We start from the raw sequence: 72,089 nt of genomic DNA on the forward strand, positions 1-72,089 counted from the left end.
GACTCAGATCACATTGACTCTCTTGATTAATAATAAGTCAAATGATGATGCATTCCATACTTTTTCACACTGTGTCCTCATAACGTCACGACACCGGAGATGTGGTGGTTGGAAATGGGATAGAAAAAAGAATGGATGCTGCAATGGAGGAGAAAGTGAATCGCTTTTGTATGTTACACCATGCCTCTATGGAGACGTGGCTCTCCAAGTACCAGCAAGCTAGGCAAGATCGAGAGGAAGCGCGATCTGAATTTCGATGTAGTAAGTGCCATCGACCGAGTCAATATCTCGAGGGCATGGAGGGGATGCCGCGGTTTATGTCAACACGATGGTTGCATGGAGCTTTGACAGCAGCGTCTCGCGAAGGGGCGGAGGTCTCAACCGAGGGGAGTGGGAATTCTCTAGGATTTGTCGTATCTATATTTTATATGCGACAACTAATTGAGTGTTTCAACGTACAATACAAAATATATAGTGTGGTCGCACGGATGGTATTTTCGCGTGGAGCATATTGACAAAATGTGCTCCACAACAGATTGTGGTATCATGGCATTGGATAGAGTAGTCATGTGGGAGCTTTATAGTAGGTTTCCTCATGCCGCTTGAAGCAACGATAATTTGTACACACCCATGGTGGTCTCAAACAAGATTATTATTCCATTTTGCATGCACTAGCTATTATGACGGTAAGGTTGCGGTTGCTTTAGGGTCTCACTATCTCCAAGCTAGCAAGTCCTTAGTCACATTGAGCTCTAAGTCACTTCTCATGGATGTTGTATCACTTCTTAACATTTTTCTTGCCATAGTTTTTCTCTCAATTTAGGTTATGAATGCACATCACCTCATCTAAGACTGAATTGGGATTAAATATGTCTAACATTTAGTTGCTAGCCATGGATTCATAGATTCCCTTGTCTCAAGTACCCTTAACAAAGGGCTTTCACAACAACCTTGGTGTTGGGTCTTTTTGTAGTGGGAATCTGTTTATATTGTAGTCCCACATGTTCTCTCACTCTTATTATTCCAATTTCATAATAAGTTGTATAATGAAGTTTTTCCCATACTGGGATTCTGCAAAAAGCACATGATCAACATGTCTATGAGAATAGAGAAATGACATTTCTTAGTTGTGTCTAGCCTAGTGAACCAAGTTTTCCCCTCATACCTAAGCCTAACCCCAATTCTTACAACTTCTTTAAGTCAAAGGCCCATTTTTTAGCCTCAAAAAATTGCTCAATTTTCTCTTTGAAGTTGTATGGGTCATCTCCAACTCTATACTCCTCTATTTTCTTAGCTAGGAATGGGATTTTTCCTTGATCCTTGGTACCATGTGTGACATCTAATTCCATGAGTAGTGAATTGATATGTATGTCCCAATCTACAAGGCATTAGTGCTATTCAGAGACTTTCTCTACAATAGATTAGTGAGATTGAGTTTCTTAAAGATCCTATGATCCTTGTGCTAAAAGTAGAAACCTCATAATGCCATTTATCTCTCACTACATGCTCTTTTCTGATGTTGGGTAGCTATGATTGCGTCCATGAGTTTTTCTAGCATTTCTCTACTCTGTCCTACCAAGATTTGGTACTAATATTCCATGTCTGTCAATGTCAACTTGGTAGTATCCTTTTGCGTTGTACCTCAAATTTTGCATAAGGCTCACTCATGTTTCTTGGCATACCCTTTACTAGTTAGTCTTCTCCATCATGGGTATTGGGCATCCTAGCTTTACCAACTTGGTTGGTAGTTACAAGGTACAATAGTTGGCTTTTGATGGGGATAGTGTCTCCTAGTTCATTTTTTCAAGCCCATTCACTCACACAATTTGGCCTTATAGACTTGATCCTTTATTGTACATTAATCAATGAATTATGTGTGACATTCATTTTAGATTAACATGTCATTTTAGTGGTTCACTTGTCTATACTATATCTTTGGGGTTTTTTTTTTCTAGGATTTGGTTTCCTAGGCTTGGTTTCTCTAGTTTCTTGGTTTGGTTTGGCTCCTTTACATGTAGTCTTTTGGGTTGGGGTGTTTAGAAAATTCAATCAACAACTTAATTCAATCATTATCAGTGGGTTCGAGCAAGAGAGCTGACGACGAGCAACGGATCCAAACATGGTTATAGATGAGATGGAGTATTTTGGAAACTTGCAAAGTATTGTTACGGTGGATTACTGTAGCTTTTCCATGATACTATTCGATGTGCAGTGGTTCAAAGTGGTACTTGAAGGAGCTGGAGCAACAGTTCGATTAGGTCCATCTGGATTTCTCGAAATAGATTTCGAAAAAAAATGGACGGATTTGTGCGACACCTTTGTGTTTCCGACCCATTGTGAACAAGTGCATGAACTCATTTATTTGTTAATTGTATTACGACATGGTACATGTCACAATAGTTAAATCTCTCTTGTAAGTATTTGTGAACAGGTAATCTTCTATCCAAACCCCCGACAACCTCGATGGTGGTGTGTTATACCTTCAGCTCCCCGAAGTGCAAGAGTATATGATCAAAGTGATGTTTCGAGCATAGATGAGGATAATATGCAAATAGAGGGGTCAATATTGCAAGGGGTAGAGGCCACCGAAAGCTTGGAGCATGTAGAGGAGCCAGCATCGGGTAACAATGATGAAAATACAAGAGTCCAAGAATTCTTTGAGAACAAGGTGGACTCATTCTTTTGTGGTGACATGTCTATCGACCTTCCAGTTTCTGCCGAGTTGTGTCAAGAGATTGACATGGGACCATAGGATACTTCATACTTGGAGCGTCCACTTACTCAATTCGTTGACTATTCGCTATAAGCGTACATAAGATATGCATTTTAAGTAAGATCATTTTTTTAAGATTTATATTACCGTGCTTTGTATGATTTAAATTGATTATACTAACATCATTTTTTGTTTGTGCAGGTGACCTTTGTGGATACTTAAATCATCAGGATGAGTCGAGGGATGAGCAATGAGGAGTTGCGGGATATCTTTATGCACATGTCTTCAGATCAGATGGCGAGATTCAAAGACATGGAGGACCAGGAGCTGCCTCGGACATCGTCAGGTTGCTTCATTAGATCTACTTCGGCGCGATCAGATGCTTCAGCTTCGAGCAGACGAGGTCGACGCTCCAGACTTGGGCCAGAGGGAGGGAATGCTTCAGGATTAGGGGGATGCTGCAGAGATACGGATGCAGTGAGCCTGCAGTCGGCTCGGGATAGAGATACTACTCCTCGCTCTCATGGCGGTTCCAGAGAGCATGGCTCAGATGGTTGCTATGGAGGCATGGATGCGGTGTCTCCGTCTCATCGTTCTGCTAGAGTTGCGTCACCTCCAGGATTTGTCACACATGTGGGGACATCTACTCTAGTTACTCCGGCTTTTGCTCACTCGTCCGTAGGTGGCACCCCTATGGGTGCTACATCGATAGAAACTATCCCAGTCGGTACACCTGATGTACAGGGGTCTCTTAGAAATGCCCAGGAGCATGGTCGCAGGTGGGAGAGGACCCATCTTGGGCATACCCCAGAGGGGTATGCCTATCTTGTAGATGATAGGTCAGGAGCCATCATCATGAATGATGAGGGGAGGAGGTGATGCCTCGTATGAGAGAGTTGTGCCAACAAGTTTTTCAGTACAACATCCTGGATCATTGGAAAAACATACCGGAGGGGAGCAAGGACTACATAATAGCATCCTTGCATGAGGAGTTTCCGGTTCTAGCCACAACAGATAGGTTTTCTACGGGCTGGATGATGGAGTGCAAGCATGCATATATCTCACACAGACGATCGGATGCACACAAGGCACTCAAGAGTGGGGTTGCAAAGCCTGAGTGGCTAGACACGGATGACTGGCGCCAACTAAGGGAGGAGGCTACAGATTCTCCAAGATGTTGGAGTCAGCAGTGCGAGGTGGCGAGGGCACGACTAGAGACTGGAGTGGTTCATCATCTTAGGAGTAGAGGCCATAGGACATATCTAGAGGACTTTGTAAGTTTTTATTTTATTCTGCTTGCTTATTTTTTTGCAATATCATTTGTACTGACAATCGTGTTTCTAACTGTTAGTATTTTGTTTCATTTGGAGCACTCCATTACAAATTGTGATCCGACCAGCCTTGAGACTCGATATGCAAAGAGGCACGGTCTCACTGCATTGATCAACCGATTCTATAGACGCAACGGCCCTGTAAGTCACTCATCTTTCTTGTCCGTAGTTACCATATTTAATTAGAATGCATTATTGTATGGTGGACTGATGTGTAGTTATTTCTTTTTTTGCAGAGTCCGTTCGATGCTCCTTTATGGCAGGACAAGCTTTCGGATGGCGAGGATCTATAGCTCACCCTTGGATCCCTGGAACTCACACACCCTTCTTTTTTGGTCACCTGATATGTGTAGACATTTTCTATGTAGTAGTGATATCTTGCCATGATTATACCAATCGCTTTCATTATGCGATCATGTATTTATTTCATGTATCAGTGTTATGATTTAAGTACACTTTGTCTTTATTTACATGAGCATTGTACATATTACCGAAACTATTTTGTATGGCCCAAATAAAGCACACAGTGCCTGTATTGCCACAAATTTTTTTTTCCCTATTACCGTTACTATTAGCGTCACAAATTTACTGCACGCGTCATTATTGGCATCGTTATTAGCATCGCAAGGCATCGTTATCAGCGTCGTTATTTGCGTCGGTATTAGCGTCCCAAATGCGACGCTGATACCGATGTTGATAACGACGCTAATACCGACTGTTCTATGGCGTCGCCAATAACGACGCTTTTTGCATCGACGAGGGCAAATTTCTTTATTTACATTTTCGTCGCTTTTAATGTCGGTGTAAGGCCTATATCTTGTAGTGTTTATCATGATATTTTACTAGTATAAGTTTATTAGAATAAAGAATATTTTGATTTATTTGCACAAAAGCAAGTCATGCAAAGTGAGGAAAAGCAAGAAACACAAAAGGGATGCTTTCAATGTATTTTGAATACAAAAAGCTTACTCTTATATTATAAATACGTGCATGGAAAAGGTGCTCACATAGAGATTGTACCCAATATTGTGTCGTACATGCTTTCTCAATTTCTCTTCTCTCTTCTCTCTACCCTCTTTCTTATTCAATTTGTGTTCCTTTTAATCTTGATTAATAATTGGTTGTTCTATTGTAAGAGTCTTCAATACCATTAATAATCAAAAAAATAAAGTCAAACCATTAAATGATATAATGTATTCAACAAATAATTTTGATCTTGGCTTTAACTTTGATGAGGATAACAAAATTCACCCACGTCCACATTAAACTACACATTTACACAATATAGTAGTCTAAATGGCAACAAATCTCCCTAAAATTTTCAAAGAGCAAAAAAAAAAAGATATTTTATTAAAAATAAAGATACATCAAAAAAATGATATGCTTACTTGTTAGGATGGAGATATTTCTTTTTGAAGTGCATGCTAAGCTTAAGGTGCTCTAGAGCTGTGCTCTCATCCACAAAATATGTAGGAACATTCTAGAGGAACTAGAGACAGCACATATGTTTTATCAAGACAACAAAGCAAGTAGAGAATGCTTGAGCTAAGTAGTACAACACATCCATCTGAGGTGTTTCATATGCCCTTATTAGGATTAATAAGAAGAGGAAGTGGCGTCACTATCACTAGCAACTGTCGAGACCCTACAGACCGCTTATCAAGTCAAGCATTTCAAGCAAGTGGCAATGGCTACCTCTCACATATCCATGCACGCTCTCACACAACGATGTAGTGATCTCACCATTGAATCTGATAGCTGTAGTCCTCTTTCTCAAATCCTTCGATGGCTCCATGATTTGAGGCACTAGCTCAAGCAAGCTCCATTTCCATGCTCCAAGCTCCAACCTCCATAGTTGCACACATGAGAGAAGAGAAGAGAAGAAGGAGAAGAACTAGAAGAAGGAGAAGAGGAGAAAAAGAGCTTCTCCACTGTCCTTTCACTCTCACACACTCACACTCTCCCTCTCTCACACTCTTCTTCCTCTCTCTTGCACAAGTAGGAATCAAAAACAAGAACAAGAAGAGAGCCAGTTTACATGCACACCAAGAATGAGCTTATCCATTAACTTTTTGGCTTTTATACATGCTATTCTCCACTTGGGCACCCACCCCATTTTCATGACCGGCCATTCAGCCTTGGTCCTCATTTCCACTCTTTTTCTATTATTTTCTATTCTCACAACTCCTTTGCATGCGCATTTTCATTTACAACTTGCACAAGAGGAAGCCTAGAGCTCTTTTATAAAAGACTAAAATGTGCTTTATCTCTTGTGTGCCCTATTCTTGATTTTTTTTTTAAATTCACGCTTCTTGGTCTTCTTTTTCCATTGGCTTGTCTTTTTATGCTCTTAAGCCTTTTTTGCACCTTATGTTGTTCCGAGGGTTAACATTATCCCCCTCTTAGTTGGATGCTTGTCCCATGGCATTGGATTGTATGGATTTGAGAGGTTGAGGGTAGTCTGTGAAATGGTACTCTTAGGACTTTTGAAAAATTGGCCATGTAGGATAAGCTTGTGACATATGATTAGAGATTGTTGGTGTTGAAGATATGTTGATTGATTGAAGAGGGCCTTCGAAGTTGTTGGCTAGCTACAGAGCTACATAATGTACTTGTAAAGGAAGAATAGGTGCACGATCTAGGAATTATGTTTGCCTTACTGTGTAGTGCATTGTACAAATGGTGGTGGAATTAGAGGAAGGTGATGTGCATGAATTAGGGCGACAAGTCTATCACAATGTCCTGGCCTTGATGTGCCCTAAGTGCATGAAGTGGGGAGAGGTAGGGATTTAATGATCCCTAGATGCAGTGTTCGTGGCACGCATACATTACAAATGAGAAATTTTTTATTTTTCTTTTATTTTTCTCTTTTTTTTTCTTAAACAAGGGATGATACTAAGCTACATCCCATTCTCTTACAGGGACAAAGTTGAGTGGAGGTTTAAGTGACTTACTTAAAAAGGATCGGCCTAGTATATAGCCTTTTAGGTTGACTCTCACATTCAGAGGTGTAGTGGACAAACATGGGTGGTTACACCTCATGAACCGCCAACTATAACTCATGTCCTCTAGTAGGTTCATATAAAAGGTTGACAATAGGGTAGCTCTCATCATGAGTCTAGTCATAGCACAACTCTCTATGGCCACATTTATATGAAAAAAGAGGAGTGGTAGTCATCTTCCTCTACATTCGCTCTTCCTCTACAATGGGCTTTTGCTTAAGAAGGATTCTTAGGAGACGCAAATAGTTACAATTGGTAATAAATCCCAAATCTAGACATGAAGAAAACTCCTCGAGGAAGTGCGCAATATATGGGTGAAGATATTTTTAAGTGAAGGTCATGCACTCCTCAAGGGTCACGGCATTAACATTGTAAATTCGTGGAAAATCATACCTTCTGTGCACTTCCGGAACAAAATCTACTATGTGTCTCCTTGGATAGGGCATGTAGGTCATATTATCCCTTTCATATGGCAATGTGTTGCAAAAATCCATCCACGCATCCATATTTTCATCCCATATGTTCCTTCTCTACTTCAGCTATGATTCATAGCCCTTAACTACTCTAGGCTCATCCATCACTTTATCCTCCCAATATCTAGCTAGTTCCCTTTACCATAGCATTGGTTGCCTTGCTATTTCTTCTAGCCACCTTTTTGCCTAGCCGCATTGAAAGCTTGATCACCTCCTCCACCACCCTTGGTGATAGTACTCGATCAAGTGATCGGGAGTAGAAGAAGATGAATTTGAATGGGTTGTAATGGCTTTCATATTGGTTCCATAAGGTCAATTCTCATGCCCAATAGTGAATGGCAAGCACTCTTCATGTTGAGGGATAGGGACTTTAGGCACCGGCTAAGGCTTGGCACTAAGCTTTCTCTAGCTCCACCCATTCCCTCCTTCTACACCTCATTTTCACAATCATCTCAAGGGAAATGGGGTCTTTGTCATCTGCTCCTACTTGCGACTCTAGTTGTGGGGGTGGACTAGGCACATTAGGCTCCTCTTTCTCATCATTCTCCTACTCAAAATCAAGCCCTTCTTCAAGAATTGGCTCTACAGACCCCTTGGTAGAGGCATGTGCTTGTCACTCCTCTTTTTTCCCAAATCTCAATAGGTCAACCTATTGCCTAGACGATCTTGCCTTAATCAAATGTTGCCTTTTCTCTTCCATACTTAGGCTGATGCTGCCCTTGGGTGTCTTTTCATGGAGACCATATCTTAATGCTCTCCTTGTGAGTTCTAATTTTCTTTTGAGTCCGTCAATTGTTTTTTTCCCTTCCACCTGAGTGATATTTAACACAGTGTTTAAGAAAGCTTGCCGCTATGCTAGCATCCCCATCTCTGTTGCTTTCACTTTTCCTTTAGCCATTATGCATGTGCTTTTTGATATTGCCAGGCACTCTGCTAAATCCTTGATTCTAGCATCGTTCCCTTCCACCCATCCTTCAGCTCTCTCTTTCATCTATTCGAGACTTTGGTTTTGCTTTCCTAAGAGTTTGATTACTAGCTGCTCTTGCTCTTTCCATATTGCAAGCATCTTTTCTTTGTCTTAGCCCTAGCATTCCACCTACTCCTTTAGGATGCCCTGCTCATTGAGTGCTACCTTGAGTTGAATATGCAACTTTGCCATCTTCTTCATGGCATCTTCATCTTTTTGTGTCTTTGTGGCCTACAACTCTTGTCTTAACTCATCCCTCTACCATTTCAACTCTTTGTTTTCTAAATCCATGTGTTTGTTTTCTTTGGAGTTAAAAGGCACATAGTTGCTCTAATGCCATGCGGCTTTCCCTTTCTTCCTCGTATAGTCATCCCACAAATTCTTGTCACCATGTCTTGCCTTCAAGGCCTCTTTCAGTGCCATTACTTCCCTTGCGAATATCGTCATTTGCCTTGTCTTTTCTAGTCAAAAGGCTGGAAAAGCATCCTATTCTGCTTCTACCTCGACAAGTGTAGCTTTTCTCTCCTCATTCTTTCTATCACACTAACTCTAGAGCTCTTTCACTAGCTCATCATACTTCTCCGTGTTGTGCACTACCAATGGCACTGAAGTGGTTGATACCTCAAGGCATGACACCTTAAGATCTTTGCGGGATTCTGCATCGGCTACTATTGGTTTCTTGGCTCCTATTGGGACCCCTTCTAATGTTGTTGGTGCCAGCTCATGCACTTTGCCTAGTAGGTACTGCACCCATGCCATCACGTTACTATCATTAACTACTACTTATGTGGCTCCTTGTGTTGAGGTGATTGTGGTAGCCATGACTGATGGTAGTGCATGCATAGGGGCCTTTCCCTTACCCTCTACCACTGGTCTCTATTCAACTTCCTCTACAGTAGCACTTGTCCCAGGCACATTTTCATGTGTTGGTCTCATCATGCCTAGTTATTGGGATCAAGAGGTTTGTTCTATTGATCTTTTGATGGCAATGGCCACCTACTCCTTCTCTTGTCTTAACCTTTCTTCCTCTTCCTCTTGTTTCTTTTTACGTTCCTCTTCAAGTTTCCTTGACTCTTTTTTAGCCCTATGCTGATCTCTCCTTTCTTCGTTAGTAGTTCTAGTCTTCCTGATAGGAATCCTCAGCATAATTCTTCACCCCCCTCTTTGACTAGATGGTGTTGAGCCTTGCTCCCCCTTCTTGTTGTGCTAACCATTCTCTCGCTTGAGGTTCCTTGTTATTGATTTTGGTAGTCAACTTTCCTCTTCTTAGCCACTTGCTCTGCTTCTTCCTACTGAACTCTATTAGCTTCTTCTTCCCCAAGGTTCCCTATGAAGAAAAAGAGATGAGAGGGCTAACTATAATAATGGGTGAATGATGTCATGAGGGGTTGGCAATTGTTATGGTGTTTCCTCCACTTCCTCTTCTCTGTCCATCTCCCCCACTGCATCTTGTATTAGCGTTGTTAGCACTCCCTTGAAACCTATATTCAATACCTTGAATATGGGTTTTTTCCTTTCTGACTCAGCCTTCATCATTGTTGGGGATTCTTTGCCTATGGATCTTGGAGCCTATGCCAGTACCTTAGCTAATGCCTGGATTGTTGTTCAAACATATGAGTTCAAATTTACTTCATCTAGTGCCTTGGCTACAATACTCGGGAGTAGTGGTACCCCTATTATATTCATGAGTGCATTGTACCTTTGGCTCGAGAAGAGAGCATGCACCATCTTAGCTTGCAATCTAATAGTGGACTCAAGGATGTTTGCTATGCTAATTCCATCATTCGTATATACTTGTTCCTTATTCATCCCTAGCATACCATACACGTCTCTCGCTCACTAATCCTAGAGCTTTCTCAACCAACTTTGAGCTAAGCACAACTTTCACACTCTTGGTTACATCCCCTTGTTTGACCATCATTGTACCATTGTTCTTCTTAACATCAAAGGATCTGAGAAATTATGTGCACTTGTCATGATCTATTTACTGGCCGATCTTCTTGAGGTACTTGGCTAGATTCCATTGCTCAAGAATCTACATGTCCGCATCCTCAATTGCCAAAAGTTATTTTAGGTTGTGTATGCTTCAATATTGCTAATTGGTTGAAAACATGCATCTTCATGGTTAAGTGAATTTGTTCCATTCTTCCTCGGAAAACAGAAACCCTACCATTTGGATTCCTATCATAACATAACAACTCACAAAGAATTCTCTTTGAAGGACAATTTTTGCTTTAAAAAGCAAAGTGGTTAGAAGGAAACATTATCAAATAGTGAAATATATAAGCTAAGGAATGAAAAATTTTCATATCTATCAATCTATGTATTCCATGCAAGAATTCATGAAGAATTTTTCACTAAATGAAAATTCAATTCATCCTTCTCTTTGGAGTTTAATCATATTTCGATTCATATTCAACTTTCACCTTACTCCCTCCCTTCGTGGAATGATGAGAATCCTTCCTAGCATTAGAGAATAAAGGGGTAAGGGTGTTTGGTACGCTCTTGGTGTACTCTAGTGTTTCAGGGTTATATTGCAATGTAGCATGGTGGTCCATGTCTTGTGGATGAATCCCCACATGTGTGTTGTAGGCCAATACATCAGTCAAGAGATAACCTGATTTCATTCTGCTATAGCAACATGAAGTTCCTCTTCTGTTAGGGTCCTAAGTATGGATTCAACATGACATTATCTTCTAATGGTTTGTTTCATGACATGGCCAGTACTCTAAAAGAAGTTGGGGCCACGTAAGTGGGATCGTATTTGGAAGTCTTGATGGCTTGTCTTTGCTCTGCATTGGTCATGATTTGACAATCCTCTTGTTTCCATTGGATGTAGAGTGTACCATTTCTGTAGGAAATTGGTTATCAGATTTAGCTAGATTTTTTGGCTCATTAAGTTCATAGGGTGACATTGGAACTTTGTTTTGCTTGAAGGACATGATTAATTGTTGGTTTAAGACTTGTTCTTGAGATATTTCAATGGCAATCAACTCTTCTGCAAATCGTGGGAGTTTTTGTGAATATGAATTCAAATTCCTCCCAAAAACAAGACAAAGAGCATATGTCATTTGCTATTTTTTCTCGTGAAGGATGCCTAAGTCTAAGCATTCGTAGCTTCTAGCAAACATCACGAAAGTAGAGTCCAATCATTTGATACAAATCATTAAGTCATCTCCCGTGTTCATGGCCATATCGGATGCCAATTCGAGAATGGATGAGTGTTGATAAGATGGTTTAAGGCCTATGGGTGGTTGGGGCTTGACTTGACTAGACTACTTAGCTATGGTTGCCCCGCTATGAGGTGCTCATTAGAGTGTTTGTTATCTGTCACCTGTGATTGAGCTTGTGAGTCAAGGAACGTACGGTTCTCTATTTGTGTAGTGGGTGGTGCACCAGAGGTATTAGGGCAAGGCCCATTGATAGTGGGTTTGACTTTTGGGCAATAGACCCATTGAGTGTTCATGTGTTGAGCATCTTTTTGCATGCTCTAGTTTTTACCTCCTACTGGCTTATAAGTACGCGTATGTTGGTTGGGAGGTTGCAATGAATGGGCAATCTAGCTAGTAACGATGTTGCTAGGGCTGCTCTACTTTACTCTACAATAGTGTTATCTAATAGTTGCTTCATGAGAAGCTCACTCAATGTAAGATCTACTTCTAATGTTCTCTTCCTATCTGCATTTCCTCTTGCTCAGTTTTTGCCTACGATGGCTAGGACTCATTGGACCTCATTGAGGTCTATCTCCTAGCATAGACTTTAAGCACATTGCTCCTCGTTGTAGCTAGCTATTTGTTGTAGGGTAGTCCTTCTTAGCCTACTCTCCTCCTCGAGATCAGCTATGATTTTATCTATGGATCTCCCATGGCGTGCTATTTTCATTTGACAATCATATTGTGATATAAGTTGTTGTATGTCGACTAGAAAATCTCCTAGGTCAAGGTCTTGGTCACCTTTGTTCATGCTAGCACCTACCATGTTGGTGGCCTCTTAAAGCATTAAGGTGTCAATGAGGGTGATCAGGTTGGCTAAGGATTTGTCTCTAATTGTGTTCGTTCCTTTCTTCACTCTAAAATCAAGTGGTTTGAGGCTGTTCACTTCCCAGTGTTGGGTTTCTTGGTTTGTTTCCATGGTCCCAGGGGTTTTGCAAGTCCTATTAGTGAGTGCACATTTGAAATCTAGGAATGTTTTTAGAAATGATTTGGGTGCTGGGTTGGGCTTCAAAAGCACTCAGAATAGTGAGTTGATGCATGGAATTGGAGTTTGTAGGCTTGATACCATTACAAGTTGGGATTGGTTAAATTTGTAGGTTGATTCCAATGCTAGACAAGTCTTAAGAGGTTGTGTGGTAGGATAGCTACATGTCTAATCCTTGGGCATTATATCTGAATAGCCAACCAACATGTTAGTAGAAAGGCTAGACACTATTAAGATAATATGCGCATATGCTGGGAAGACACCAGGTCTTTGGCTGTGGAAGTGAATAAGAGTAGAAATGTATAGATAGATGTATATGATGCTAGAGAGATTCTTTAACAAGGATTAACAATAGTAAGAGATTAGACAGATTATTGTATGAGAGTAAAGATAATGATAAAGGTTACATAGAGTAGAGACCAATGAGAGATGAAACAACATGCATGCAAGAGATCAAAGGCTCAAAGTATCCCAAAACCAATCCTTGATTAAGAAAACATGTTTATAATGAGTCTCCCCTTCATCATGTTCTATTTTACCCTGTTATATCTTAAAACTTGCACCAAGTACTAGCTTCTACTCTACTACTCATACGGTAAATATAATCATTTTGTTAGCTTTGAAAGAGGGGTCAAACTCTAGGACACCTACTTAAATTTCTCCTAGATCGCTCCTTCTCCCTCCTCACCATCCGAAGTGTTGTTTGTTGCCAAAAAACTACAATCACGTGTTATGCGAATTCGAAAATCCTTCTTTTTGCATGAGATCTCCAAAAATAGCTGAAAAGCCACTTGCTTTTTGCATGACACCCTATTTTAGAAGTTTGTACACCTTTTGAGGATATTTATAAGAAATAATGTCCAAAATATCAAAAAAAGGCTTAAATTGTCAAAAAATCTCGTAATTTTGAACCATCCATACTATGGACACTAACACTAATGAGTAATATGGCATTGAATCTCTAAATTAATAAGAAAGTCGAATGATGATACACTCAAGAATAAATGTTCGCATAGCAGCACAACATCCACCCCCTTTGAATCTGCACATCCTCCGATATGTGCCACATGATTAATTGGATCAATATATTCATCTTCCATCCTTGCATCTTCATCGTCCTCTTGATCATCTATATCAGCATAAACATGTTCTTCAACCATCAAGTGTTCTTCAATTAGTTCACTTATATTTTGAATCTCGATTCTCTTTCTTGCAATAGAAATATTGATCCTCTTTCCTATAATAGGAATCTTCAAATCTATACCATCTAGTTCACACAAAGAATACATCACATTATCTTGTGTATGCGTCATAATATAATGACCAAATGATCTCTTAGAAACCTTTACGAGTGTACTATGTTGAGTGTCAATACTATTGTCATAGACTAACACCCAATCTCCTTTCTCAATGGGTTTTTGGGTTTTGGATGAAGCCAATGTTTCTTGTCAAACATGTCTTTGTTCTTTAACTTGGCATCTTTTAAATGCATGGTTGCGATCTCATTTTTGTATTTGGGCCTCCTTTCTAGCTATCGAATCCACAAAGCAAGAAGGTCCTCCATGTTCATATCATTCTCCCAAAGTAGCACACTCCAAGTAGTAATAACATCCTCAATAGGCATAATAGGCTTTTGGCTATACATCAACTCAGCGGGCATATATTCAATCATTGTACTATGCGTAGTGCAATTAGCCCATAAAGCATATGAAAGTAGCTTGGGCCACTCTCGAATATTACCTCTGCATGTCTTGGCTAAAGCTTTGATCATAGGCGAGTGTCTGCGTTTACTTTTACCATTGCCTTCAAGGTTGCATGTTGAAGTGAGAGCAAAATTTATACCCAACCTCAAGAAGAATTCCCTAGCCTCTTCTACATCCGACTCTCCTCGATCAACAGTTATCTTTCCAACACAACCATAGTGGCAAATAACATCTTCCAAAATAAATTTACATACTGCACTTGTAGCCTTTGTTCTCAACGCCCAACCTTCAACTTGATTTGTGAGATCTTCTCTGGCAAGTACAATGTATCGCATTTGCCAAAGTCCCATAGGCATAGTCACCAAGTCAACCACCCATTTGTTATGGCTAATGGATAGGTAGGATATAGACCATCACGATATTGCACATTGGAATACTTTTGGCAAGTAGCACAGGTCTCCACGAACTCCAACACATCTTTACACATACCTTCCACTGATATCTTTCTTTGATCTTTGTAAAAGTGGTCCACACACCTCGATGTTGACCAACACATAAACTCTCATGAAACTCTTTGATGATTTGTTGTTGAGTCTTCTTATCACATATTACCCTCTATGGAGTCCTCTTTCTTTGCTTTGGATACTTCCATAGATGGCCATTCTTCAAGAAATACACATATGCTTTTCTTCGAAGTCTCTCGAACTCTTGATCAGTCTATCCCTCATGCTTAGTCAAAGTGCTCAAGTAGGGCCAATAAGCCACACTCACGATCATATATGTCTTCTAAAAATGTTCAAGAGAATATGCACAACAATAATGATCTCGTTGAATATAAGAAGTGGAGTAGAAATTTGTACTAACATCATCTCCTTCAACAACCATGTCTTCTTCATCATCATACATGGCTCTTGATAATATATCCACAAACAACTCGATTATCTTTACTTGCAATATGGCAAAACCCTAGGTTCAAGGACTTGATGTAAGTAATCCATTGCAATATAACCATATCTGGAGTTGAGCAAGTAGTGATCCTCCCAACCAAAGGTGGACAATCTGTCTCAATAACCACTGGTACACAAATAAAGCATTCTTTATCAAACTTCAATGCAATGACCACTCCCCATAAATCCCTCTTAACTTGTGGGTAATTTTGTTGTCGAGGCCTTAAGACTTTGGCTACAAACCGCACAATATATCTATTCCCCTCTTCATCATCTTATCCAATAAAATTTCATAAGCACTGTGAGGAAAATGGAACTACCCAAAGGCTATAAAAACATGTAATTGGCTCTCATTTCAATGCAATATACAGTACTTCTCTTTTATGTTAATTCAAGACTATGTTTATGAGTCCAAGCTAATCAATCTTGGAATCTAATTCACTTGAATTACAATCTCTCATTCCAATCGCATATCATGTTTATGACTTGCATCCACCATAGCAAATCTAGCACTAGATTCATGTTTCTTAACATGGTATCAAAGTTGGCCAAGCTAGGTAGCCAGTGGGCATACTCTCTCAACCATTCCCTCTCTTATCCTCTTCTCCTATCAACTCATCAAACCATCTACTCCCCATCTCAATCTCCCAAGCTCCGTGTGGTGATTTCTACTTTAGTAAAAGCTTCGTTTGAAGCTCGTATTAGAGGTGCTAAGCAAGGGATGTGCTTCTGTTTCTATCACATAGAGACAGAGAGAAAGTAAAAGAGTTTGAGTAGCTTGTGTAGCCTCCACAAATCCATCATTTGCTACAAAGACGACATCCTTGTATGGATCGAGTACAGTGAGTTCATATCGAGAGAAGAATAAATTTGTGCCACCAAGCTCATGCCTTTCAGCTCACAAAAAGATTTAAAAGCTTTTCTTTACATAAGCTAAGGTAAAGCCTTATCTAATTGAGCCTTTCATTCAAGCCTCTTTCATACTTACTCACTTCTCAATCCAATTCAGCTTAAACCTCATTCACACCCTCTCCCTCACACTCAAAACCTTGTTCACATTGCTAATTAAATTCTCTTCCTCCTCACAAATTGGATGTAACCAATCTTGATCCCAAAAGCGATTCACATTCTTGTGGAATGCTCCATTGATCAAACGCTTGTAAACTCTCAATTTTTTGGGTAAAAGGATAGACACTACCGAAGTATACCATAAACTCCAGATAAGACCTCCTTATCTAGACATGATGGATATTGAGCAAATAGCCAAATTTAATGGTGAAGGTTTCCATGCATGGAAAGAGAAGACCATGCATCATCTCATGTGCAAAGACCTATGGGATCTATTTTAAGATGATGCAGGAGATGCAGATGGCGGGGAAGAAGATACAAGAGGCGAGACCTCTTTGACGAATTCCAACCAAAGACAAAAGAATGGAAGAGAATAAACAGTAAGGCTCTAGGCATCATTGCTTGGGGATTGACCAATGATGTTTTGCATCATATCTCTGGCATCGGGGATTCATGTTAACAAATGATAGGACTTCCATACTCATAATTTACTTTCCTTAGTGTGGGTGTAGAAAACAATAAGTGTGTCAACTTTCTCAATGCCTTTGCATGTGATTCACATTAATAAAACTTTTGACCTTTCCTCAACAATTGATAGAGTGCATCTGCTACATGTGCAATGTGTGGAATTCAATTAAGATAGAAAATGCATGCACCCAAGAATTGTCTCACCTCAATTATGAAAGTATAAGTCTCCTTCATCTTTTAAATGGCTTCAACCTTTATTGGAGAAGGCCTTCGGCCATCAAGCCCACACATATGTCCTATAATCAAACTTCCTTGACTCCAGAAACTAACTTTGGCCCAAAAAGAGTATGATTTGCCTCTTCTAACTTGGCTAAGATCTTCTCACAGTAAGAAATATGATATGCAACAAACTTGCGACACCCCCTCAAATCCACTATCTCATCATTCACCCCTTCTTTGCACCCTTTTGTAAGCACATTATCAAGAAAAGGCATAGTAACATGTGGTATGAAGTCACGAAGAACTTTGTTCATCCCATTCATCATATGTATAACCAAGTTGGTTGCTCCCTGAGGTAAGGTACACATCCTTACTAAACCCAAAGGTGTCCTCATAGTCGTTAAAACCCTGCTATCCATATCCAATTGAAATCGATCGTATTCATAGTAGAGATCTCCCATAAAATAAATTGCACTTCTTGCAAAAGTTTCTATAAACTCATCCACAATTAAACTTGTACCAACATTCCTGATAGTCACTTTGTTCACAGGTTGCATATCCTATATAAACCTCAAAGCTCCACTCTTCTTTGGCACTATGAACTCCTTGTTTGAATATGGAGCACAAGAATGCTCCAAAATACTCATCCTGATCTTTTCATTCAACAACTCAATCAACTTTGGTAAGTGAGCCTTAGGAACATGAATAGGTCTCAAGTTCCAAGGCACATGAAGCATAGTGAAAATAACCATTGGAGTAATAACACTAGGATCCACATATCCAATTTCATGCGGTTAAAAAGAAAAGGTCTTACCATGTTTTGATAGCATCTCCTAGAAGCGCTTTTTCTCCTCTGGTGTAAGAAATCCCTTGCATTTAGACTTCAATTCCTTTAAAGCCTTTGGTGTAAATGTATACCCAATTCTTTGCGGATCTCGTAAGTTTGCTTGTTGAGAGACTTGGTTCATCTTCTCTTTGCTATTAGAAGGTAGAGGTTGAGCAACATGTTTTACCTTTTTAGCAATAGTTTTGTACTCGATCTCCACATGCACTTTTGGTCCTTCACTAACTTTGGAACATATGTCTTCTTTGAAGCCTTCAATCCCTTTGAACATGTCCCACCGAACATACATTGACAACTTCATTACCTTCCTCTAGATTTGAATAAACTATGGCTACAAGATCTCCAATGGTATCAACAAAATAAACTTCTTCAAAAACTCCTAAAATCCCTTCATCGTCTTCAATCACACCCCTTTCCTTCAAGCTCTTTTGAACATTACCAACATGTTGCCATTCCTTCCTTTGTAAGTCTTGAAACTTTCTAAAGCATATGGAGCCTTCTGCTATTAGCCCTATGAATCTTGTAGGAAAAGCTTTCTTACCTTCTAAATTAGGCGATAATCTTTTTCTTTGTGTACCATCATAGCCCCACTTTACAATGGTACATGTAGAAAACCCATCATATCTCAAAGCTCTTTGAACTTGTTACTAATGTTTGATAAAGGATGCTCACGAAGGCTTTCTTGATTTCTCTCATGATCCACACATACGATCAAGAATAGAGCATGCTGCCCCATTACCATTTCTTATTCTAGCATAAGCAGAACCATCACCCATCACCTTAGTCTCCATACGGACCACACTAATATATGGTTGTCCAAGAATCAAAGGGTAAGAAGATATATCTTGTACAAAGAAATTCTACTAATCTCGAACATCCCCAACAGTCACTTTCACTTTAGGATAAGTACCATACACATCCCCTAATGAGTTGTTCGTAGCCTGAATTCTCCACCCATGATTTGTGTCAATCGGCCACCTTCCTTTGGAGTAGAGACTCTTTGACATAAGATTAATTTCTAAACCATGATCTATGAGTGCAACACATCGCTCATCAAGATCATCAACCTTAACCAGAGTCTCTATCATAGCCTTGGCCTAATGATTCCTTGAATAGTGGCTTATGTGAAAGACTTCAAATTCCTCATCATATTCAATTTGAACTTGCTTTATTTGTCTCAAAAACTGATTACAATCCACCATACTTCTTGCATTTTCATCTTCATGTGCATGTGCCCCGTGTACCTCTTGTATACCTCGTATCCCTTGGGACTTTAAGGTCTCTTCATCTCCTTGTGGGTGAGGATTGATAGGATCTCCCAAAACTTGTCTTTTTCTCTTGATGATATCAATGATCTCCTCATGAAACTCACATTTAGCAATTCCAATTGCCTCTCCCAAAGTAAACTCCATCTTGCTATTGAGAATTCTTTCTTCCAACACTTTCTTCACATTTGTAGCCAATTTAGTGTCAAATTGCAAATTGTAAGTTGGAGTTTTAGATTTACCTTTGCTTTGCTCACACTTTTTCTCCCTTCATGCATCACCCATAGGTACTTCGACTGGAGGAACATCATGTGGAGTTGCATCACAAGGTAACTCTATCTCCTTTCTTCCACTCCCCTTGTTGCCCTCTTTGATATACCTTCATTGCCTTCTTCTCATTTGTGCTTTTCGCCAATAATAGCTTCATTGTTTTGGGTCCTAGCAAAGTATGCATACACTAAAAAAGAGTCTACAGGATCATCCCAACGTGTTGTTTGTCAAATATGATGGCCAACTTGGTGCAAAGCATCCTTAGTAGCCTTCCCTCTTTCAGTAGTCTTTACTGCATAAGGCCAAAGCCCATTAACCTATTCAAACTTCTCATTCATTTCAGCCCCTTTCTTTAATACATGTTCCACATGCAAACCATATGTGATAGCTTCCATAATGGCTAAAGCATGTCTAGCTGACATATTATCCATAAGTTTTCTTATACCACCTTTTTCAAAGTTGGTACTAAGAGGTAAACCTATCTCCCACGAATGAATTTTACTATCTTTAAAGAAGACAACACCTTTACCTACTGCATCTCTGAATGAATCACAATCCTTTCAAAAGTGATCGATTGTACTATCACACTATATGCATCTCCAAAACTGAGTCTTCAATGTTGGGACTTACATTTATTGGCATGGTTACTTGCTCCGTTGAAGTAGAAGCTGGAATAGTACTATCCACAACCATCTTGTCCCTTTGTTTCTATCTCTTTGCAAGCAAAGAAACAACATCTTCCACCTCTTTCCAATTAGTTTTTAGTCCCTGTTCAACATCCTTATCTTCCAAAAGTACTTCAAGACTTCATTCAAGTGTAGGGTCAACAGCCTGCAAGAAAAGTTCAATCTTTTCAACCTCAAGAGTCTGTTGTTACCTATTTGATAATTGAGAGTATTTACACTCAAACTCTCATAGCAATTATGTAGAGGCGATAACTCTTTATAGGGTTTAGCAACCTACTCCAAGAAAGTCCTCTTGATTACCAGCTCTAGATCTTCCACAGAGTATTTCTCCTTGAGTGCCTTCTTGAAATTATCCCAATTGTTAGCATGCACATGCCGTATCTATCTAATCCTTGTTTTTATCTTCATAACACAACCCGCTCAAAATTTGCTATCATTTGTTGCCCTGAGACCCTGTTCAACTCCATCTCCTTTGTATATGTCTTGAGATACTTAGACACATCACGACCTTCAAATTGATCTACCTTGTTTACTATCAATTGAAGTGCCCTTGTTATAGATTCTTCTATCCTCTCCACACTTTGTTGTTGTTGCATATACATTGCAAACTCCATAAGCATTCACAACATGTCTTCTTGCCACACAACACCTTCAGTAGTAGTTGGACTTGTCGTAGCTTTGAAGTCCCATCGAATTCACCAAAAAGTTGTCATGATAATTTGCATGTATGTAGGCAAGACATTGAGTCTTTGGCTATGGGAGTGAATACAAGTAGTAATGGATAGATAGATGTATATAATGTTCTTAAGCAAGGATTAGTGGTAATAAAAGATTAGACAAATTCTTGTGTGAGAGCAGAGATGATGATAGAGATTACATAGAGTGGAGACCAATGAGAGATGAAACAACATACATGCAAGAGATCAGAGTCTCAAAGTATCCCAAAACCAATCCTTGATTAAGAAAATCTGTTTAAACGAGTCTTCCCTTCACCGTATCTTGTTTCACCTTGTTATACCCAAAATTTCAATGCACCAAATACTAGCTTCTACTCTACTGCTCACACGACAAATCTGATGGTTCCCTAGCTCTGAAAGGGGTGTAAAACCCCAAGACACTTGATCAAAATGCTCCCCGATCGCTCCTTCTATCTCCTCACCTTTCGAAGTGCTGTATTGCAATTGCACATGAGGTGAATTTGGGAGCCCTTCTTTTTGCATCAGATCTCTAAAACTAGTTGAAAAGCCACTTGCTTTTCACACGATACCATGTTCTAGACATTTTCTACACCTTTTGAGGATATTTATAAGAAACAGTATCCAAAATATCAAAATAGGCTAAAATTATTAAGAAATCCTATAATTTTGAACCATCCATACCATGGACACTAATACTAATGACTGATATAACATTGACTCTCTAGATTAATAAAAGCTGGATGATGATCCACTTAAGGGCCTTTCACTATGTGTCCACGTAGCGGTATGACAATGCTCTCTCCTTGTAGTATGAAAACTAGAGTTTTATTATGGTTAGTAAAAAAAAATCTCTACCTAATTCATAGCCATGAGATAAATTAAATGAAATCACAAAAAACCTTTTAGACAACTCAATGGTATATTTGCATTTGGCTTGTGTTAAGTAAGCCTAATTAAAATACATGGATTCTCGAAGTTAATGTCCATTGTTCCACTTAGTTTGGAAAATTCAAATTAAATGCTATGGACTCTCACGAAATATGGATCATATTGTCCTAGATGTATAATGAAAACATTACTTTTTCAAGGGAAAAAAAGGTTTTAAAGTGGTATTTTTGCATTTGGCTTGCGCTAAGTAGGCCTAATGAAAAATACATGGATTTTCGAGGTTAATGTCCATTGTTCCATTTAGTTTGGAAATTTAAATTTAAATGCTATGGATTGTCTTGAAATATGCATCAAATTGTCATTGATATACAACAAAAACATTGCTTTTTCTAGGGAAAAAAAGGATTTAAAGTGGAGCAAAACCACAACCACCTAATGTCTTGAACTAGGTCTCTTTGTAGCTTCTTGTTGCATGCATGATATATAGAGCACAAGGTCTCCCAATCTTGGAAGTGATCTTCAATCTCAATGAATACATACTTACATTGGTTGGTCTACATTGCCCTTTCTAGGGTCAAGCACCCACAAACATATACTTGCTAGAACCACTCAAAAGGCACATATAAAGTTGGATAGTTATGTTCTCATTGAGATAGAATGCATGTGCAAAAAATGCAACTTGGATTATTATCCACACACTAGTGAAATGAGAAACAAATAGACAAAGATTTCTCATGTCACAACAAACTACCTTGCATATTCCAAATCTATAACAACTTGCAACAATTAAATGGAATCAAACATCATTTTCATGTAAGAAACACAAAAAGAAAGCAAGCAATGTGAACCTCACATTCAATCTCTAACTATGCCATGGCTTGACCTTTCACCACAAGCCTTCTGGCCATTCAACATGTCTAAGAAGTACTGACACTCGAATTTGAAGCATACATTTTCCAAATTAAGAATGTCAACTAAGACATTGTCATAAATAGGTGTTGCTCTCCCCAACAACTAGTATTTCTAGCCAAGATTATTATAACTTGCTAACACTATGAAACCAAAGCTTGCCAAACAAATTCCATTTGTATCAAACCATGTACATCGTACCTCCAAAGGCATAGTAAAATATCTATTTGCTTCTAAAAAACCACACATCAACTATACACATTACCATGGGGGTCATAACTTTCAAAATGCAACAATTAAATTATTTGCCTTTGATCACGTGACACGTCGACACCGTTATTGCATTTCTGTCTTAGGGCAGGTGAATTTCGATCACCTTGTTAGAATCGCAATATAGTCTCATTTCAACTCTTTGTGACACACGCAGAGGCAACTCGCTGCATTTTTCCTAGTCGCAGAAATGAAGGTGGTAGCTCTGGTGAGTGGCGGCAAAGACAGCTGCTACGCCATGATGCGTTGCCTGGATTACGGCCACGAGGTCTGTACGGAGACGCCGTTGTTAAAGAACAGGCTTCTTCTTGCTCTCCGTTACATTTGTTTTTTCCTTTCTGCGTGCAGATTGTGGCACTGGCTAATTTGTTTCCCATGGACGATTCCCTCGATGAACTCGACAGTTTCATGTACCAAACAGTAATATTCTTCCCTCTTTCTCTTGATTGAGATACATTTACAGTGGCAGTCTGAGAAATGCCGTCATACCTTCCTCTCTCGTTAAAGATCAGCCAGTCTGAGAAATGCCGTCATACCCTGTCATAAGCTACATGAGGTTAAAGATCAGTCTCTTCATTGTTTTTGTTTTTCACGGAAAAACCTTACTGTAGGGCTTTGTTTGACAGGTTGGACACCAGATTGTCGTTGCTTATGCACAATGCATGGGTCTGCCATTGTATCGGCGCCGGATTCGTGGACAGTCAAGGTACTTATGTGGTGAGCTTTTGTATGCATTATGATGATTCTTCCTCAATTAGCGCATACTTTAATGCATGTTCATGCACACATGTATGGCTCATATAACAATCTTCTGATTGAAATCTTCTGGATGTTCAGATATGCATTTACACATGGTGCATACCATCCAATGCCTTTATTAGTGGACATGTTTGTTCTTGTTTCAATATCTTGAAGGGTTTTGGTGCTCAAATGCACATCCAGGGCTCAGGATCTTAGGTATGCTTTGACGGTTGGAGATGAAGTGGAAGACCTGTTTTTGTTGCTGAAAGAGGTGAAGGAACATTTTCCAGGAATTCAAGGGGTTTCATGTGGTGCAATTGCATCTGACTACCAAAGGATGAGGGTTGAGAATGTTTGCTCTCGGCTAGGTCTGGTCTCTTTGGCATTCCTGTGGAAGCAAGACCAGGCTACTCTACTACAGCAAATGGTGAATAACTGGTATCCAATTGCCCTTCGTGTTTATTGGTATTTGCTATTGTTTGAGGCTCCTTCAATTATAGAACTGTTTCAACAGCTGTCTTTTTAAGTCCATGGGAAAATTCATAACCTTTGTGACTTGTGGGTTTTGTCAATATATCATGTTCTGGGGTCAAAGATTGAGAGCAAGATTGATGCCATTCTTGTAAAGGTAACTATCAGCATGTAGTAAGGGCCTTACTTTTTACATTATTCTTAGTGAATTATCCAGCTACTCCTTTTGCTTTCCAATTTGAACAGGTAGCAGCGATTGGCTTGAAGCCTCATGATCACCTTGGAAAAACTTTGGCAGAAATGCAGCCTCTTTTGAACCACTTACATAGGTAAAATTCAAACTTCATGAATGGGAGATAAATGATCAACCCGTTGACTGCATTGTGAGTTCATTGTTCAGCTTGGTCATACTATTTTTGGACTACTGATGTAGTTTGGGTTTCTAGCAGTTTGTATGGTAGTAATGTATGTGGTGAAGGTGGTGAATATGAAACATTGACACTCGATTGCCTTCTCTTTAAGGTACAACTATCATCCTTTTAGCAAGACTTTTGTTCTTGTAAGGAATACTTGACCTACATCATGACATATTTGCATGACAACAATAAAAGCTTTAATTGTTTTTTTGTAGTGAGTAAATGCCTTTGGGCTTTTTATTATTTTTGGAGGTTTATATTTATTGGTTATGCAATCTTTTTGCATAAAAAGCTAGTATTTTGGTTGCAAAATAAAGCAAGAAAGGTTGTTTTGTGTTAGTGCACTACTCTAACAAAGGGACTCCAAAAGATTCACACCCAAAAAAAAAAGAATCATAATGTTTTAATTGACATTGACTCTCAATGGATTTCTTGGATCACCCAGCCATATAGTGCTGTTCATATGCATCATGATAATACATGCGTAATAATGTTTTGTGGTTCCAATATTCATGCTTAATAAGCTTAGCCTTGAGTTTAAAAGAGCTTTGTTTTTCAATGAACAAACTAGGGGATGTTAATAAAAAGTAGTACTTGTTTAGACATGTACAAGGGCATCCAATGTTAGTGTCACGAGGAAGTTTGGGCCTTTTTAAGCACAATGAAAGCAAAGTGGTCTAGCCTTCATAAGTAGGATATCATGCTAATATTTTGACTTCTGTTCTATCTGCCATTAATAGTCAAGCTGAAAGGATTGCTATACACATGATCTCAAATGATTGTAAACAAGTAAGTGTGAGAATTTCATGGTTGTGAATCGTCTCTAGAATAGAAAGGGATTTCTTTTCAGAGAACAGAAAAGATTAATAATAAGTCCTTGGAGAAAATCCCCTTGAAGAAAAATACAAAGTACAAGCAACTCTATAAAGAGTAGCTAAGTACATCAAAAATATAATGGTTGTGTGAATAAACAATTTGGTGAACTATTATGCGGGACCATTTGAGGGGCAATATGTAAGAAGGTGCTAGAGTCCATGTCCATAGGCCGGTCTATATCCTCTTCCGTCTCTTGTAGAGAGAGTGTATATCTTTGCTATGGATACATCTTGAAGATATATAGCATAGTTGCATCTTGCGGTCCAAATGTACTAGGTTATAATACTAGAAAAGATGGCAATTTGTGGACCAGTCTCAATTCCATTGATACTAGGCATGCCAAGAACTCCAAAAAGATTGCCAAACATCCCTATTTGCATACCAGGTATCATACCAATGTGATTATACATAGGGTTTTACATGCTAACTGCAATGGTACGATACATATGTTCAAGCATTCTTGGTTGAGATTCAAATGAATTAGTGCCATGCATCAAAAGAACTTGTACCATGACTAGCCATAGCTTGAAACTTTGAACTACCACCAAAGTTATAGCTTGTTGTCCAAAAGGCATAAAGTGCATTTTGAAAATTCTCATGCATTTTTGTACTAGGTCTTGATGCATACACTTGCATCTATTCACGAGATGCACTAGGTACATTTTAAGACACTGTTGTTAGCAGATTAGTCAGTTCATTAGTTCATGGTTGAGTCTGTACATGTGGTACAGTAGGCTAGACACAGAGATATTTTAAGCATTTTATTTTCCAGCATTTATTGTGTTTTGACATTATTTGCAGCCAGTCGACCAGCATTTAATGCTGGCCGACTAGTCATATTTTTGGCATTCATTTGGCCTATATATTGTAGGTTGGGCACATAGATATTTTAAGCATTTCATTTGCCAGCATTTATTGTGTTTTGGCATTATTTGCAGCCAATTGGCCAGCATTTAATGCTGGTCGACCAATCATATTATTGGCATTTATTTGGCCTATATATTGTCAAGCTCCCTCCTCCACATTCATTCATCACTTGACAGTTCTTGGAGAGAGGGAGCAGGTGCTAGTGCCTCCATAGCCGGTGACTCACATTGCTTCTGTACTGTCTCATGTCTTGGTATATGGATTCCATTTCCCAAGCATACATCTGAGTTCTCATATGTATTGTGTTCTTTCTTTCCCTTTCTCTTTTGTCTTGTGTTTCAGCAATTTATTACAGCTTATGTTTACGCTTCCATTGTTGCGCCACTTTTGACATGGTATCAAATTTCAGGATTTGTGTTCTTGCTATGTTTTCTTGCTGATTTCAAGATTGTTTTCACCCTTGTTGATTAGGTGGCTGCTGCTGCTCCAACCAGGTGACTTGTTTTCCTTGCGTTTTTTGCTGATGTCAACATCTGTCCAGCCTGTGCATCTGTTGCAGCCTATGTTTTGGTGCCTCTGCATCTCCTCCTGGCTGGGTGCTTGCATTATTAGGCCGTTTTTACTGTTTTTGGCAGTTTTTGATTGATTACTTGACTTTTTACAGTAGCTTTTGTCTTATTTTGGTTAGATTTTGGGTTATATTGTATATGAACTCTTGTTTTTTGCAGTCTGTGCTCGTGCTTTGGCTGTGTTCCCTCTCCAAATACCTTCTTTTCTCTACTTCTTTTCTAAATCCTCTACAGATGGTTGCTCCATGCACATCCACTGATGATACGCTACATGGAGATTCCCGTGAGGCTCTTGCAACTTCAGAGAGGGGTTCGAAGATGAAGAAGTCGAAGGCCTAGTATTACCATTGTGGCAAGAAAGGTCATTTAAGGAAGGATTGCAACGAGTTAGCGGCTTCTAGGAAGAATAAGGAGCAGAAGACGAAGCGGGATGTGGACTTCTTCGATGGGTCATCATTTGCCTCAGATACAAATTTCGATCCTCTGACCAAGGCGAAGTCTAAGTCGCGAAAGGGCTCTTCTTCTTCGGATCGTGGGAAGGGTTTGGTGGCCTCTTCCTCAACTGCCTTCTAGTGGTGGTGATGAGGTCATTCCTCACGACTCTCAATGCTAGTGAGGGAGTGAGAGAGGGTGATGAGATGGGGCAGCTGTGCCCCATCTATATTTTGATATAGATGCATAGGATCCAGAGAGGGACATCCATGATGCATTGACCGAAGTCTAGAGGTACAAATCCTGGTGCTGGGATTGACATCCAAGTTCATGATGGATTGGTTACGTGATAGAGAGTGGGTGGCTTTTGTCTGGAGCTCACATGAGGGGACACTTTGGCAGTCTGGCCAAAGAAGGGGAATTCATGGTCGTTTATGTGCTGCAACATTGGTGATAGGATGGTTAGGTATGCTACCTCAGAGGCATTGTTGATAGACATTGAGAGCTGTTATGATCTTCTCTATCTTCAGGAGCTGGTACGATTGACATCGACATTAGGTTCTCTCTGAGGCACCTTGGTGGTGGCTTGCGCACCTACTACTTGGGTATCCATAGTTCTACTATGATGGACATGGTTGTATGTACTATGATGCGACATTATCATTGTGTATTGTATTGTATCAGATCACCCATGATTTGAGAGAGGGCGTTAGCAGATTAGTCAGCTCATGGTTGAGTTTGTACATGTGGTATAGTAGGCTGGACATAGAGATATTTTAGGCATTTTATTTGCCAGCATTTATTGTGTTTTGGCATTATTTGCAGCCAGTCAGCCAACATTAAATGCTGGCGACCTGTCATATTTTTGGCATTTATTTGGCCTATATATTGTTAGGCTCCCTCCTACACATTCATTCATCACTTGACAGTTCTTGGAGAAAGGGAGCAGGTGTTAGTGCCTCCACAATTGGTGACTCACATTGCTTCTGTACTGTCTCATGTCTTGGTATATGGATTCCATTTCCCGAGCATACATCTGAGTTCTCATATGTATTGTGTTCTTTCTTTCCCTTTCTCTTTTGTCTTGTGTTTTAGTAGTTTATTACAGCTTATGTTTACACTTCCATTGTTGCACCACTTCTGACAATTGCCACATTCACTTTTGGAGTTACATGCTATTATAACACATTAAGAGGTGCTTTCCCCGTTTTACCCTTGTTGACAAATTTTGGTAAACACATAAATTCAAGAAAATGTGGGTTCTTGGTAAGATGAGACAAAATATTCACTATTGCCATGAGTTTAGGCTTGAGTTGGGGATTTGAATTCTCTTCCTCTTGCCAATTTTCAGCATCTAGAGGCATTGAAGTACCGACTTCATGAACAAACCCAACATTTTCAACATGTTGCCTATGTTGAAGGCCCATTTCATGATGGGCAATACATTATTTCCCTTGTGTTTTGAATCATCTGGCAAAGAGGCATCATCATAATGAGAATTTTCATTGCTTTATACATGATTGTTGAATTTTCATGACAATTGAGAACAATTTGCTTGCAAGCAAGTACCACTTATTGAGCAAAAAAATGCATTACAAACTTATTAGCTCTTTAAAAACAGCCCCAAAACATGCAGATTACCCAAAGTTTCCATAAATGGTGCATAGTCCTAGAGAATGCAAGCGTCCCATGAGCCGATCCACTCATCTATAAATAGAGGGGCTTCCCATCACTTAGTTTCATCCCTTGTTTTGCACGTTACTCCCAATTCATCATCGTGTGGTTGCTAGCTCTTCCTTTTGCTATTGCCTACTCCTTCCTTTGCGACCATCTGAAGGTTGCCCACACTTGCGTTTGGTTCCAATTGTTGTCACCATCACTCTAAATCTCTATTTGACTGTTGCAACCCTTGTTTAAGTGTTTCTAGTTGTTGCCCTAATCATAGGACCTAGTAGACTGCTGCGTTTTCATCCCTACAAGCTGCCTTGCTCATGGAGCACTTTTCAACATTGGCGTGATCTGTGTTTGCATCTACAACATATTGTTTTTTCATTTTCAATGCTTTTCTTCATTAGCCTCTGCTCCAATTGGTGGTTATTGCAGTCGGGGTATGAAACGTCCCCTAGGATCCAACCTACACACGAGATACGACGCAAGCCAAGCTCACAATAAAAGGGATTGGACATCGAACGATTGGACATCGAACTCACCTTCTAGCCATAGAGCCAAACGGGTTCACCTCAGAGCCTGGGAGCTAGCAACACTTCGGGTTATGATCACATCCCAAATGCGTCGGCCAACAGGCCAAGAGTCCAAGAGTGGTGATTACACAAAAAAATGTGCACAATAGGGCCTTGAGTCCTATAAATAGAAGTTGGCTACCCTAACCTTGAAGCATCCTTAGTACATTTGCACTAAGTCACTTCGTAACCACCATGGTAATGTTAGCGGATATGTCAGTACATATATGAGCTTGTGCATGTTCCATTGGGCTGGGCACAATAAGATATTTTAGGCATTTTATATTTGTCATTTTTCATGGTGATTTAGGCATTTATTGCTAGTTGACCCGATCATAAGGATGGCATATTTCTGGCCTATTTATTTAGGCATTGCCTCCTCTTGTGTCATTCATTGTATCACTATAGATTTCCATGGCAGGGACTGGTGGAGAGAGGGAGCTAGTGCTATTACCCATACGGCTGGTGACTCACGTTGTCTATGTACTATCTCATATTGTGGTACATGGATTCCATTTCTCAAGTATCTTTTTCTTTTTGAGTTCTTGTTCATTGTTCTTCTTTCCCTTGTAGTGTTCTTTTTTTCACTTCTCTCTTGTGTTATACAGTCCATTATAGTAATACTCTGTTGAGATATTTGCAATCACACCCACTATGGCCTCTTTGTATGAGGCAGTTTAGGCTCAGGACATGCAGGGAGACTGAATCCCATATGCACAGAAAGGGGAACTGCTACCCATCCAACAACTATAAAGCATTGTCTTGACTACCACTTTGATATATGATGAATGCAATATTATGATGCTTTCCCATTTTAGTTAGTGTCTTGGTCATTGCTAGACTTATACTCAAGATTGTGTTTATGAGTCGAAGTCTCAATCTTGGAACCTAATTCACTTGTGTAACAGGTCAAGTCGTGTCTATGTTATCATGAGCTTAATCTTCCTCTTCGATCCACCATAGCCACTGCCATGCTCTAGATTCCGCGTCTTTTCACATGGTATCAGAGCCATGGTGAGCATGGCATACATCAGTTCAGATCAGTAAATCCCCCTTCCAGCCTCTCTCCAACTTTGCTCAGCCCAAGTTCAACCAATGAGTTCATTTTCTTACTCTATCTTTACCAACCTTCCATGGCAGCCATAGCCAGGCACTACCAACCTTGGTTGGAGCTCTTATATCTCCACATCCAGCTCATATCAACTCTCGATTCCTTTTGGGAACTTGTTTCTCTGCTCAAGGTGTTGGTTCTTGGCACCTCAGAGTGCAACATTGGCCATCATAAGTTTCAACGTTGCTGAAATTTTGTCACACTGTCCAGAACTACGCTTGTATTGATCGTAGGCCTTGATCTCTCTCCACAGTCCGTGATGTTGATGGCCATCATAGGGTTTTGATAGAGCATCAAGTCAGCTTCATTTTCATAAAAAAAGTTTCAAAAATTATGAAGTATAGCTCCTGCAATGTCATAAAAACCGGGCCATTGTCAGAAACCCTAACTGTGACTCCATAGCCATTTTCACCTAAGCTCAAAAATCTCATCATTTTCTCTCTCCTGCCACCTGGAGCAACCCATTGCCACTCTGATCTACTATCCTAGTATCAAATCAAGGAGGGGAAGGACTTGGAAAGATCGAAGAAGAATCGACGACCCCGAACTAAGAAGATTCAAGTTTGACATCAACTTAGACATAGTCTTTACATAGTGTGTTTTCACACTATTATTACTTGTGTCTCTTGACAAACTGTAATCTGCTCTTCCATTGATAAAATTTGAGAATTTTAGAGTTGATTTGCTGTTGATCCTTGGTCATGACAATGACAAACAAGATCTTAATGTGGATGCAAAGCAACATTACTTTTGTTGCTCACTTGCAGTACATAGAAGTCTTGTTTGCATCACTTGTAGGTAATGTTGGAGTTGCCTATACCAAAGAGCAGTCAATGATCTTATCTGAAGACCTTGAAGATGCTTCAGACACACTACTCAGCATGCCAAAGATGATACCTTTGCTTGAGGGGGACATGAACACGAAGACTAATGCAACTAATGCAATCAAAGTCAATAAAGAAGAAGTCCAGGAGAACTTAGAAGAAGAGGACCAAAAGATCAAAGCGGTGGACAATGAAGCTGTAAGCAAGAAGAACAAGTACAAGATCAAAAAGAGCAAGTTGGACTATACCGACAAGAAGACCTGCAATGAATTGAAGATCTATGTAAAAAGAAATGCTGAAAACCGCAAGGACCTCATGGTCCTTGACCCAAATTTTTATTGACTTTTTAAGCCTTGTATTGCCTAGCCCAAAATGCTCCTGTCATAAGCTTGTGAACTCCTCATGTAGCCTTGTACTACAGCCTCTGTACACTTTGTGAGGCCCTTGTTACAGTCTTTGGATGTCCACTATGTTTATGGTACCCACACTTAGCCTTTTTTGCAACAACCTTTGGTGTTTTGCCATGTTTATGGTGTGTCCACACTTTACAGGTGTTGCTCTCACTAAAGCCTCTATACACTTTGTACTTTCTGGTTGTGATTGAGGAGGGGTGTTGAGATATTTGCAATCACACTCACTATGGCCTCTTTGTATGAGGCAGTTTAGGCTTAGGACATGCAGGTAGATTGAATCCCATGTGCACAGAAAGGGAAATTGCTACCCATCCAACAACTATAAAGCATTGTACTTGACTACCGCTTTGATATATGATGAATGCAATATCATGATGCTTTCCCATTTCAGTTAGTGTCTTGGTCATTGTTAGTCTTATATACAAGATTGTGTTTATGAGTCCAAGTTTCAATCTTGGAACCTAATTCACTTGTGTAACAGGTCAAGTTGTGTCTATGTCATCATGAGCTTAATCTTCCTCTTCGATCCACCATAGCCACTGCCATGCTTTAGATCCCGCGTCTTTTCACATATTCTACGCTTTCGTTGTTGCATCCACTTGTGACATGGTATTAGATTTCAAGATCTACGCTCCTAGTGCTACGTTCTATTGATTACATGTCCTTCTCTACCCTTTGTTGCTCAGGCGATCCCTGGTGCCAATCATGCTGTTTACAGTTCGATAGATCTGCCTTTTCTGCATTTAATGGATCGCTAGCCTGCATTTCATACTCCTGCAGCTGTGTTTTCAGTCAGCTTCTCGTATGCTGCCCCAGCAGCTCTTGAACTGCAGGCGATTGCTGTCTTTTGCTCAGCGTACCTGCGTTTTCAGCATTTGCTGTTGGTATTGGATTTCAGGTTGGGCTTTGCTCTTGTTTGGTGATCAGCCATCTGAGGTGTGTTGGTGCTGATTTCTTCTGCTGCAGATCTGCATTTTGAGTTTTTTGATGCTGTTTGGCCTTTTTGGATGGCTGGGATTGTGTTTAGGGGCCTCCCTTCTAGCTTGCTAGTACAAGTGATATAGGACATTCCTCACAATTCTCCAATGCTAGAGAGGGAGTGTGAGAGGGTGGTGAGGTGGGAAATTTGTGCCTCATCTATATAGATATATAGGTGCGCAGGATCTAGAGGGGGATTTCCTTGACTCTTTGATCGAAGCTAGGCAAATTTTCAAACCTTGGAGCTAGATTGACATCCAGGTTCATGATGAGCTGTTTGATAGAGACCGAGCTTGGCTCCTAGTCCGAGTTTCATGAGGGGGACACTGGTGATTTGGCCAAATGATGGGGAATCCATGGTCATTTACGTGTTGTGGCATTGGTGACAGGATGGTTACATGTGCTATTTCAGAGGCATTGTTGACATTCGTAGAGAGGTGCTATGATTCTTTTCTATTTTCAGAAGTTGGTATGGTCGAGATTAACATCAGGTTCTCTTCGAGGTACCTTGGTAGTGACTTGCCCACCCACCACTTGGATATCCATGGTTCTATTTGATGGATATTGTTGGATATACTGCGATGGCTTATTATTACTGTATAGTGTTAGCGGATATGTCAATTTATGTATGAGTTTGTGCATGTTCCATTGGGCCAAGCACATTTAGATATATATTTTAGGCATTTTATATTTGTCATTTTCATGGTGTTTAGGTGTTTATTGCTGGCCAATGAACATGTAATGTTGGTTGACTTGTTCATAGTGATAGCATATTTTTGGCTTGTTTATTCGGACACTTCCTCCTCCTATGTCATTCATTGTATCACTTTGCATACTTTCATAGTAGGGACCAGTGGAGAGAGGGAGTCGGTGCCAATACACATACAACTGGTGACTCACATTGTTTTTGTATTGTCTCATGTCTTGGTATATGGATTCCATTTCCTAAGCATCTTTTTCTTTTTGAGTCCTTGTGTTGTGTTTTTCTTTTCCATGTAGTGTTTATTCTTTTCTCTTTACTCTTGGGTTAACTTGTGCAACGTTCTTCTTTTCCTTGCAGTGTTGGTTCTTTTCTCTTCACTCTTGGGTTATGCAATCTATTATAGGAGTTTATGCTTCCATTGTTGCGTCTGCTTCTGACAGATCAATGCTACTAGCGCCCATGTGGATGTCAAGGGATGTAACACTTCCTCCCTTTATGAATGATTGCTGTCCTCAATAATATTCTCATGAATGAAGTAAGGAAAATGTCTCTTCAGTGTTCCCAAGTAGCATGGGGGGAGGGGGGGGGGGTTTTCCACTTGGCCAAACACTTTGGATAAACGGTTTAATGGGATTGTTTCGTCCTAAGGTCAAGAACCAATTCGGGTTCAAGTGAAATATAAGGAGGAGTATCCTCAAGCTGCAGGACTTTCTTAATGGGAATAATTAGTTCACTTTGTCCCAATCTTTCTTTCAAATGATTCACATAGAACACAAGGTGAACTTGAATTTTTGAAGGTAAATCTAGCTCATAAAATACACTATTTATTTTCTTGATAATCTAGAAAGGATCACAATATTTCGAAGATAATTTATAACACTTACTAGTGGTCATTGAAACCAAGTCTTTTGGGACTTATGCTCTCTTAGAGCTCCTAAGGAGTACGATATTGGTTAGTATAAAACATGGCACAATCTTGGGCTGTTTTAATGCTTTTCCTAGCGATTGTTAACATCTTCTGTATACCATGCAGAAAGTCAACTACGGACTGCAATTTCACTCCCTTAAGCTTTGTGGCAAGTGGTGGTTTCGACTCGTAACCGTACATTTGTGAGAGTGCGCAGCGAAAGAAGAACACGAACACAGAGGAGAGGAGAGAGGAAGCAGAGAATGAAGGAAGAAAATCTGCACTGACTGAGATGAATGCTGAATACACTGGAATGGACAGAACAGTCCCTGCACGCAGCCCGGAGCGTCAGTGAGGGAACCAGGACAGACTGGAAGCAGAGGCAGCACCAATGCCGGAGACGGAGATGGAGGGAGCAGTGCTGAACCTGCAGAGCATGAATGAGTGAATGCTGGACTGACTGGGGGGGCAGCTATAAATAGCCCCCAGCCAGAAAACTGGCCGACCAGCTAAACTGGCGGACCTGGCCAGATCTGGCCGACTATGGCCAGATCTGGTCCGACTGGCCAGTTCTGGTCCGACTGACCAGAACTGGTCCGACTGCCCAAAATAATGGGCAGTCACCCCAAAAACAGCCCAGATCTGGGCTGTAAAATGCCCAGGGCTGCATGCTGACTAAAGCAGCCTGAAAACACACTGACAGAGCTCCTCTGTCTCCTGTCAGACTCTGACAGGAGCTCACAACCAGGAGATGACAGACTGAGACTAAATAAGAGCAGGCTAACAACATTAGCATAAATGTGCTATAACTAGTAGTCGAATGCTTAGCACAATTATAAGAAAACTCAATCTAAGGAAAATAACACTCCGAATTAGTTTGTCTCTCTGAGATATATGCATGTTACATATTCTCCATAATTTTATTCGTCCATTCGATCTATCCATCGGTTTGAGCATTTTTTGAGAATAATATGGATAATTAAGTTTTTAGTTTTTGAAAAACTGTTTGTTAGAAATAGATAGTGAATGTAGAATCTTGATCATTGATATTATTGTGGAATGGATTGAGTCATTTTTGTCAATTGGTCGACCACAATCCAAATTATGTCATGACCTTGATTTACACGGGGTGATTTTTCTACAAAATCCATAGAAATGCTACTCCACTTTTTATCAGGAATTTGTAAATGATGCAATATCCTTGTCTGTTTCTGCAATTCAACTTCATTAAGTTGACATTGCAGGTTCTCACGCATATAACACTGAATGATAGTTTTAATACGTGGCTAACAAAAGTAGCCATTAACCAAGGCCAAAGTTTGATGTATACTAAGGTATCTAGTGCTTGACGCATCGTGAGTTTTATTGCGGATATCTTAATTATCGGGCACACACACATTGCCTTGTTTAAAAAGCAATCCATTACGAATGGAATAGTTTTTTGCCATCTTTCTCTCAGTAGCTAGCTTTTGGGTGTCTAGACCACCAAAGCTTTCCAAGCTACTAGATCTCCCTTGAACAAGTTGCTAGATCTTACTAAAGTGAAAATTGTTTTGGCAACACTCTTTGAAAAAAAGATAGAAATCAATCAAGATTTTAGAGAAGGATAAGCCAATAGCTTTAGGAATTTGACTAAGAGCACCGACAACCATATTAGATGCACCCTAGCCCAAGAAGAATCATAACTGCAAGTGTAAAAACAATAGTCACGGTCAACAAGAAAGGATGCAAAGCTTGTAGCAATAGAAGGTGCATCAGAAATAGACATCCTTGACTGCTTCTTTTTCTCCTTGGCAATGTGCTTCTTACATTTCGTGATGTAGTGACTTGGCTTTTTACAATAATGGCGCTTGCCCTTCTTGGCTTGTGCGCCCCCTGTTTCTTGTTGCTTTGTAAAGTACTTGAGCTTCCGGAACTTTGCGGAGCATTTCTAAACTAGCTGCCCTTGTCCTTCTGTCTAGCTATAAAAGCCTATTTAGAGGCTACAACATCCACCCCATTGTTCTTTCTTGCTCGATCTTCTTCTAGGAGCAAACTAACCAACTGAAGAAAGGTAAGTGGTTGTGGAGAAATTCTCATGGTGAGATTCAAGGCCATGTGAAAGGCCAATACAAGAGGGTGGCAAGGAATTCAAAGTAGTAGAGATCATCTGTGCATCATAATAATACTCATCTACATTCATTAACTGCTTACGCAAGTCTTAAATTTTGTTAAGATGATCCCGCATGGCATCACCTTCAGCCATCTTCACATTCTCAAGATCCTTTTTCAAGAAAGAGATGCGTGTCTCATTTTTTCCAACAAACATTTGCTCAAGTGTGAGCCACATGAAGAAGCAGTAAACCATATATGTAGGATTATGGACTGCTGAACTGCTAATGCAATTAGTGACAATGCTTGAGCATTCCGTGTGTCCCAAGCCTTTTGTGCAACTGATCTTTGGGGAAGTGGCTGAGCTGGAGTTGGCCTTTGACCATGTCCTCCTTGGGGAGGTGTTGTAGGAGCCACAACTCTAGGACAAACTCTTCACCACTAACATAATCCTAGTGATTTTTTGCAATTAGCACATTCTTCATCATGAAGGACCATAGAGAATAGTTATTGCCATCCAATCTATCCATTTTGGAAACATATGTGAATACATCACTTTGTCCTTGATTGGCCATGATGCAAGGGCAAGAACCAAGCTGGAACAACTTGGGAATATGCAAATTTCTAGAAATTACAGTATACACCAAGCTGCAATTAGCAAAACTGTGTCACACTTGATCACAATTGTCCAATGTACAGGCTATCCAATGCAAAACAATGCTCACCAGTACAACAAATGCAAAAACCCTAAAATTTTGCTGTCCAAAATGCACAATTTCAGTCTATTTCAGACAGAATCTTTGGTACATGTGCCAATGTTTGCTAAACAACTAAAAGCCTGAAATTTCAGTCTATTTCAGACAGAACCTTCGGTACATGTGTCAATGTTTGCTAAACAACTAAAAGCCTCAAATTTTTTGACCCAAATCCCAAGAAATTTCTGCAACGTGTGTGCCCAAAAGCACGTCCAGGAGCAGAAATGCACTCGGGCAAAAGCCCCAATTTTGTAGTTCAAATTTTTGAATAAAAAATAAATAAATGTCTCCTCTTACCTTCAATGTTGGCGGCTTCGTAAGGTGGGAGGATGTTAACGGCTTGGAGGAGTGGGAGGATTTTGGCAGTCCTAGCTGACAGGGATGGTGGCACTGACCAAAAGCAGGTGGGTCTAGCGGATAGGGGCGGTGTAGAAGCATGTGGCGGCAGCTTTGGAGACTGGTGACTGCATTGTAGCCGTTGGCTAGGCTGGTGGCATAGGTAAACATGGGGTGGTGCTGTGACCAGTGGGTGGAGCTGGCGTTGGTGGTGGGGGCTACGACAGTTGGTGGCAGGGGTTGCGACTGGACTAGGGGCTGCAGACGGGCAAGCCTGCAGGGTGGCAATCTTGGACTGTTGTAGCTCTGATACAAGGCTGCTGGCGGCAACTAGACAAGCTAGAGGTAGAGGTTGATGACCTTGGAGTGGAAAGCTGGATCGTGCTCAACTTGAGCTCTCATACCAAATGTGAGATTGGAGATGAAAGCTCTCAATTGAAAGTATAGAATAGACAGTAGAGAGAGAGTGTATGAAGACACAACTTGACACATGATGTAATTTCCAAGTGTGTAAGTGAAAGTACAAAGTACAACCCTTAGACCTTAGGATTGTTAAGGTGTGTTTACACCTGAAAGGTGTAAAGTATGGTAAGTCACCGAACTGTGTGACATAAGCATAGAAAGTAATGTAACTAGGGGAAAAACCCTCTTGTAAGGAGAGTAAAAAGTGCTAGAGTGTCTTGTGGATCATCAACACAGCTCTGTGAGCTTTTACTTTAGTTATCTAAGTAGCAAAATATGCCACCACATTGTGAGAACATATAAAAGCAACTTCTTCTATTGTCTTGTTATACAAGTTTCATTACACATAGTTTAGGCATAAGACATAAACCATCAATAATGAAAGTTGTTCTGGTCAATTTCTTTATTACTATCCCCATAAGGATTCTGACTTCCGCAAAGGTGTCTCGTCCTTGCAAGGACTCCTGACCTTTCAAGGTCATTCCACCTCTCGACTAGTATTCATGGTTGTCCATCCCAAATCAATGAAGGGATCACAAATCTCTACATCTGTCATAGGTTGTTGAGGGATTTATTGGCTTAGAGTCTCTCTAAGCTCCTCCCCCTAAGGTAATATAGCAACAATGTGCTTGGCCTTTTTCACCTCTTAGCTCCCGGCCTTGGATACCAAGTAGTGCCCTTTTGGATTTATTTCAATCGCTTTAGCATTCTTGTTACACCTTGGGGTGAGCCGAATTGCTAGGCTTTGTTGATCACACAGATTGAACCACCACTTTTCCTCTTTCTGTTGATCCTATGGATCCAATAGCTACTTATCCTTGTAAATCATTTGCTTAGTTTACAAGCATAATCATAAAATAGGTATACCAACACAAGGTACATAATCTTTTCGTAATACTTTCAACTCAAATAAGATTAAGTAATTATAAAATAAACAACTCTTGATTCTCACGACTTGGTATGAAATGGTTTGTATCCTTGATGCCATCTTCCAAGTTCTTCATTGAAGAGTCTTCCTTGAGTTCTTGAGAAGTGCCTTATCTAATGATCTTCTTAATTTCATGACGTCTCTTAGGGGCCATCGTTTGGAATAAATTTGATAGAGCTTCCACACAATTGTTGAAAAGAGAGAAAAAACTAGGCGGATAAGAGAGAAAAAACTTGGTGGGTTTTAGCAAAGGGAGCACTATGTATTAAGCCTTGGGGTGTGTCCAATTGCTAGGCTTTGTTGACCACCACTTTTCCTCTTTTTGTTGATCCTATGGATCCAATAGGTACTTATCCTTGTAAATCATCTGCTTAGTTTACAAGCACAATCATAAAGCAGGTATACCAACACAAGGTACATAATCTTTTCGTAATACTTTTAACTCAAATAAGATTAAGTAATTATAAAATAAACAACTCTTGATTCTCACGACTTGGTATGAAATGGTCTGTATCCTTGATGCCATCTTCCAAGTTCTTCATTGAAGTGTCTTCCTTGAGTTCTTGAGAAGTGCCTTATCTAATGATCTCCTTTATTTCATGACGTCTCTTAGGAGCCATTGTTTGGAATAAATTTGATAGAGCTTCCACACAATTGTTGAAAAGAGAGAAAGACCTAGGTGGATATCTACAAAGTTTTTGCATGACTTTAGAGAAGAGAGAAAAAACTTGGTGGGTTTCAGCAAAGGGAGCACTATGTGTTAAGCTAAAAAGGATGCTTACGCATTAAGTCTTCATTAGCTCATTAAAATAGCCCCAAAACTAAAAAGATTACCAAAGTTTTTGTGTCCCATAAGCAAACACTCAAAACTTTGGGAGGATCCACATCTATCAATAGGAGGTTGCCTAGCCACTTAGATCATCCATGTATTTGTAGGTTAACCCAGTTCTTCTCAACCTCCATCCATTAGGCACCTCATTCAGCCTATTGTCGTGGTTATCTGTAGCTATTGTCCTTCGGCTTGGTGTACATTTACCCTAGCTTGTTGATGCCATCATCATCTACAATATGTCGTTTTTGCATCTTCAGTACTTTTCTTCACGAGCCTTTGCTCCAATTGGTGATTACCGCACTTAGGATTTGTCTTTAGTGGATGACACACCTTGACACCTCCCTCAGTTCGCTCCCATCAAAGCCATCGGTTGTTGGACAGCTCTTACCTTGAGCATCTTGTACACCTATTCATTTACAACATTCATTCATGTACTTAATTATTATCTTTTATTTTTGTGTTTGTGTTTGAGTTTTGTGTGTTTCAAACATGGTTATACACTCGGTGTTTTCTTTTGTAGACCCTAATTTATCTCTGCATGGTAGAGCCGGTGCTCTTCTAAAGAGTTTACTTGCGGCTATCATGGATTGCTTGGTTTATTCTTGCTTACATTGGCTCAGACTACTCCATCTTTGGATTCTTTGACGTTTTCTTAGATTAGTCCTTCTATGGAGGCTCTGTTGAGGCATTATGGTCTTGATTTGGAGAACTAACCTTCCCCACATCCGCAAGTGTGCCATTTGTTTCTTTGGTCTTGTTGTGTGGGTAATCCCCCCCTCTTGCACATTGTACCACCCTCCTTGATTGCTCAAACACATGAATCCTTTTCTTGTGCTGATATCACTTCCTTCTTTGAAGGACTCAGATATGATGGGCTGTCCGCTTCCAAGGGGTCAAATTATTTAAAATAGGTTTAAATTTAATCTTCTCTCTCTCTCTCTCTCTCTCTGGACCATATTCTCACACTTAAGAGCCATTATTGAGGTGGGTGGAGCCCAAGACAAGAGGATCTATTGTTGCTTTGTAGACTTTCGCAAAGCTTTTGATACAGTGCCTCATACACGCAACATGGAGAGATTGCAGGACATTGGAGTACTAGAGGGTATACGATGGGGTGTCTATGGATTATATGAGGCAGTGCTAGGTCATGTATGAGCACTTGGGGGGCTCTCAGAGAGGATTGACAATACCATAGGAGTGAAACAAGGATGTCCACTTTCACCCACGTTGTTTGGTCTATACATAGATGAAGTGTCTGATTACATAGACCAAGGAGGAGGAGTCGGAGCCAACCTGGCAGGGGTGCTGATACCGATATTATTGTATGGAGATGATATTGTTCTCATTTCAGTTTCACCGGAGGGATTGTAGTGCCATCTAGATGCTTTGCACATCTTCTGAGAGAAAGATCTCACAATGAACCTTGGGAAGACCAAAACCATGGTTTTCAATACTTCAGTAGCATGGGTGACTAGATCTATGTACCGGTTCACATTTGGGGGAGACATACTGGAGCATACGAGGGAATATGTCTATTTGGGAGTCACCTTCTCTGGCCCACGTTTTTCGTTGAGAGGGGCATCAAAGGCATGTTTGGCACATGGATACGCATCACTAGGGGCACTCGAGAGTCAATGTGCTTACATACAGTTTCAAGAGCCCCGCACCAAACTCTGGTTGTTTGACACCCTAGTCACACCTACATTACTGTATGGAGCAAAGATATGGGGTTGCAGCTTGTACCACAGGCGTCTTAGCCCACTCATTGATCAAATTGAAGTAGAAAGGAATTATTACGATGGTTGGGATAGCATGGAAAGGCCATTGATCACGATGATAGCATGCATGATTAGGAGTAAGCCCTCCACCCCACATCCCATTGTCAGAGCAGAGCTAGGGGCAACATCTATAGTTACAGAGGCACTCTTTAGGGCAGTGACCTTTTGGCACAAACTATGGAAACTTCCATGCCATAGATACTCTAGATTGGCACTAACCTCATCTAGACAACTAGTAGCAGAAGGCGAGAAGAATTGTTGGTTTTCACAGATGGCTATTTGGATGAGCCTACATGGTTTGGATATTGATTGTCTTCCACCTTTGGATTATAGCCTTGACTGTCCTACACTTTCTCTCAGACGATCAGAGTTGAACCAAGTGATCAGAGCTAATATCTTGAGGATTGAGACAGCAAAGACATGGATCCATCCACCACTCCTTTGGATCGAGGATGGAGTTCTACAGAGTCATTTCTTGTGCGGCTCTGATGATGGTTTCACTATTCGGCCAGCATATATGGACACCCATCTCTCCTATAGCATACGGGTTGCTATCGGACAGATTCGCACCTCCTCACATAGGCTTCAGATGGAGACATGTAGATGGACAAATACCCTAGTAGAGGATAGGACTTACCAGCCTTGTGGTTGAGAGCTTGAGACGGAGGAGCACTACATATGCAGATGCACAGTATACTATGACATACGAGGACGGTACCACTACCTCTTTCGTGATGGATTTCGATCCCTTCGTCGCGTCATGGAGTACGTGGATCAGAGATGCCTAGGTCTCTTTCTCTTGGAGCTTGAGAGGCGCCGAACTGCACTACTGCAAGACAGGAGGCTAGCTCACCCAGAGGGACACACACAGAGAGCAGCGACATACTTCTTCTACGGAGCCGACCCTACTGACACTACCAGCCTAGCAGAGACAGAGCCACCCCGCCAGACACCTTACAGGCCACACCGTGGAGTCACATTGGATAGAGTCATTTCCCTTCGTCGAGCACAACGGCCTCGTCTACCAGGACCATGTCCGAGGAGGCCACACCACAGTCGGATCAAAGCCATTATCATGAGACATCGCAGACTCACCAGCAAGCATATCAATGAAGCAACTAGGGATTGCATCATAGCTGAGATCATGTGCAGATCTTGAGACCAGCTACAGCCCATAGTCTCCACCACACTTTTGTACATGGTTATATCAGATCTGGTTCTCCTTTCCTTTCCTTTTCTTTTCTATCGATGGAACAACACTACACATGGTTCAACTCTAGTATAGTCCCATCATATAGTTATTTTCAGTATTGTTTCATAGGCCATCCACTTATTTGTAATGTTATCTTTACCTTACTGATGAGATGACATTAGACATGGATGTACTCTGGATTTTGTCTCATAGGCCACATTGGCCTTCTGTAGATGTTAATATATCTTTCTTTCTTTCTCTTTTTGTGTGTGTGTGTGTGTGTGTGTCTCTGCCCCCCCCCCCCCCCCCCCCACCCAAAGCTCCCTCATCCACGTGGTTGGCATCGTGTCGTAGCGTGTTGATAGCTCCACCCACCACCCGTGACATGGTCCCTTGCTGTGCCTTCGGCTACCTTGTACATGCTTTCTAGCTATGAATATGACGTGATGCCCTCAAGATGGGCCCTTGTGCAAACTAGTGTGCGTGTTATGATCCGTGTCGCGTTTCGTGTTGTGTTGGGGTACTGCGTGACGTGTTGAGGGGTCAAGATGGCAGAGTTGGGGGAAGGGTCTAGAGCTGCTTCAGGGCCTAGACGGGGTCCCGTGCAAGTCTCTGAGGGTTGGACCAAAAAAAAAAAAAAAAAAAACCAGAAAAGAAAGAAAAAAACCCCACCTCACATGTCTAGTGGCCTTCATACTTGATATGGAGATGGCTATCTCACAAAAGGCCATGCAGAGGGGAAATGTTGAGGAGTCCAGAAGACTCCGGAGGTGTTCATGTTGATCAAGAAGGCATCCCTTCACCATGAGCAATCGCTTTGTCTAGCCATGTCACCTCCTCATCTCACCATAGTGCCACATGCCATTGCCCAATGGTAATTTTGTTCCTTAGTGTGTGGAGGCTGTAAAAACACAGTCTTAGTAGGATCTACTCTCGATCTCCTTAATAACCTTTGCTCTCTCTCTTTCTCTCGTAAATGCATTAATTACGAGAAACACAAAATACAAGGGAACTATATGATTGACATCACAAGAGTCACAATTGAATGAGATTGAAGAAATCACAGCATTCCAAGAAAGCAAATCATCCCTAGTAAGAATGTTTTCAAGTTGAATGATGCTAAATTGCATATGAAGCAGCCTTCTTAGGCGAGCAATGTGGTCGTGCACTCTAGAAGTAGAATAAAGAATGAATGCATTTCCAATAGTCTAGATATGCCAGCAGTCCCAAAAACACGAAGTGAAAATCCCAAGGCAAGCTTTGCCTCATATCACATGTAGGCTGCAAAAATGTGCCATGTTAGCAGTGTTCACTTAAGTTGTGCCGCACAGCAAGTTGATGCTTTGATATTGATGAAATGCCCCCCAAGACACAAGTTGTACCCATAGCAAAGTACTTCAAATGGAATGGACATGAGGTTTACCTCCTAGCCATAGAGCCAAGAAAGCTCACTCTTGTAGCTTGGGAGCTAGTAGTGAATTAGATAATGACCATGCCCAATGATGTGCATAATAGGACCATGAATCCTAACATAGGACTCAATTGCCCTAAACTCTTTAATGACCATCATGACCAATACTTCTAGCGCCCATTTGGATGTCTTAACAATGTAACAGGGAGCCTCGGCCAGTATAGGGGATATTCCATGGACTATCATATGTCATGTATGTGGATGGTGGCTGGTCGATTGGTCAGACCATATGACTCAAGGCAAATGGCTGGTGTGGGTCTCTGTCCAGTCAACCTTTGATACTATATACATAGGCTATGTTACGCTCCAGTAAATCATAGCTATTTAACACTCATATCTTCTGCATTCACTGCCCTTCATTTGACATCTGTTTAGATCACCATCTCTTTTTTTTTCGTAAATAGATCACCATCTCTCTCTCTCTCGTGCTGGCTGAGGGATGCGGAATGAGTGACTTTGTCTTTGACAGATCTTGAGACTGAGAAGCCAGCAAAATGTCAATATGGATGAAAAAGTATGACGCAGGAAGCAAAACACCGGGGATCTGGCTGATAGGCTGCGTGGCAGCAACCAGCAGCATGAGGGTGTAGACCAGGAAAATGCAGCAGTAGGATGTCTGTGGAGCAGTTGCCAAGCCTGTGTTCTTGTAGAGCAATAGAGGCAGGATGAAGCAGTAATGACTGCTGCCTAGCAGCAGCAGCAGCAGCAATCACCTAGTCTTGTCTTTTTGATTCGTTTTGGACTATGCTTCCTCAGTCTCTACCTCATGTTGACTACTCAATTGTAGGTGTGGATTTTAATATGGTTGAGGCCTTGGAGGATAGAAGGGGCAGATGCATAGATACTACGAGAGTAGGTAGCATTGGAGGATTTTATCTTTTGTAACAGAGGACAAGACCCTTGGTTCATGGCAGAGTTTGGAAGTTTTACAGGTTCTTTGCAATACTCTAGAAGAGATAGGAGAACTAGTGCCAGGATTTTTCTATTTGGACAGATTTTATATAGATGATTGGGCTTGTGACAAGGGGGTCTAGTTGGTATTTTTCCAGGAATCACTTTATCAAATCACTCACCAGTATAGTTGGTTCTTATGGAGAGAGCTCAGGAACAACTAAAAACATAAGAACTCCTTTATACGTGTTATATGAAGAGGAATTGAGGGAGGATATTACTAGGATTTGGAGGGCCAAGTCATGTTTAGTGGCCAGGGAAGCTAGAGACTTCGATGAGATTTTGCAAGAGGTGAGCTCTTTTCTTAATGAGAAGGCTAGGAGAAAAAGGGAAGGTCTCTTAGAGAAGGAGGGGGTTGTTAGAGGCTCATTGGTAGTACTTCAAAGGGAGGAGGAGAGACATCCAAGATGTAGGTGGACGGCAAAGAGGATATATCTAGCCAAAGCGGAAGTAGATGTTATGAAGGAAGTGACATCAGAGCATAAGCCTCTTTTTGGACATAGGTTGGAGATATGGTGAACAAAGAATTCTTTTGCACCACAAGCCTTGGACACCCTAGACAAGGTGTTAGGCGACTTAGAATAGTACATGGATCCCTTGACCAAGGGAAATAGGAGGTTAGTTAGTTGGCCATGGATTAGTACATTACTTTGTTGGGCATGACGATGAGGCCTCCAGGATTGAAGAGAGATAGAGATATTCTGTGGCAGAGTACCAAGAGATGGTTACAGAGAGCATGAGGATACATTTGATGGCCCCATTCTCAGAGAAGGAGATTGTTGAGGCCTTGCTAGCATTACCATTAGGGAAGTGCCCATGAGATGATGGATTGGACAAGGCTTTCTTCCTAAGCTATTGGAAATTGATCAATGCAGGACTTTTAGCAACATTTCAGGAGATTATGGCATTTGGAGATATGTTGGAAAGGATGTTAGAGGGATTGATTCACCTTATCCCAAAGGGCAGCGGAGATAGATTGGAGATCACCTAGTGGAGACCAATTGCTTTGCTTGGAACAACATATAAAATCGTAGCCAAAACAAATTGCCTCAGACTCTCTGTTGTTGCTAGACCTCATTCACCCTACCCAGATTGGTTTTGTTTAGGTGTGTAGCTTCCTTGATAGTATTTTCACCTTTTGGGAATCCATAGCTCTTGCACGATGTAGGGGAAAAACTCTCATTGTTTTACTTCTCGATTTCGAGAAGGCCTATGATAGAGTTGGTTGGGAGTTTCTAGGTGGCACCATGTTGAGGATGGGTTTGCTAAAGCAATGGATCAGAAGTGTTCGACTCTATTTTCATAAGCTCATAGCCAAGTCCTCATTGGCGGGACCAAAAGTGCCAAATTCAGTATTCAGAGGTCAGTGAGACAGGGATGCCCTCTTGCACCTCTCCTTTCCTTATTTGTTGTAGAGGCTATGAGCTCCTTCTCGAGGGATAGGAATATTGGTTCTTGAGGTATTAGACTTCCCATTCTAGAGTTTGAGGAGTTGTTGGATGTAGAGTCTGCAAATGACACATTTGTTTACCTGGATGGGGATGAGGAGTATTTTAGGGCCTTTGTAGCTGCGATGGAGGTCTTTTGAGTTTCAAGAGTTCTTATTATAATTAGCCAAATCCTACAGGTTTTGGGTTTGTGATACTCGGTAGATAGATTGGACACCACATGGGAATTTCGCTTGGGTCCCTGTGGCACTTTTGTGAGATACTTGGGCTGCCATGTAGGCATTGATATTTCTTTAGAGAAGCAGCTAGCGCCCTTATTACTTAGCATAAGACAACAACTACTATATTGGAGCACAAGAAGACTATCACTAGCAGGCATGGTGATAGTTGCAAATCAGGTTCTGTTAATCACCATGTGGTACATAACTTCTTGTTGGGCTTTCTCTAGGTCATGCATTTGGCCAAGTGAAGTGACTTATCGGGAATTTCATTTGGTTAGGTGGAGATGGTTGTCCTGCGAGGGATAACACCGCTTGGGATGTTATCATCTAGCCTAGACCGAGGGGTGGTTGGGGGGTTATTGATCCAAATAGTCAGAGTAGAGCATTGATTGTAAAGCTCATTTTTAGGGGCCTTCTTTTGAGTGAGGAGCCATGGAAGAAGTCACTATTATGGAGATTAGAGACCATTGCTCTTGCTCATGGAGGGCCGTGGCAGCCTAGCACACATTGGCTTTTTCAACATACCCAAGCTACAAGGCTTGGGAAATGTTTTGAGGTCAGATTTGCTGCATGTATTATGCGGGCATGGAGATTAGTATCCACAGGACTTCATTAGATTGACCCAATGAGTATTGAAGAGAAGTTGAGGCAGCCACTTCTTTTTTATCAGATACTCAAGACAAAGAGAGGTCACACCATTGGAGAGAGGATCCTCCTATCTTACGGGAGGTTCTCTGCACAAATAGCTTCTACAATGGGCGAGTGGTTTGCCTTTATGGAGTTGCTGGCTCATATACAAGGGCGAGAGTCACAATGGAGAGCATTAGGGAGTTGGTACCCCTTGAACGGAGGAATGACTCAATGACAGCATGGGTAGGGTTCTTTACTAGAGGGGAGATCCTTCTTGTAGTGGTAGCCACTAGTGGAGAGAGAGAGTTCACTTTTTTAGTAGAGATGGATGGCATACTTAGGTGAGAGGATCTGAATTAGTTAGAGTTTATAGGATGCTCTCGACAAAGGATTAGAATTTTGGCTCATTGTGATAGGACTTGGTACTTAGACCCACACCCTCAAACTTGTATGGAAGATGGATGGAGACATTGAGCATATAGGAGAAGGTCGGTACAAAGACTTCAATGGGATCCTAGGGAGTTGGGTATGGAGAGATCCATTTATAGAGATATCTCAAGATGTGCTCTTCTTTGGCTTTACCACTAGGTTGGGGAGGAAAATACAGATAGTACAGACTGCAGTCGGACAGTTTTTAATTATTTTTTTTCTGCAGTCGGCTGCATTTAATGCAGCTGACCTGGTGCTGGGCATTCTTTATTTCCTGGCTATTTATAGTCAGGTTGTGGCACACTCTCCCATCTATTCACTTCAGATTCTGATCTTGAGATCTGTTGGCTGAGACAGACTGTGCTCAGGTTGACGGAGATCGAGGTCATCAAGTCGGCGACATACACAGATATTTCCTCTGCCCCTTGTATATTTCTGCACTCTTATACAACATACTACACTGCAGATTTTCTGCGTTTACATTGTCTCCTTTTCTCTCTCTCCTCTCTCTGTGTTCACTCTCTCTCAGTCTTTGTCCTACGCTTCTGCATTGCTGCACTCTGACATGGTATCAGAGCGGTGAAGATGGACTGATTGAGGGCTGAACCTATCTGAAGAGGAGATTTCAGCGCGACACAAGGTTGTGTTTCTAGGATTCGAGGGCGAGCGGGAGGGCTGTGCATCAGATCAAGGCTGAAGCGAGCATGGGCGTGCGGGAAAGAAGTCTAATCGGTGAATTTGCTGTAGGTTATTGCTGCTTGAAGGGGAGGAAGGCTACGTTTGAGGCCTTCCATTGCAGATTTTACTTTTTCATCGCCTCCGGCAGGTGAAGAAGGTTTGGGCAGTGAAGAAACCAGCCCTAGAAGGCTGCATTTGCACAGTCAGAGGGGGCTGATTTTGTGTTTGTGCAAGTATTGCAGGTTAACATGTCTACAGAGACTAAATTGGAGTTTCAGGCGATAATGGACAGGAAGGTGCGTGTCTTACCGGCTCTTCCATCGGATCAAAAGCTTGATGGTGACAATTACCACATCTGGCGGGTGATGATGTTGGCCATTTTGGAGTCTTATGATTTGGCGGGACTGGTGATGGAGGAGATTAACAGGTCCTTGGTGAGGGATGAGTCCAAACTCTCTTCCAATGCTCGTGCGGAGTTGACCAAGGCCCAGTCTCATTGGGACAAATTGAATGCCAAGATTCGATCTATTCAGTTTCTATCTTGCACTATAGTCGTGATAGCTCACATCGAGTACTTGACGGTGGCTCGAGAGATATGACTGGAGCTTGACCAAATGTACAACAAGATGATCCTAATGAAGAGGGTTTCATTGGAGGTGCAGATGCAGACCTTGTTCGGGAATAAGTCTTCTTTGCTTCGAGAACACATCGACAAGCTTCAGCAGCTTCAAATGCAGGTTCAAAATGCGGGAAGTCTATTTCCTCCGAAGACATGGCGATCACTTTACTGTTTCAATTGCTGCTACGATTCGATACCTTTTATTCCGCCCTTATTGCCTCAGGGCAGGAGTTGACTCTTCGGTTGGGAAGAGTTGGTTCTATGGTCTTGGACCAAGAGGAACAGCTAAAGGGACATAATGCTTCCAAATTGGAGGCTTTGGTTGGTCAAGCCTCTCAGAAGAAGGAGAAGGATCAAAAGAGGAAGAAGGAGGGCAACAAATCCAAGAAGGACATGGAGAAGGAATTGACTTGCCATATTTATGGTAAGACTGGTCACTGGAAGAAGGATCGCCCCAACAAAGACAAGGATACCAAGAAGAAGGACACGAAGGATTATGGAGCGGTGGTTGCACCCTCATCAGTTGCTTTTCTACACTTAGCAGTCATTGAGGACTCTATATCGAAAACTTTTGATACTGCGATGATAGTCCCTAGGCTCGAGAGTGGGTTGTGGACAGTGGTGCCTCACGGCACATGACTCCTTCTTCCGATGGTGTTGCCCATTTGCGACCTTTGCGTGGGCAGATTCTCATTGGAGATAGCTCTTCTGTGTCTATTGCCGTGCGGGGTGAGATGCAGCTTATTCCAGGTGGATGTGGTGGTACCCACACTTCCAAAGTGTTGCATGTGCCAGGCTTGGGGTATCATTTGCTTTCGGTCCATAAGATTTGTGCTCTTAGTCTCTTGGTGGAGTTTGACAGTGATACTATTCGCGTCCTTGATCGTGGATCGAGAAAGGTTTTCTTTGCAGGGTATGAGGAGGATGGCATCTACAAGTTGAAGTCTTCCCCAGCTCTTACCTCTTTTCTTCTTACTTCTCAGACATAGTCCGAGCTTTGGCATGCTCGGTTTGGTCACTTGAATTATGAGTACCTTCAGGAGGCGTCGCGAGGGTCGTTTGTCCGAGGATTGCCGGACATAGTGGTGAGCCATCAGACATGTGTCTCTTGCATTTGTGGGAAACAGCATCGGGATGCGATTTCCAACAAAGCTTCTAGGTGGTCTACTTCACCCATGGAGCTTGTATCTACGGATCTTTGTGGCCCGATGAGGACGGAGTCCCTGAAGGGGAGCTTGTACTTCATGTTGATCGTAAATGACTACAGCAGGATTACTTGGGCCTATTTCTTGACTTTGAAGTCGGATGCGTTCTCTCACTTTAAGGATTGGCTTCTCTTTGAGGAGAACCGTTCTGGCTGGCGACGACTGAAGACCTTGCGTTGAGATAAGGGAGGTGAATTTATGTCTAATGAGTTTGCTCGTTTTTGTGTAGATAGGGGCATTCACTAGGAGTTTGCTAATACCAACACTCCCCAAGAGAATGGCATTTTGGAGTGGAAGAACCAAAGTGTGATCGAGATGGCGCGCACCATGATGGAGCACCGACAAATACCTTAGCTTCTGTGGGCCGAGGCAGTGGCTATCGCAGTTCACATCCTCAATCGATCTCCCACTTCGGCCGTTGACAGGATGACACCTTTTGAGGCTTACTTCGAGACTAAGCCTGATGTTTCCTATTTTAGGATCTTTGGGTGTGACGCTTATGTGTACATTCCGACGACGTAGCGTGATAAGTTCAAGGCGGCTTCCCGACGACAGGTTTTCGTTGGCTATAGCTCCTAGTCCCAAGGTTATCGTTTGTTTGATCCCATCAAGCAGGATGTCTACACGGGCCGAGATATGTGGTTCGTGGAAGTTTCGGCCACAGAGAGGAGTGAGAAGCACCCCGTTCTTGGAGACCCAGGGGAGAGTTGGGCTCACGAGACAGTTCCTTTGGAGCCCAAGCCTCTTGACGGAGATTCTTCTTCTGATTCAGAGCCTTCTCTTCCACTGGCCACCCCCGAGGAGCTTCGTTGATGGATGTACCCGAGTCTTCAGAAGATGGAGAGTGACGGGGAGAGGTTCGTTCTCGTCCTCATTGGGCCCGTGACACACTCCGAGATTCAGGGATCGAGGGGGTCCCTAAGGAGTGGGAACCGTAGGATGACCCGTGGAGGTTACGGAGGAATGATGCACATTCTTCGGAGCTTGTTTGCTCCAACTATTGTTTGCTGATCCATGTTATGCAGGATCATGAGCCCACTTTAGTGAAGGAGGCTTTGCAATGTGATCATTGGTGGAAGGCTATGGAAGCTGAGTTGGAGGCTATTAAGAGGAATGACACTTGGTCTCTTGTGCCTCGTCCCTCTCACAAGAAGGTGATTGGTGTCAAGTGGGTCTTCAAGACCAAGTACCTTAGCGATGGTTGTTTGGACAAGCACAAGGCTCGCCTTGTTGCTAAAGGTTTTGCTCAGCGCCCTGCATTGATTTCCATGATACTTTTGCCCCCACTGCTCGTATGGTGACTATTTGAGCTATTCTTGCCTTGGCTGGCCATAGGAGATGTCCTGTCTATCAGTTGGATGTGAAGTTGGTCTTTGTGAATGGTGACTTGCAGGAAGAGATCTATGTTGAGGAGCCTCTTGGCTTTGGATCCTCGGATGGGAAAGTTCACAGGTTGAAGAAGGCCTTGTATGGCCTCAAGCAGGCTCCACGTGCCTGGAACGAGAAGATTGACTCGTTTCTTCAGTCGAACTTGGGATATCGGCGCTCCAAGGCCGATCCGCAGCTTTATGTGCACACTTTCGAGGTTGGTTGTGTGTTGTTTGTGTTGTATGTTGATGATTTGATTTTGACAGGGGTTCATGCACAAAAGGTCCGAGAGACCAAGACAACTTTACATTAGACATTTGAGATGACGGATTTGGGGCTTCTTCATTTCTTCTTGGGTCACAAGATTTATCAGTCTCAGAGGGGGATTTTCATCTCTCAGCAGAGGTACATTCCGGAGCTCTTGGTGGCTTTTGAGATGGAGACTTGTCGGCCCATTACTACTCCTATGGATCCGAACTGGAAGGCCACTTCATACTCAGATTCTCTCGTGATGGATGCTTCCCGCTACCATCAGTTGATTGGATCCTTGATTTGGCTTCTCAACACTCGTGTTGATCTTTGTTTTGCTGTGGGTCTTTTGGCAAGGTTCATGATTGAACCCAAACAGGTGCATTGGCAGGTTGCCCTGAGGATTCTTTGGTATTTGAGGGGGCCCTCTGACTCAGGGATTTCTTATCCCGTAGGTACAGATTCTTCCGATCTGGTTCTTGCAGGTTGGAGTGGCTCGGATTGGGCTGGCGACGTGGACCACCGACGGTCTACTACAGTCTATTGTTTTGCCTTGGGTACAGGTGTTATCTCTTGGAGTAGCAAGAAGTAGCCCACGGTAGCCCTTTCTTCTACTGAGGCGGAGTATCGGGCTGTCTTCCACCAAATGTGAGGTTGTGTGGCTTCGGAGATTGTTGGAGGAGCTTGACTGCCCCCAAACTCGTCCTACTCTTCTGCGGTGCGACAATGAGAGTTGCATTGCCTTGGTATGGAATCTTGTATTCCGTGCCCGGACGAAGCACATTGAGATCGAGTATCATTTCATTCTGGAGAAGCTTTTGGATGGGACCATTGATTTGTTTATGAAGGCGCTTCCCCAGGCTCTTCTTCGGCAGCATTCCAGATCCCTCAGTCTTTTGACCAATCCAGGATCTGAGAGGGGGTGTTAGACAGTCATTTCTTGGACAATTGGTGGATAGGAGAGTACAGCAGAGTGCCACGTGACAGTCATTTCCTGAACAGTCGGTGGAAAGGAGAGTACGGCAGAGTGCCACATCAGCAGTATGGATGTCAGCAGCCACGTCAACAGTCTGTGCAGGTGCCACGTGGCAGCTTGCAGTCAAACAGTTTTTTAATTATTTTTTTCTGCATTCGGCTGCATAGCCAACCTGGTGTTGGGCATTCTTTATTTCTTGGCTATTTATAGTCAAGTTGTGGCACACTCCCATCTATTCACTTCAGATTTTGATCTTGAGATCTGTTGGCTGAGACATATTGTGCTAGGGCTGACGGAGATTGAGGTCATCAAGTCGGAGACATACACAGATATTTCCTCTGCCCCCATGTATATTTCTGCACTCTTATATAGCATACTATTCAGCAGATTTTCTGCGTTTACAGTCTCCTATTCTCTCTCTCTCTTCTCTCTGTGTTCACTCTCCCTCAGTCTTTGTCCTACACTTCTCCATTGCTGCACTCTGACATGGCTATGGTAGAGACCCTATTCCTTGCGCTAAATGTAGGGAGCATGAGGAGACTCAGAGGTATTGTATATGGGATTGCCCATGGGCTTAGGAAGTTTTGAGGAGAGCCCTTAGGATGGCATTTCATGGCATTAGAGATTCTATAATTGCTACGTGAGGGATAATTGCATGGGTCACTAATAGAGGCCCAGCTCATGGGTATGAGGATGTACAAGGGTGTCAAGGCTTGGAGCCCTTAGGATGGTGTTTCATGGCATTACAGATTCTATGATTGCTACGTGAGGGATAGTTGCATGGGTCACTAATAGAGGCCCAGCTCGTGGGTATGAGGATGTAGAAGGGTGTCAAGGCTTATCTCATCTTGGGGCAGCTTGTGAGCAGGATTTCCACACCAGATTTCTCACAGACAGTATGGACCGAGGGGCATTGTCACAGATGTGAGCTCGCAGTTAGCATTATTGCTTGGTACGTATGGACAGCCAGATGCAGCCAGGCCATTGCTTTTCTGGACAGAGACTGCATACCCTTTGTGGGGGATGGGAGAGAATGCAGGGCAGTGCAGAGACTGCGAGGAAGAGAAGAGATGCTTTTCTAAGGATGTGGGATTGTGGCACCTTTTTCCTCTTTCAGACCCACATGGTTTGGCGTTACAAACCTCCCAACTGGCTATTCACTAAAGCTTTGTAATAGACTTCCCCTTGTTACATAATTCTTGATATGGAGGTCTGTTCCAAGGCTGGTTGTACTTGGTTTTTTGCCTTGGGATGCTTTGTTCTGAGGCATGTTAATAGAATTTTTATTTCTCTGAAAAAAAAACATATTTGAAATTACTTCCAATTAGTAAGCTACACTTTTGATAATCCATGGCCACATTATTTAGGAAGACAGAATCTTTGGTTAGGACTTCACGCTCATAGCCAACAAAGTTGCATTTTCTCAGGATCTTTGGTAAGTGTTTTTCATTATCTACACTGGCCTTTTATGTATGAGTCGGGCACAAACTGTGGCAGCCCTTTTATTGGCTTTATCATGTTCCTCATCAGGACATATGCTGTGTGTTGTCACTATGATGTGGCTTCTGTAAAAGGCATTGACACATGCACATTGAAGTGTCTGCTAAGGTGTCATTAGACACTCAACCACGTAAGCCTGTAAGGACACACACACACTCAATGTATAAGCTTCCTTTTTGTGCTCTCTTATCATGTGTATTGTAAGATGGCACTCATCTGAGAGTTGAGAATTTCTAGCCTGCCTTTGTGTGCAATATATAACTTAAAGCTTGGTGCCTTGAGGCTGACAATCAAGAAAACCTGTAAGTTGGCTAGAGTAAAAATTACAGATTCTTGGTTATGGATGTAAGCTGCTAGGCATGCATTTTTCTGAACAAAGAACAGCTTGGTCACTGTGACTGCTCTTTTTGTGCTGCTATCTGTCATTGGATTAAGTTGAAGCACATAGGTAGGGCCTTCCTGATTCTCCCGTTTCACATTACTCAGTGATGGCTCAAGTTCTAACATGTGTTTTTCCCCCCAAAGGAGACAAGTTCTTGCATATTTCTGCTTACATTAATATTTTCCGAACTTTCACAAAGCAATGTAATTTTCAAAAGGGCTGAAAGTTAAATAGTTTTTAAGAATGTGAACATTTCATATTACTCAGCAACAATAGTGCAAGTTCTAATGTGCCTTTTTTACCCCCAAAGGAATTTTGCATATTTCTGCTTACATTTGACATTTTCTGAAGGGTTAAGAACTTTTTAAGAAAGTGAACACTTGGAAGGATTCATGCACAGATTGATCTTGTGCTGAGTTGAACTTTGGAATCTGGCTGTTGTGTTGTGCTACAGAACTGCAAAATAGTGCTGGACGATTATGACATCTTATTGCATTCATTGGATAACATTGCACCTGTTGGTGTGCTTCATCCCAGTAAGTTTCATTTAGAATGCAAGGCACCTGATATGGCATCAGAGGTAAATCAAGTACCTCTGGTCAAAGAAGTGGACAACAGCATGGAGAATTGTACTATGCAGCAACAAAATAGTGGTGGATGCAACCCTGTGTCGATTAAGCAACTTCAATCAATTGATAAATTGAACATTCACATTTCGCTCAGAATATTGAAAGGAAGTGTGTCATCTGTATGTTGCTGGATAAGGTCTTGCCCTGACACTTACGGTGAGCATTGAAGATCTGTTGTTTTCTCCCTTTTGACATAGTCTTAGGCAAAGATTTAGTCATCTCCTTTTTGACATGAAATACTCTTACTTTAGTATTAAACTCTATTCTCTCTCTTTCTGTAAATGGTTGACAGGTATAGGCAATGAACTGGGTCTTGTATTGGCATCGATCAGTGCAGAGCTGGAAATAATTGATCTCAGCTGGGCAAATGCCCTATATGTACACCTTTATGTTCATGATATGGGAGCCTTTGCCTTGGCTAATGAGACTTATGTACAATATATTACTGAAGAATTATGTGTCAAGGGAGTGCCCTCTAGAAGTACTGTTGGGTTGGCATTAAAAGAGAGCAACTTGGGAAGGGTAATGGTTGAAGTCTTGATAGCCAAAGATATGAACAAGAAGGTTCTACATGTTCAGAGTATTTCTTGCTGGGCACCAAGCTGTATTGGACCGTATAGTCAGGTTTGCCAAATATGTGGCCTTCTTGAGTAGTTTAAACAAAAATTTGTTTTTGCCTGCTTTTCCAAAAGCTCTGTTTTGCAAGCTAGTTTCTTGAAAATTAGCCGATCATTTTGGTGATTTCCAGAACTATCTCCCAAGTACCTCATGAATTTCAGAGTGTTCAACAACTGAGCTAATTTGTATCTGGCTGGTGAGTGACACGATATCAACATGATCAGTCTTCTGACTAGTGTCTGCTACATCTGCAAAACCCCCTTTAGTTACCTTCCATGTTTGTGCAATATTCTTGATTACTTTTGTAGATAAGGCTTACTGCTGATAACCAAAAACAAACTAAAGGAAATGTTCAGAAACTTTTCAAGTTTACAAGTAGACTGCAATTATCGTAAGGAATCCACCATTTCAGTGTCTTGTGACCTCCACACGCTAGTTGCTTACAAATACAATGGGGCATGTGTCAGAAGTTGGTGACCTTATGCTTCTTATTCCTATGAATTCTGGCTGAAGTGAACCTTAGCCTTTGGTTTCAACTCAGTTTTGTCTGAGCTCGAGTATTTTCTAGCTTCCTGAGCCAATTACATCTTGAGGCTGTGGGGTGATGTGGCAAAGTGAATATCAATAACTAATCCCAATAGGCACTGCATGGTTTTTGTGAGTTGTCCCACACCTCTCTAACTAGCTTTCCTTGTTGCAATGAGCGAACACTTTCGTTATGCTCAAGCAGGTGTATCCCATTCTTATTTCCCTGTTCCTCCTTTCTTGCCATTGCTCTAGCTGTCATTCTAAGGGTATGTCTTTTGATTTTGGTGCAAATGGGCGAGTCTTTTGTGGCGCTTATGCTTAGTATGTGCCAGGACTCTTAAATGTGGACCTCATACAGGGCAGCTCAAAAAATTGTCCCTATCTCTAGTGTTTCGGTCCAAATTTGCTTTTAAATTGAAGACACTTATGTTTACTATGTGCCAGGAAGCTTAAGTGAGGACCTTGTAGAGGACAGCTCAAAAAATTATCTGCATCCCTAGTGTTTCAGTCCAAAATTTGCATGTTTTTAAATGGAAGTTATTGCACATGTATTGCTCAAGTTTCTACCATGTATTGCAGTACTCAGTGCTTTGTTTAGTCAAATTGCATAGATCCTTAGGTGCTGGTTTAAGTAGTAATGACTCACACGTTAAATGGATTATGGCATGTTAATATATTCTTGATTGAAGCCATAGTTACCACCACATATGATTACCTGTGTAGAAGGCTGTTCTATTGGCTCTTCAGTTATACCCTTACTTGTGCAGGCTACCTTGCACAATGGCTTTCTATACATGGCTGGTCAGCTTGGCCTTGATCCCCCAACAATGGCTCTTGTTAATGGGGGAGCTGGTTCCGAGTTCAAACAGGCACTTCAAAACAGTGAAGCCATTGCACAAGCTTTTTCCACGAGTTTAAGTACTTCCCCTATAAGCATATTGTTGTACTGCTCACCCATCGTTGGTATGTCTGAAAGGGAGGAAACTGAGACTATACTTCACAACTTTTTGAGGCAGTATGATCAAGGAGCTGATCTTTTGTCTTATGTTCCAGTTTTGTATGTTCAAGTTTCAGCTTTGCCAAAAGGGTGAGTGCTGCTCTTCTCAATACATGAACCTGTTGGCGTATAGGAGTAAGAAAATGTTTTGCTTACAGTGCTTGGAATGTTACAGGGCAAATGTAGAAATTGAGCCTTTCCTCTATGTGCCTGATCAAAGTGGAAGCTGTGATTATGAAGGCATTCTGCTGCAGAGAGTGAGCTCATCTGCTAAAGCTTGCCAAGCTTCTATTGTCAGGGAGTGTTTGTGTAGGGCCTTCTTTTCTATTGCCAAGAATATCTCTGGTCATACTGCTGAAGCTCTTCCAGATATCAAAACAGGATTAAGGACGTCCTTACAAGACTTTTCTCAAATGCTGGTTAACACTGGTCTATGCTGGGAGCATGTTCTGGTATCTCTCTCTCTCTCTCTCTCTCTCTCTCTCTCTCTCTCTCTCTGTGTGTTGTTCTTACAGCCTCCGCCCTGCTCGAGTGTATGTGGAAGTGGGGTATGGTACAAATTTCTGGCTAATCCTTCTTTGGATTCTACAGGCATTACGCATCCTGTTTGTCGCAGACCTTATTTCCATGGAATTTTTGTTTGAAGGATGGCAACATGCAGTTATGCAATTTTGTGAAATTTCAGTCCAAGAAGCAGTTCCTCTATCTAATATGTCAGCTCTGTGTTCCCTCAAGCCTTTGTTTCTTCCTGTGCTAGGGACTGGTTTAACACCTAGCATGGAAGATGTAATTACTCTGGATCTCTTGGCTGTGTCTCAGCCCCCCAACCATTAGAAGATGCTTCAGTTAGATACAGATGCTGTCCACACTGTCTATCTCCCTTTGAGAAGCCACACATCATGCAAGAACTGCAGGTTTTTACCTGTTTGCCCTCTTATTCTATGCATTGTGTTCTCAAATATTTGGTCATGTCTGGTGTAATTTCAGCTAAGTTTACAGCTTTTTAGTTTTTGTCCCTGCATGTTCTTAGAGAAGGCTGTTTATAACCTTCCAATAAGAAAAGGACTAGATTGCAATTGTGTGTTATGCAACAGCTCGTTGCTTTAATGTGCAAATAACAGCTCTGAGGCCATCGAATCAAAATTTGAAATTTTGCATGGTTGCGGTGGGATATTCAACAATGTGCTGTGTAAAAGATGTGAAGCAAAGCTCAAACAATAATGTTGATACAGTTGTGCCACACATGGCTCTTGCAAGACTTTGTGGAAGCCTTGAAACTAAAGTCGACATAGGCTCTTGCAAGACTTTGTGGAAGCCGTGAAACTAAAGTAGACATAGTTTGCATGCTCTTTGGCCTTACTAAAAATGTGGCTACATTACTTGCTAGACTCTTGAAAGTCTAGCTAATGGTTGTGGTGGGATATTCAATAATGTGCTGTGTAAAAATGTGAAGCAAAGTGCAAACAATAATGTCGATGTGGTTGTGCCACACACGGCTTTTACAAGACTTTGCAGAAGCCTTGAAACCAAAGTAGACAGTGTGGATGCTCTTTTGCCTTATTAAAATTGTGGCTACATTTACCTGCTAGACTTTGGAAAGTCTAGCTAAGTGTCTGCATGTAGTACAAGAGCAAAGATTTGATTGGTTCCTAGAATTTATTCCCTAAATTGAAACAGATTCCAAGAGTTTTGACTAACAAACAGTTTGTGTTGATGCCTTATCAACCGATTGTAGAAACCCAAGATTTATGGCTCTCTTTTGAATAGTGAACAAACTATGCCCCTTTAATAGTAACATTCAAATTCATCATGACATCTGAAATGTTTGCTTGTGAAGTTGCTACCTACATAATAAAAAACGTTACAGTCCAAAGTTTGATTTAAGGCAGCATCAAAAGGAGCTTTGAGAGGTAGAAGACCAAAACAAGTTGAGATGTTTATGAACTCATAAACTAGGTTGACACGTGCAGCCATGCTTAGGTTTTGGGATGTTTATTAGACAATATGAGGTGAGGATTGTTAATTCCACCTATCTTTTTGGGGGTCTTTGCCAAAGGAAGAGGAAGTAGGCATGGAGAGGGGGGGCCTTTGAAATGACAATCTCACCATTGCATTTAAGAATCTTTTGTAAATATTTTTTTCATGGGTATGTAAGTCACTATGCCATTCTTTTTCAAATTATCATTGCGAGCAATTGTTTTAACTTCTAGGACTTCTCAATCCCAAAGGTGAATGATGATACACATCACGAGGTAAAGGTATGTATATATTGTTACTTGTGAAGAGAATAGTTGTGCAATAATGTGACCCATGGCTCCTAAGAGACCCAATTGGGAACCAATGCATTGTTGGATAGCCTCACTTGTAGATGTGCTTGGTGGCAAAGCGATAATAGGGTACAAGGTGACATCCTGTTCTACGCTCATTCTATTTATAGTATGAATAGAGCCTTCATTTAACACTTATTTGACTTTTACTATTGGGTATGCTAATTGAGTGGTAAAAGTGAAAAAAAGTTCCTCCTTTCCTTGCCATTTTCTCTATTTTCTTCTCTTTCAACTAGCAAGCACACCAAATGGCTAAACATTGTTTAATTATTCATAGAGAACATTCTTCTATAATATACAAATTTCTTTTGGGAGTAGTGTCTCATCACGTTCAAAAGGTGTAGATAATCCCTTGAGAACATTCTTCTATAATATTGACTATACGATTCTCTTTTGGGAGTAGTGTCTTATCACTTTCAAAAGATAGGGATATCCCCTCCTTGAGAACTCAATGTCTTTTTTAATTTATGATATTAATATTATTAAATTGAATTTGTTTATAACCATATTTAAGTAGAATGAGATGTATTTTTTATAAAATGAAATAGGTGAGCAACACTCAAGTTTAAGGAATGAGTTAGATGGATTGCACTCAAGTTTTTCAAGCTAATGAGATTTGGTCGAAAACTTGACATATGGCATGAGGTGTTGATAAAGAGTACTGTGCAAAACATAAAAAAAATTGTAAAGTTGGTTAAAGTCTAAGATATGGCTTTCACATTTGATTAAATTTTTTGTTAAGGATTAGATTATTATTTCGGAAAAGCACAATAGTAACGCAGGAAAACATAAACATGCCATTCTTTGGTCTTTTAAGTAGATATGCACTTCACTTTGATTTGATTATGACAAAAAGGAAAGTAGGTTAATTCTCACCTAGTGAAATATAATATATATTTGGATTGTAGTTTCTTTTACTAAAGTGAACCTTGTAATGATAAGACAAAACTCAAGGAAGAAAGTACATTAATTCTTGAGTTCAAAATGCAGTATTGAATTAGTTGTACCAATACACAAAGTAATTGTAACATGATACACAAACTAAATAACTAATTCACGGCATCAATAAAACTACAATTTACTAAAGGTATCATAGACCTATAGAAGTATAGGGGTAAACTATTAGAAGTATATAGTTCATTAAGTATAGAAATCTAGAACTAAACTATACTAATGACATCATAAAACGATAAAATTATAGAATTGGACTATTAAAACTATATAGTTTATAGAGATATGGAACTAAACTAATAAATAGAACTTAACTAATAACACTACTATATAGCTTATTAAACTATAAACTATATAGTTTGTCGACGGTTTATTTTATCTAGAATATATAGTTTATTAATGGTCTATTAATACCACTATGGTGTAAATGGCACTATGGCATACTCATCCTTGTCCTTGTGAAACGCGATGACAATCTCAAGTCAATGCATTGATGTACCAACCTTGAGATGCCAACCTCCAATTAAGTCCTCTGACTACACAAGTAGCAAACATGTGTAGCTTGTTGAGCCAATCATGCAAGTAGGAGGGCGTTGACAAAGGCTCATATTACTCCTCTCTTGTACATTGTCTCATCTTTGAATGTCTCTCTCATGTATGTCTAGTGTCTTTTTGTCTCCATCTTTCTCTCTCTCTCTCTCTCTCTCTCTCATCATTTCTTCAATGCTGCAAAAGTGGAAAGTTGGTTATTTGATTAGCTGATATGATGGATTATTTGTTGGGTGATGGGTTAAGGTCACCCATAATTCTGGGTGGGCTCGAATAGGAATCCATTGTCAACATTAGAATTTCAATATGTAGTTGTTCGGAAGCTAAAAAGTAAGTTTTGTATAAGTTGATTAGTTAACCTCACAAACACAAAATCATGGGTGAACTAGTGTGTAATCGGATTAAAAATTCATATTTCATATTTTGAAAAAAAGACAAATCATGACTTTGATGTGAGTATATTGTAGAAATGAAACCCATTTGACTGTGATTTCTGTAACTGTCAAATATAGCGTGAATGACTCGCAATCTATTGACTTGTGGTGGTCATATTACTAAGGGTTTGTTCTATATTGTTTGAAGGGTTAAGGGTTAGGGTTAGGGTTGTGCAAAAAGGGTAGAAATGGTTCTCCTTTCTTTGAAGAAGTTGATATAAACATGCATCACACAAATGCTCTAGGTACTATGAAGAAGTCTTGGATTGAAATTTTGTCAATCCTTCAAGCCTGTGTGGCCATGAGGATTCCCAGATTGCGCTTTTGAGTACATGTGTGCAAGCATAAAGATGGTCTCTCTTTTGTTTTGTGTGGTAGATTCACAAGTTAGGCATGCCTTACCAAAGTTGGAGCTGTTTGGTCATGATATTCTTTGAATGCTAACATGCCCAAATTGAAGCTTCGTAGCTTAAACTCATGTCTCATTAGACTAATTGATTATCATGGTTCTTTGAAGAGTTGGAGCTTGTGTTTGCCATTCTTGTCTTTGGGATTAACAATAAGAAACAACTAATCAATTCTTTTCTTTGATGACATATATGTCTGTGGAGAGGGATTTTTTGATTCCCTCTATGAACAAGATAATCCTCTAATAAGTGCTCAACAAGCTCATTGCTTGCAGTGATGATACGTACATCTTTGGAGAGGGATCTTTTTGATCCCTTTGGTGAATGGGAAAATCTCCTAAGAAGTGCTGAGCAAGCTTATGTTTTGAACGCGTGTTTTCATTCAGTTGGCCAAGTAAAGCAAGTAGTCATGGATGACACCAACTAAGGAAAGATGGTAGTCAAGGATGTTAGCTATGGCCAATGAGCCTTGGTATAAGATGTGCAATTGCTTTTGTTTCCTTTGCCTTGGTTTGCTCTAGAGCTAAGATTAATGTGCCAATGCGCTAGGACCTCATCGTATTCCTAAGCCTTAACTTGTTGATGTATTATCTAATTTACCTTTTACTCCTTTCAATTTCTGCATATTCGAGGAGGATGATGAGAAGTGATAAAGAAAAAGCTAAAGCTATGAATGCTACTTTTATTATTCTAAATACAAAGAGAAAAGAAAATCTATGATTGGTTTTTATTATCATTTTTTCGCTAGAAATTGAAAAAAACAAGAAAAATAGAAAAAACTAAGTTTCTATAACCTTGTGGCTCTTCTCCTTCCTCATCCACACTCCTCCCATTAGGGATTATCAATGTAATATAGTTTATAGTTTATATCTTATTTATGTGATTATATCATATAATTTGGATGATTATGCAATGCATTCTCTTTACTGATTTTATATATGCTTTGTTGTTCACAATTCATTTGTCCAATTCATCCCACCTAGTCACACAATTTGTGCTCTACTCGTTTTGCAACTCATTTATCAAGTTTGGGGAACAAAAAACCAAAAATCATATCTTTAATGAGATATCATGTAAAGCAATCCATTATATGATCTCATGAGAAAAGTTGTAAGGTTTAAAACAATGTTTTAAAGAGAGAGAGAGAGAGAGAGAGAGAGAGAGAGAGAGAGAGAGAGAGAGAGAGATGAAATGATATATTAATGTCTACAAAAGGCCAAAATGACCTATAAGACCATGAGTTACAATCATGTGTATGATGGTACAACGGTTTGGGCAATATGTAGCACAAAGCAAAATAAGAAAAGAAACTAACTATGGCTATGTGTAAAAACATAGAGCTCTATCTAGTAGCAATGAGCTCTAGATGGTATAATCTCATGTGGATATGGAGGGCCTAGCTCTAGCCCTAGCAATAATCCCTTGTATCCCCTAGGACATTTGGATCGGCTAAGGGGAGAGAGAGTATACCAAGGTATAGTTAGAAGTGCTTGACCAAGAGAAAATGAGTATACAAATCGTGACGATAACGATGAGATTTTGGGAGATAATAGCAACAATGACAATCGATGGAAGGCTCATGGGGCTAATACTCATCACAATATTGAAAGCTATGGATAGTGGCTTGGTGGGGGTGGTAGCCATGATCATGGGGCGGAGGTGAAAGGAGAGGGGAGATGTGATCATGTGGCCTCCATTAAGCATGAGTTGATTGCCTATGCTCGAGTGAGACATAGTCTAGACCATGAGGGAGTGCTCGATGTTCCTTGAGTGGTATAGAGACCTACCTACTCTCCTTGGGCATCCCTAGCTTGTGGTCGAATCCCATGGGGAACAACACCCATCTCTCTTCATGCCTATTCCCCAAGGCTGTGCTGACGCAGCGCCCATTGGAGGTGGTAGATGCCTTCCTAGTGATGGTATCAACGAGGGCAATTCGCACCATGAACGGCAATGTTCATGGCCAAGAGATGGGTCGCTTGGGCTTACTGAAATGGCAGAGCAGTAAACCCGGCATGATGGCACCAAGCCTTGTGGCACGTTATCATTGTTTCCAGGTAGGAAGACAACGGCACACTAGCAGAGAGGGCCCACAAGGTGCGGCTCAAGAGTCAAATGGGCTCTATTTTCACAGCATCACGCCGCGGGCCCCCATGTGGGACAGGTATGTAAACACTTTGTCCCATGATCAATGTGAGAACGTCCTAGTGCTTTTGGCAATCAATCAATTTAGCTCTTGCAAGCTCATTCTCCACTAACTCAATACTTGTGACGTGGCTAGATTCTAAAAGACTTTTCTTGGAGAACTTTCTTTGTAGCGCGATTTTATTATGTCGTTCTTGTATTTAAACCCATCTTGAGTACAATGAAATTGGTAGGGTCCACGTTTTGTACACTATGGCCTACCTTGAACACTTGAATACTAGCACTGACTACACTATTCTATGTTACCAAATTGATATATATTATATGTCCAAATAGAGTGGTTATGCCAGACCTATCTTGAGCTATATGTTAATGGACTTCCTGAAAGTCTTGATTACCTTTGGAGGGCAGAGATCTACAATGTTTGAGCAATTCCCATAGTTTTCAATGTAGAGACCCATTTTGACGGGCAAGGTGGTTTATGATATTTGAGCAATCTCCACAACTTGCCATATGTGAAGGCTTATTTTCAATGAAAACATGCTTTAGGTCTAATACAAGAGGTATGATTTCAAAAACATAAGCGATGAAGATTAAGAGAGGCATTGCTAAAGGCGACCCCCTTAGTTTGATTATATGCCTTTTTAATTGTACTATAATGGAGTAGATGTGTTATGTCTTTACTTTCATATGAATATTTATCTATTACATGCTAGGGTTTGGTCTTGTAGTCCATGTTTTACTCTCGTGAAACAACACATTACAAATGCCACATCTCTACTTCATGCATAGTCAATCTTGCAACTGATCCTGATAATTGGTCATATGATTTTCTCCTTGGATGAAAGTTCATGCTACTTTACTTTATATGTTTGTAGTCATATTTTATTTGGTATAAAACATGTACTCATATGTATTAGGGCATGGAGTACATGCTTACCTATGTTTCTCTTATATGTCGCTATTACTATTGGTGTGTATCCTTCATAATAGTGTGCACCTAAAGGGGTGGGACACAATTATCATTTCACTATGATACTGCTTGGCAAGTGGAAAGAACAAGACCTTAGTAAAATTTTTGTGGTATCTTATCATGTGTTGGTTAAATTGCTTCGTGTAACATGTCTACCTAATATCACGTATTTTTCAGCCCATCAAGAAATAATCAAGATTACTACAGTTCGAAACTCATTTAAATAACTAGACATTTGTAATCTTGAGCTACTTGAGTCTACCCTGTAAGGCAAGCTTTGGCTCAACCCCCACAAGGATTTAAATATTAAAGTTTTTTATTAGCCATCTAGTGGTGGTTCTAAGGTGATAGCATTGCTATGATCCCTCAAATTAAAGCAAACCATTGTTGTACTTGGTTCAAAGAGAGTGGGAAATGAGGGAGAGCAATGCACATCAACCCCTCTACCCATCAGGTAAAGTCTCAGCCCCAATCCCTTGAAACATCACTAGTTGGGTTCTATTGACGACGTGTTAGGATGGTCATCGTTTAGCTCTTTCTAAAGTTGCCTAGGCTAACACAATTTGTGATGGAAGTCTCTTGACAAAGTGAGAACACTCTGCTATTGGTAAGACTCATCAGGAATCTAGCCACCCGCTTCCCTCTAGGGTTTTCTTTAGTTTACTAATTATTTCTCACACAATTTAGTTTAACACATGGCAACCAACTTCCTTAATTATATTGTTAAAATGATATTTCTTCATGTAAATTAGGTATTAATACAAATACAATTTCACATAGGCTTTTGCTAACAATTGCAAGCAATACATTTATCTGCATCTGCTCTAAGGTGCAATGCCATAGCATTTTGTCCCTTATATTGGGATTCATATCCAAAGTACATGCATACTTGTGCATGGGCACAATCTACCAATTCACCCTTATATAGTATCAAGGCCTTTCGAGAAGACCATCCCAGGCTTGTAGGGATTAGGTTAGTCCTTGACACCCAAGGAATTTACAACTAGAGCTCCTCAGTACCCTTATCGCTTTCTAGCCTAATGTTCTCCCTACAGAGAGACCTCTCGTATCGAGGTCCGGTCTTGGCATCCGTTGCAAACAAATCCAACCCCTTGGTGAAGGGCTCCACCACAAGTCTTAGGGGAGACCTAGGGCCATCTAAGAATCTTCCCATGTGAGCATAATATCACTTTTCAAAATCCACAAATAAGGTGATTAGCTTATTCCCAACTAGGGAAACATCTATTTTCCAACCAACAAGCTTATCTTAAAACATCTCATGAAAACCAAAACATTGTCCTTTGAATATCCCACAAAAAAATACACAATTTGTGACTTATCTATCATCCTAACGTACAATTGGATAGAGCAATACATAAGAGCCCTAGTGTTTAGGGTGCAATACTTCTCAACTTCCTTCTCGTAGTTTTCGAAGCTCATAGGTTTTTCTCCTAGATGATATAACAAGCTAGCATGCCACACTTTAACATGCAAGAGCAAGGTATCTATCTCTATTACTAGTAGTTCTGTTCTTTGAGGGATAATTTGTAATTAGTTTATATTGGAAATTTATTTTCATATTCTAAGACGTTAAAAGTTGTAATTTCCTCCTAAATGTGTGGTAATTGAAGGATAGTCAAGGACAATAACTACTCTTTATCCTTCATTATCACAAGTACTAACAATAGCCAACTAGGTATAAACTAATCTATTAATCAATCATTTTGTTACTTCAAATCTATTCAATGGCACATGAATAGAAGTTGGTGTGGATGGGACTTTGTTCACACATGCAACCTCTTGTCCTGTGCCATCTCTCTATTGTTTGGGACCATCGTTGTTGCTAGAACTTTCTTAATTCTACTTTCTCTAGTAGGCTTTGTTGGACTTAAACTTCGAGCCTGAAATTGTAGGAGAACACATGGAAAAGTATGAAGGGGTTTAAGAGGTTGGGGAATTTGACTTAGGAGGTTGGGTTGTGTAATGAAAATCAGGCGAAGTCTTTAAAGTATTTTGGTGGTGTAATTTTGTAGGTGGGAGATATGATAAGAGTAGATGATTGAACAAAGATAGTTAGATTGCATCAGGGTAGGTAATTTTGGGCAAAGAGAATGGTGAAGTACTTTGGCTTTTATCTCCCTGCCCTATTGTTAGCCCTTGCGATCCATTCGTACCATCCTAAATTCCTTCTCTTTCTCCTCCTCCTCCTCTTCTTCCTCTCTCTCTCTCTCTCTCTCTCTCTCTCTCTCTCTCTCTCCCCCTCTATGTCTCTCTCTCTCTCCCCCTCTGTCTTCTCTCCCTACTCCTCTTCTCTTCTCCTTTTTCTTTAATTCTCCCTCCCTCCCTCTCTCTCTCTCTCTCCTCTAGTATTCCCCTCTATGCTCCTTCTCTTCTTCTTTTCCTCCTTCCTCTTCTTCTTCTTCTCCTGTCTTTCTCTCTCACTCTCTCTCCCTCTCTAAACCTCAATATTCCTTCTCTCACTCCCTTTCTAACTCTCACTCTATTTGCATAATACCTCTCTTTCTCTCTCTCTTTTTCTCTCTTATGGCCAGCCCTAGGATAATAGTAATTCCTTCTATGGCTTATTCTAAGGCTTTATATAGCCTTCGAAGTGGCCGATCATCCATCCTGCTTTATTCTGCCACATCTTCATCATCGTCTTCATTGTGTAGGCTTTAGGCAATTGCCATAATGACTTTTTGGGACTAATGCACATGAGAATGAGCTCAATGATGCTATTGCAATGAATGATTATATTGCTTTTGAGATATTTGGATGATGGACATGATGAAGACGGTATTGATGGTGATATTGGTAGTCGTTTCTAACTTCTTTTTTCATGTTTGAATTTTTTTTCTTTCTTCTTTTAACGTTTTGAAAGTTATGTTCTCTCCCCCTCAGAGGAATTGAAATGTCCTCATTTTGAGAGAAACTAGGATTAATGCTCTTTTTGTGGTAAGTTTGATGATATGTCTTATGGATTAGGACCCACCATGCTTTCACTATGCTACTCTAATACATGCATTTAACTTCAAAAGTGATATTATGAATTCAAAGATAGGTTTCTTGCAATACGTTTGATTGAATTTATTAGATCTCTAGTTGTTAGATCCAAATAGCTAAGAGCTTTTCTTTGGTCAAAACTTCTTCCCATGGAATCATGCTCTATATAGTAGTCATGATCTATGATCTATGTAGGCATCATTGGTTTCTGCCCTATTTCCCCCCATATGACTCTATGTATCATAAATTCACCAATCACTTGAAATATATCCAAATAATTTACATGTATGATGTTAAATCCAATACTATAGTCTATTTTCAAGGTAGTTGAAATCTCTACAACTGTGTTTGCAAAAGATACCCCATCATATAATCCTATAATCCTATTATCATCTCGCAATAAACCTTGCTCTTTCATACTCTTTTCTACCCTACAAACATATGTTTAGAAACTTTGTTCATCTCTTCAATCCTCTCGAATTTCACAGAAGCTCTTGCTGAGAATCCTGTAAAGGCCGAAGTAAAAGAATCTTTAGCCATAACTATAGGTGACAACTTTATCCTGTTAGTACCACCATAGTCGTGCATTACAATATGACTTACTAAAAACATGGCTCTCAAAACTCTATGGCATTGGAAGATGGTGGTATCCCAATTTCTTACATGATTGACACATACTATCATAAACTACAATGCTCTTTTATTATCTTTGGCTTTTATTCTTGCATAGGTAGAACCATAATCCATAACTTTAGTCTCCATCCATGTTGTAGTAATGAATGGCTTTCCTGAGGTCACTTGGTATGATGAAGAATCCTACACAAAGAAATAGTGATTATCCAATATATCCCCTATGGTAATCTTCAAGTTTGGATAGGCAGCATACATGCCTCTTGCAGAGTTGTTGCCTGCTCGCATCCTCCATCCGTGGTTAACATCCGTGCACCATCTTCCATTCTCATAAATAATCCTCACCATGATATTTATCTTTGAACCATGGTCTACCATGGTCTATTAGTGTAACACATGGAGTTTCTAATTGTCCAACCTTCATTATAGTCTCCATGGTATCATGGGCCCAATGGTTCCTGAAATAATGACTCCTAGATATCACCCCTAAAGCCACTTCATCCTTTGTATAGTGCATAGGCCATACATCTCCTGTATTTTTATCTCATATCATAGTCTTCTATGTAACATTGTTCACTTTAACACTATCTATAATAAGCTCTTCTGCTTCTTTACAACAAGCAGCCTCTACATCTGTATCATCTTTAAAAACCAACTATGTGCCCTCTAAACCTATTTCTTCTTCACTTTGTATCATAGTATGAGCCGACTCACCCACAAATTGTCTTTTTTGTTTTATAATGATGAGCTTAAGTCCTTGCATATATATAACTATTCCCTGTGGGAAAATGACAAACTTGGAATGGATTGGAAGATACAATGAGAATATGAAAGGTCACACATTACCCTAAGGTGATGCCTTGGCATTATTAGTCTAGGATTAAAGCAAGGGGAACATACTTAAGCTTGGTACCCTATGAAATATGACTAATTAATATTGATGGACTATTGCTTGTCAAAGTAGAGGATTGCATGTAATGATGTAGTTGAATAATGCTTAAGGTTAATGCAAAGAGATGGATCTATTGATTAGCATCAAGTGCTCATTTGATGGAATTCTATGTGATGATACAAGTCATGTAATGGTATCACCTTAAGAATGTTTATGCAAGTGCACTATTATAAGTGATTTACTTAGATTCAATGTTGAAATACATGTTTCTGCATTGGTATGACTACTCTTGGTTGTGATTGTTAGAGTAGGAAGAACTTCCATGAATTACAAATAAATAAAAAATGGGATTATTTTTGGTATCATACTTTCCCTCTAAGTCTTACAAGGTTCTAGCTAGAATTCTAGCATAATCTAGATTTGGACTGAAACAATGGGATTAATTCTGGTATCATACTCTCCCCCTAAGTCTTGCAAGGTTTGGCTATCACCTAGCTTGAATTCTAGCATCATCTATATTAGGACTAAAACAATGGGAGTATCATTTGACTAATTAATATTGATGGATTATTGTTTGTCAAAGTAGAGGATTGTCTATAATTATGCAAGTGAATAATTATTACTATTGATGCATAAGAGATGGATTTCTTGATTAGCATTGAGTGCTCGTTGATGGAATTCTATGAGAAGATAGAAATCATGTAATCGTATCAACTCAAGAATGTTTGAGTTTATGCAAATGGATTGTTGTAAGTGAAATACTTAGGTTCAATGTTGAAAGACATGTATGTGCCTTGGTATGACTACTCTTAGCTGTGATTGGTAGAGTAGGAAGAATTTCCATGGATTATGAATAAATAAACAATGAGATTATTTTTGGTATCATACTCTCTCCCTAAGTCTTGCGAGGTCTAGCTATCACCTAGTTGGAATTATAACTGCCTAGAGTATGAAGACCTGCACTTAGGACAATGAGGTTATCTATTACAAGAAGGTTCCCTCTTATGTGTCAAAAGTGGTGCAACAATGGAAGCATAGACAAGTGTCGAAATAATGTGTTGAACGCAAGACAAAAGAGAAATAAAACAGAAGAACACTACAAAAGAAGAGAGCTCAAAGATGTGCTCAAAAAATAGAATCCATATACCAAACATGAGAATGACGCATACAACAATGAGTCACTGGCTGCATGGGTACCAGCACCAACTCCTCTCTCCAATAGGAAGACCACCTAAAGAATGATGATGATTGAATGAGGAGGAGGACAAGCCCCTGAATAAATAGGCCCAAAATATGCCAAATATGACAATTGGTTTAATGCTATCTGACTACCACAAATGCCACACAAAAATCACTAAAATAATTCCTAAATAATGACTAGTGTGTCTAGCCCAATTGGCATGCATAGATGCACACATGAGTTGACAATCCTGCTAACACCCTCTCTCAAATCATAGGTGACCTGATATAATACAATAATAATGACTCATCACAGCCCAGATAACATAGAAGCACCAGAGTAGAACCATGGATGCCCAAGCAATGGGTGATCAAGCCACCACCAAGGTGCCTCGAAGAGAACCTGATGTTGATGTCGATTGTATTGACTCCTAAAAATAGAGTTATAACGTATGTCTGTGTCTGTTGACAATGTCTCATAGTAGCATACAAGACTAGCCTATCCAAAATGCCTCTAAACATATGTGACCATGGATTCCCCACCATTAGCCAATACTACCAAAGTGTCCCCTCATGTGAGCTCAAACTAGGAGCCAATCCCACTCTCTGTCAAAGAAACAACTCATCATGAAATTGGATGTCAGTCCCAGCTCCAAGATTTGAACGTGTCAGACTTCAATTGATGCGTTAGGAATGTCCCTCTTTGGAACCTATGCACATGTATACATGTATAGATGAGGCTACACTACCCCATTGCACCACCCTCTCACACTCCCTCTTTTGCATTGGAGAGTCACGAGGGATGACCATATCACCCGGACTAGAAGGCAACGGAGAAAGGGATAGTCATGCCCTTCCCT

At 40.6% G+C, this 72,089-nt stretch overlaps 1 protein-coding gene across 2 annotated transcripts; it reads left to right on the top strand.

Moving 5' to 3' along the window:
* Positions 1-23,038: 23,038 nt before the first annotated feature.
* On the top strand, positions 23,039-58,883 carry LOC148025954 (endoribonuclease). 2 transcript variants are annotated; one of them, XM_087693199.1, is made up of 12 exons: positions 23,039-23,186; positions 23,267-23,338; positions 23,545-23,624; positions 23,861-24,086; positions 24,255-24,287; positions 24,377-24,459; positions 24,580-24,652; positions 55,422-55,752; positions 55,889-56,220; positions 57,510-57,829; positions 57,915-58,191; positions 58,331-58,883. In XM_087693199.1, the coding sequence occupies exons 1-12, from the start codon at positions 23,109-23,111 to the stop codon at positions 58,571-58,573; spliced, it is 2,148 nt and encodes a 715-aa protein (XP_087549325.1). In that variant the 5' UTR covers positions 23,039-23,108; the 3' UTR covers positions 58,574-58,883. The 2 variants fall into 2 exon arrangements, with proteins under 2 accessions (XP_087549325.1, XP_087549326.1); XM_087693200.1 differs by having other exon boundaries at positions 23,121-23,186; positions 23,545-23,635.
* Positions 58,884-72,089: the final 13,206 nt, after the last annotated feature.

Source organism: Lygodium microphyllum, chromosome 14 (assembly GCF_053477565.2).
Source record: "Lygodium microphyllum isolate KBCC chromosome 14, Lygodium_microphyllum_v1.1.10, whole genome shotgun sequence".
Taxonomy (NCBI): Eukaryota; Viridiplantae; Streptophyta; class Polypodiopsida; order Schizaeales; family Lygodiaceae; genus Lygodium; species Lygodium microphyllum.

Bases quoted from the DNA above. Each gene is read 5' to 3' on its own strand.
- LOC148025954 (XM_087693199.1), top strand. From the start codon at position 23,109: ATGAAGGTGGTAGCTCTGGTGAGTGGCGGCAAAGACAGCTGCTACGCC. The intron at 23,339-23,544 runs GTAATATTCTTC...TTTGTTTGACAG, and splicing joins ACAGTTTCATGTACCAAACA to GTTGGACACCAGATTGTCGT. The intron at 58,192-58,330 runs GTATCTCTCTCT...TGGATTCTACAG, and splicing joins TATGCTGGGAGCATGTTCTG to GCATTACGCATCCTGTTTGT.